At 36.7% G+C, this 72,089-nt stretch overlaps 4 protein-coding genes across 5 annotated transcripts; 2 read left to right on the forward strand and 2 right to left on the reverse strand.

Annotated features, from left to right (window-relative positions):
- The first annotated feature begins 516 nt into the window (after nucleotides 1-516).
- On the forward strand, nucleotides 517-2,040 carry LOC6645432 (translation initiation factor IF-2). The gene is made up of 2 exons (XM_002068345.3): nucleotides 517-594; nucleotides 733-2,040. The coding sequence occupies exons 1-2, from the start codon at nucleotides 583-585 to the stop codon at nucleotides 1,876-1,878; spliced, it is 1,158 nt and encodes a 385-aa protein (XP_002068381.2). The 5' UTR covers nucleotides 517-582; the 3' UTR covers nucleotides 1,879-2,040.
- On the reverse strand, nucleotides 2,017-2,716 carry LOC6645433 (biogenesis of lysosome-related organelles complex 1 subunit 4). Its single transcript, XM_002068346.3, has 2 exons — nucleotides 2,507-2,716; nucleotides 2,017-2,439 (listed from the first exon to the last, which is right to left on the reverse strand). The coding sequence occupies exons 1-2, from the start codon at nucleotides 2,654-2,656 to the stop codon at nucleotides 2,062-2,064; spliced, it is 528 nt and encodes a 175-aa protein (XP_002068382.1). The 5' UTR covers nucleotides 2,657-2,716; the 3' UTR covers nucleotides 2,017-2,061.
- Nucleotides 2,717-2,848: 132 nt separating this feature from the next.
- Nucleotides 2,849-5,665, forward strand: LOC6645434 (ATP-dependent RNA helicase DDX42). Its single transcript, XM_023177282.2, has 2 exons — nucleotides 2,849-3,102; nucleotides 3,167-5,665. The coding sequence occupies exons 1-2, from the start codon at nucleotides 2,970-2,972 to the stop codon at nucleotides 5,551-5,553; spliced, it is 2,520 nt and encodes an 839-aa protein (XP_023033050.1). The 5' UTR covers nucleotides 2,849-2,969; the 3' UTR covers nucleotides 5,554-5,665.
- A 15,331-nt stretch (nucleotides 5,666-20,996) lies between these two features.
- LOC6645435 (zinc finger MIZ domain-containing protein 1) lies at nucleotides 20,997-36,981 on the reverse strand. 2 transcript variants are annotated; one of them, XM_023177560.2, is made up of 10 exons: nucleotides 36,724-36,981; nucleotides 25,573-26,239; nucleotides 25,247-25,459; nucleotides 23,719-24,697; nucleotides 23,517-23,649; nucleotides 23,236-23,449; nucleotides 22,410-23,161; nucleotides 22,158-22,320; nucleotides 21,675-22,091; nucleotides 20,997-21,185 (listed from the first exon to the last, which is right to left on the reverse strand). In XM_023177560.2, the coding sequence occupies exons 1-10, from the start codon at nucleotides 36,786-36,788 to the stop codon at nucleotides 21,051-21,053; spliced, it is 3,738 nt and encodes a 1,245-aa protein (XP_023033328.1). In that variant the 5' UTR covers nucleotides 36,789-36,981; the 3' UTR covers nucleotides 20,997-21,050. The 2 variants fall into 2 exon arrangements, with proteins under 2 accessions (XP_023033328.1, XP_023033329.1); XM_023177561.2 differs by lacking the exon at nucleotides 36,724-36,981 and adding an exon at nucleotides 36,181-36,199.
- Between the last annotated feature and the right edge of the window lie 35,108 nt (nucleotides 36,982-72,089).

The raw sequence follows: 72,089 nt of genomic DNA on the forward strand, positions 1-72,089 counted from the left end.
CTTGGGCCCATTTTGTTGTCTAGGTTGCAAAATTGTTCATCTGAATTCGGAATATATCATACATATAGATATATTGTATGTACATACATATCTATATTGTTTTATTTTTCGTTTTTGTTCAGGGGATTTCTAGCTTATAATTAACTTTGACTTATCAATATCAGTTAAAGATTGAGATGAGAAAATCATATTTACACATAATAAATATATACATATATATATATTTAAAAACGGGTTTTCTCGCGACATGCACTTCCACATCCAAATCCACCTCCACTCTACACTCTAGCACCTGACACACTGCACACCTCGAACCATCAACCACCCCCACGCCCATCTCCACCTCCAAGTCTAGGCCCAGCTATAACGCCATCCCACTTATTTTGAGCCCCATCTCGGTTAGACGAAGCAATTAACACTGAATTACAAACTGGTTAACAATAACAACAAACAAACGGAATCGGGAATCGGAATTGGATAATAAAATGGGCCGACCTGCCGGTATCTAGCTTTAGTTAGACTAAAGTATTCAATCGATCAAGATAGCAACTGCTCCGGAATCGAATCTTATCCTTTTTGAAAATGAAGCTATTCGTAAGTAATTCGAAGGGAATTTCAAAATCAATAAAGACCGAAAGTTCGATCTGTTTTTGTATTGTGTGTTTATATATGTAACTGATAAATTTATAGCTAAAGGATCTATATTCCATACACTCCATCTTTCCTCTGTAGATTCTATTCGTGGCTTTGTTTGCCCTGAGCCAAGCTGCTCCAGCCCCTGAAGCCTTCACCCATTTAAGTAGACAGAAACGTGACGAACAAGCTCCAGTCAAATCCTCTAGTGAGATTGGTAATGCCTCAGAGGCCCCTCTCCCTGTTGACGCAGACAAGCATCAACAGGAGGAGATAAAGAAACCATCTGAATCCCGTCACAGGCGGGAAGCCCACCATGAGGAAGGACACGATGATGCCACGTTGGTGTCCAAGACACTTGAAGGACGCGACGAGGAGCCAAAGACACAAGATTCCCAAGTGAAAACTACCGGACCCACTAGTGCTCCAAAGCCCAAGCGCGAAACCCATCATGAGGAAGGACATGAAGTCAAGCAGGAACCAAAGACACCCGAGGAGATTCCCGTACTAGCTGCTGTTCCTGCCGTTGCTTCCTCTGTTGCTCCCAGTAAGCAGCAACACAAACGTGCAGCCCATGATGACGAAGGACATGAAGTCAAGCAGGAGCCAAAGACACCCGAGGAGACCCCCGTACTAGCTGCTGTTCCAGCCGTTGCTCCCTCTGTTGCTCCCAGTAAGCAGCAACACAAACGTGCAGCCCATGATGACGAAGGACATGAAGTCAAGCAGGAGCCAAAGACACCCGAGGCGACCCCCGTACTAGCTGCTGTTCCAGCCGTTGCTCCCTCTGTTGCTCCCGTTACCAAACCCAAACGCGAAGCTACCGACCCACCTCCAGTTAAGCCCGCCAGTGTGGTAGCAACCGAACTACTGAGGCATAATCCACATCGTCAATTAGAAACTCCAACTCCCTTGCCTGAATTGAGTGAAACCAGTAAGCAGCAACACAAACGTGCAGCGGATCATGAGGAAGGCCATCATGACGACGAAAAGAAGGCAAAAAAAGGCGAGGATAAGGGGGAGCATGTAGAGCATCGTCATCGGCGGGATATTCCGGTGCCTACTGAGGTCAAGACAACCATTGCGCCGGCAACAACTAAAGCCGCAGACGAGGGTAGCAGTACTTCTACTTTCCCACTTCGTCATCGTCCCAAGCCAGTGGCTGAGCTCTTTCACCAACAGGAAAAGTCCGCAACCACAAAAGCCACACCCGTTCACTCAAGTTCCGAGGAAAGCAGCGAGTAGTTTGCCCCTAGACGAACCAACTTTCGGTAACTTACGCAAGCGCTGCTTCACCCTTACTTATCCTCTAATTAACGTGATCACGCTTTCCAATATGAACAAATCCGTTAAGCAACATCAATTAATGAAATAAATATTATGTAAATATATAAACCAGAAAAGAAACTGAACAAAATTTATTACTATTTAATTGTTTAAACTATCAGCCATCTCAGAGCCCTTCTGTTGACAAAAGTAGTCATCGGAATTGAAAATTGGGACCGCTTGGAACTCCCCATCTAGTAAATTGCTCTTGGCCAGTTGACTCGATTGAGCGCCATCCGCAGTGCCTGCCAATTTGGCTTTAAGCGGTTTTAAAAACAATCCCTTTAAACTATAGTCGGTTACATTCAACTCCTGCTCCGCAACATCAACAGAATGTTCCACCAAATTGAGATTTGCTTGTACTTGTCCGACCATAAGCTCCAAATTATCTATGCTGGTTTGAAGTTGTTGGAAATTTTCGCCAAAGTTTAATATGCTGCAAACATGATTAGCCATAATGCCATTGGACTCGGCACGAACCTGATTGGTGGTGGAAGAGCAGCAACAAGTAAAGTGGAGTAAATACAATAAATTTCATATGACTTACAGAAGCCAATAGGGATTCAAATTCGTCCAGACGAGCTAACATATCCTCTATATTGGTGCACAGTGGGTTAATCTCCCTTTCCAAATCGGCACTACGTATTATTTTGGCATAGTCCTGTCCCAACGCCTCAATACTTGAAGGCGACGGCATAATTATTGTTTACTAATTGTTTACCTTTTCGACATTCCAAAAGCTGTAAACATTTAATACAGCTGCAAAAAATTTAACAGCATCATTTGGGAGTCTGTTAAAATTTTACAGTATCAATTGCGAGTCTCGTTATTGCATGTTGGCAATGCTTTAGCAAAATAGGGGCAAACAATGGTAATCCCACTATTCACCCTATATATCATCCCGGTGTTTTATTTTGAAGGGCCTGCATTTTTTTATTATTGATTTTGAGAATTCCCTAATTTACTTATATTTTTGCAAAATTTTAAATTGTTTTGTGCTGCTTACCAAGATGAGCAACTACCGTGGCATGGGAGGTGGAGGATACCCGTATCGTAAGCCAAAGACATCTAGCCCAGGCAACAATATGAATGCAGTCCCGCCGCCACCGATGTTAAGCGGTGGCTACCGTGGGGGTGGAGGAGGTTTGTTGTTGTTGTAGAAATCATGCCCATGGCTGTTAAAATTTGAATTAAACCCCCATTAAAGGAGCAGGAGGAAGGTCTGCAGCAGGCAGAGGAGGTAGCGGCCCTACTGCCGGCACATCCAAGTATGGCTATTCCACACTGGACTCCATTAGCCAATACACAAATTCAACGAATTTTGTGGGAAAACGCAAGCAGCATACGGATGATGACTATTTCGATGATGACGATGAGCCAGTACAGCAACATCCAAGCAGGCAGCCTCAGCATGAGGAGCTGGCCTATATACCAGCGCCTGGATCACCAGGATCACCACCATCTCGGCTAAACCACAAAGACGATGATGATGATGATGATGATGATAATAATAGGAATAGGCATAATAATGATGATGACGACGATGACGAGGATCCGCTAGAACAATTCATGGCGGGAATTCAACAGCAAGTGGAAAAGGAGAAGAAGCAACAGGAGCAACCACAGCAGCTCCAAAAGCAATCGACCACAAAGCGCACCGACATTGACGATGAGGATGATGAGGAGAGCTATTATCGCTACATGGAGGCGAATCCCCTTAAATCGGCAGCAAACGATGATGGCTCCGATCAGGAATTGGAATACGATGAGGATGGAAATCCTATAGCGCCACCCAAAAAAAAGGATATCGATCCATTGCCCATGATATATCACTCGGAAATCGAATATGAACCATTTGAGAAAAACTTCTATGTGGAGCATGAAGAGATCTCTGCTCTTAGCGACGAGCAGGTGAGGGATTTAAGGAACACGCTGGGAGTCAAAGTATCCGGACCGTCGCCCCCCAAACCGGTGACCTCGTTTGGCCATTTCGGTTTCGATGATCAGCTGATCAAGGCGGTGCGCAAAGCAGAATACACTCAACCCACCTCCATTCAAGCGCAGGCCGTGCCCTGCGCTTTGGCCGGCAGAGATATCATTGGAATAGCCAAGACGGGATCAGGCAAAACGGCAGCCTTTATCTGGCCACTGTTAATGCATCTGATGGATCAGCGAGAGCTGAAAGCAGGCGAAGGACCTATCGGCCTGATCCTAGCACCCACGCGCGAGCTTTCCCTACAAATCTACAACGAGGCGAAACGTTTTGGAAAGGTCTATAATCTTCGGGTGGTTTGCTGTTACGGCGGCGGATCCAAATGGGAGCAGAGCAAGGCTCTGGAGCAGGGCGCTGAGATCATAGTGGCCACACCGGGTCGGATGATCGATATGGTCAAGATGAAGGCTACAAATTTGAGACGAGTTACTTTCCTAGTCCTGGACGAGGCGGATCGAATGTTTCACATGGGTTTCGAGCCCCAAGTGCGTTCCATTTGCCAGCATGTTCGGCCGGATCGTCAAACGCTGCTTTTTTCGGCCACCTTTAAGCGGCGCATTGAACGCCTGGCTCGTGACGTACTAACCGATCCCATACGAATCGTTCAGGGTGAACTCAACGAGGCCAATCAAGATGTTACTCAAGCGGTTTATGTTCTTCCCAATCCCCAGCAGAAATGGAACTGGCTACTCTGTCATTTGGTTAAATTCCTCGCGGAGGGCAGTTGCCTCATTTTTGTGACCAAGAAAGCCGATGCCGAAACAGTGGCCCATCAGCTGTTGGTTAAGGAATTCAATTGCCTCCTGCTGCACGGTGACATGGATCAGGCGGATAGGAATAAGGTGATTATGCAATTCAAACGAAAAGAATGCGACATTTTAATAGCCACCGATGTGGCTGCCAGAGGATTGGATATACCACATATACGAAACGTGGTCAATTATGATATAGCCCGAGACATTGATACCCACACTCATCGCATTGGACGCACGGGTCGTGCTGGTGAGAAGGGCAATGCTCATACATTGGTAACTGAGAAGGATAAGGAATTCGCCGGTCACTTGGTACGCAATCTCGAGGGAGCGGATCAGCCAGTGCCCAGCGATTTACTCGAATTGGCAATGAAATCCTCATGGTTTAGGAGTTCACGCTTTAAACAGGGTAAGGGCAAAAAAGTAACGCCAACTCACGTGGGCTTGGGTTATCGGGAGCGTGGTGGAGGCAATCCTTCCAATCCATTCGCCTCTGCCCCCCCATCATCGTCGTCATCATCATCATTATCAGCATCGTCATCATCATTGGGCACGACCTCACCTTCCTCTTCGGGTGCTATCAGCAAATCAGGTGGACCAGCTACAGATCGATATTCCGCAATGCGGGAAGCCTTCCGTTCCCAATATACCAACCAGTTTCGTGCCTCCAGCGATCGGACTTGGGAGCAAACTTTGCCAGAAACGGGGGCCTTTGTTGCTCCTCTGCCCCCACCGCCGCCACCATCATCGTTATCATCATCGTCACCTCCGTCGGCTGGAAATCAGTGCTCATCGTCATCAACATCTTCGCAGGATTCAAAGCGTGCCAAGAAAAGTCGTTGGAATTAAATTTCATTAAACTAACTCCGAACTAAACATTTTTCAATTTATTTTTTCCACTCTGTATTCAATTTTAAAATCAATTTTAAGTCTACAAGAAATACCTATACTTTCGCAATAATTGAAATTGTTTTCTTTTTTTTTTAAAGTTCAATGAAGTTTCTATTAATTATTAATTTAACGTCCATAACGAAGTGAAAATTTGTTTTTGTTTTTTACCATTTGATCTCCATTTGGAGAATCTTACTCTTAGCCTAATATAACCAAGGATTCTTGTTAACTTTCCTTCGTACACCTTACAGTGCACACATGGGTCTGGCCAGACCCAGAAATGCTCCATACGTTTGTGTGGCCAGATATATGGCAAATGCGGATTCATTTTTAAGGATTGTAGGTTTATATTTGTAATATTTTTCTTTCCTCATTAGTTTGGAAATGCATTAAACTAACTACAAAAGTAAAGCAAAATGCAAGTGGGTTGCATGGATTGTTTAATTTTGAGGTAAGGAAGTTGTAGAAATAAGAAATGAGAAAAGCAGGTAAAATAGTCCAAATGGGGACCCAGGTGTGCAAAGTAAATTTAAATCCTGATATTCATCCATTTCCAGGACCATTTTTAAATGTCTATATTTAAGATTCGATAGAATAAATTAAATTTTATGAAGCTAGTTAAAAGTCGCTAGCTTGCGAGTCGCTAGCTTTAGTAAAAGAATGTTCAAATCGCGTCCAAAGTCGAAAAAGTCTGGTTAGATCCATTTTTGCATCAGAGGGTTAAGGTTTCCCTCCTCTAGATCAGTATGTATATATGAATTTTGGAATCCGGTGAAATGATCAACTTCCATTCTATTCCTGCTCTGGAAGCACTCTTGTCCCGTTTATAAGATGGCTAAAGATTGATTTACTATGGAAAAATCCCATCCAAGGGTACTATTTAAGGATCACATAAAGTTTGAATTTTTTAAAGACTTAATTAAGAAGGGCATCTGTCAGTCAAACTTATGGCTTCGTTTTGGAACGAATACGATCCCAGATCCCGGTTTCATTCCGTTTCAGGAATAAGTGAGCCAATCATCGAAATCTGATGCCCATGCAGAGGCTATTATAAAACTTGTCAGATCTATAAAGTAATGTTCTTGTAAGTCCCCATATAATGTCGATTCGACGGCTCCACTCCGAAAGCTACTGGGGTAAAACTTGGAATTTTTAATAACTAAGTAAGTTAAACTACGAAAATCGAATCACAACAACAATGGTCAGTAGAAAGCAATGTTTAACAAACAAAACTTCTTCAAGGAAATAAAGGAACTGTGACACAGGACACATTACTTCAATTTTACTAGATAACATTTAATTTATAGCGAATAAAACAAAACTAATTCTGTTTTCAAGCTCAACGACTAATTGAACAGAGAAAAACATGTATGAGAAGATTATAAAAACTGTGCCAACTCGTTGTCGGATTCAAGATCTTTATTTTGACGATCGATTGTGTTTGATAAGAAACTTTCTCATCATTGGAGACGAAAATTGCTTTACCATTACATTAGTGGTCGATTCTTGACTCCTCCAACTCTGAATCGAAGTCTTCAATGGACTCCCCATCAGTCATCTAAGCTTCTTTGGGGAAGATTCTGTTAATGACCGTGCCGAATTTGATAAAGATCGGGTAACTATATCATATAGCTCCCATAGGAACGATCGGTGGAAAACAGTGACTTTGATCAATATCTTCGTTATTTCCTATGCTAAGATTGTAGGCCGTTCTTTCGGACACATCCCTTTTAGCTTAAACGTTTTTCCACTTTGATGGCTATAGGTAAGGAAAAAGTTACCAAAAAAGTTGCAAGGGTATACAAACTTTGACGCGGTCGAAGTTAGCCCCGGCCCTCTGGTTTTATACAAATTTTACAACAATCTGTCTTGTTGTCTTGTCTGGTCTAATGATAACCATTAGAAGTGTTTCTGTGCAACAAATCAAGTATGAGCTGGTCACACTGCCCTGACTTACAGAAAACTTAAGGAATTCGTTGCCGCTTTGAAGGTAGAATTTGGGAATTTGCTAATGTTTACGGCAGTATAATGGCTTATGGCTACATGGCTACAAACAATTAGAAAGAATATGGAACTTAAATTTATAGAAGTCCTGAATATTTACTGGACTTAGCTTTCGCTATGATAACACAAAAACGAGCAATGTTCTTAAAAGGGCATTAGAGGAGAAAAATCAAGACATACTTTAATGATTCACAGCTATAAACAATTAAAAGAAAACTTTTCGTATTAGCAATAGAATAATTGATTTGTCGTTTAGCAAAGAATTCGTGTCATTGTGCCATTTGTCACCAAACTGTGCTTCAGTGGAGACTTAAAGAAATCTTGGCCTAGACTACTTACTGATAGAGGTGCTAGACAAAGTCAAAAGCAACAGCAAACTAAGGAAGCAAGCCTTTTGGTTAGTGGACTGGACGCCGAGTCTTTAACCTTTTAGCCCTATCCGATAGGAATGTTGCGGGAGCGTTAAATTTTGAATTGTCAACGCAAATTAACGTGAAGAGCCTCTCCTCCAGAGACTCTGGGGGAAACTTTATACGTGGAGAGCATCATACTTCATCCAAAACTCAAGGGAAGGGTTTTGAAATCCGTGGAGGTTAGAATAAATCTGGATTTAAGTATGCAAGACAAAAGAGTATTATGGACTGACCAACAACACGGAAGCTGCACTAGTTAGACGGACTAATGTTTAACCGAGGAGTAGAAGCACCAACAAATATTTTTGTGCAGCGTGCAACTTGAGCAAATACCTTCTATTTTGTGCAATAAAAGTGCCAATAAAGAGATGATAGTTACAGCGAAAGCATTCCCACTAAGTACATTTTTTTATGATTTTGTTTTTTTGAAAATTTATTAAGACTGAAATGTGAGAACTTTACTACAGCAGGTGTCGATCCTTTTATCTATTCATGTAAATGTACCAATTTACAAATTTAAAACATAAAATTTTAACATTTGTTAAGATGCACTTATCAAAATAAAATTAAGAGTGCCAATGCTGAGCAATTTTCATGAAAAATTAAACAAGTAAGCACTTCGAGTGAAATATTCACAATTTAAAATATCAATTTCTTGGTGAATTGATTACTCGTATGTGATGTAACGAATCATCCATACATTTTTTAAAGTGTCGTTTCAAAAAAGAATATAAAGAAATTGTCGGGATGTAGGACTTGCTTGGTTCGCGTCGTCCAAAAAATGTCGTCCGCAAAAGTTGTAAAGAATTATCGGAACAATGCTGACGTAGAAAGGGAGAACGGTTTTAAAAAATTTGCATCTTTCTTAGGATATATCGTTCCCCATATGTGATGGTGTGGGGATGCATTTCCATTGTTGCATCAATTTTGATGCTGGCGGGACATAATTTTAAAAGGCGTTGCACCTATTTTGGAATGTATAACAGAGCAAGAAGAAAACCCGAGTTTTCAAGATGATTCTGATCCTATAAATTGTCCCCATCCAAAATTGTTGGACCACGTGGCAGCCAAAAATTAAAAAAAAAAAAAGAAGTATTAAACATGGTATGAAACATCTTAAGAAATCCATCGAAAAAGTGTGGCACAAGGAAATTTCTTCGGAATTTCTGGTTGCATTATTCGCATCCATGTCCAATTGAGTCCAAGGTAAGATTAAGGCTAATGGCTGAACGGGAACGAAATAATTGTGCCAACGCCTAGTTAATGTAAACCAAGTAAATGTTTTTAAACTTAATATTAAAGTGTACATATGTACCTATGTACAAATATAAATGAAGTCTGTGACACAATTTTTCGTCTTTTAAAATAAGTTCGGCTGATTTAATGATTAAAGGCTTAAAATGAAAAAAATGGCATCAATTTTGGGCTTCGTTTCGATACCGTCTTATTAAGTATTTTTTACATGAACTAATTTATAGTAAAAATAGGATAGAAAAAAATGCATCTAAGTTTCAAATAAAAACATACTGTTTCAGTTGGGTTTTTTAACCGTCAAACTTTAAAAAGCGTTCACTTACTCGGTGCGGCTCTTTTTCTGCGCTGAGTGTAAAGAACCTCACCCATTAAAAAAAAAAGTACCAATACACCTGCTATTTGTGGCTATAATGTTTTTATATAAATTTGGCAAACCTCTTTTTCTGTGTTTCAGTGCATAGACGTACATAACCTTTAAACTCTCGTTCTGTCCCTTTCTATATCGTTAAAACAGTATTTTTTGCATCTTCGCTCTTTCCCCTTTCCTTTGGCAATCACATTGTATGTGCACATGAACGGCACGCATACGCATACAGTTTATATAGCGTTCCTTCTCTAACTCATTGTTGATAGGCTGCTGGAAGCGCTGTCTGCTGCAGAACCGACCAATAATAATTAGATAATGTGTTTAATTTTTCCGATGTTATTATAAAGTTCTACGCCTTCATTTTTAACGAGCAATTGTCTCTCTCGTTGTTTCTCACCATGCAAACTGTATAACGCATCCTATCTTTTTTCTTCCACGTTAAATCGTTGGAATTTATATGTCTTTCTATTTTTAAGCGAGTGTGAGAGAGATGGCAACACAACTTCACTGGTCCCATGGTGAAAAAAGTACAAGGTGGTCCCGTCGGCAAGTCGTACGGTCCTATGCATGGAAAAAAAGTAAGCCGACAACTGATAACTGACCACGAAGTCGAACGACATTTGAAATAAGACTTCGTCGTGAGCAGCGCTGCTGCCGATGACGTCTTATTTCAGTTGTCGTTCGTACGGGTTAAGCAAAACACACTATTGCCATCTCTCTTACACTCCGTGAGCTACGTTCCTCTCACTCGCACTTATTGTTAACATACATAGGACCGTACGATTTGCCGACGGGCTTTTACAAAGACAAACGACGACTTAAATAAGACATCGTCGTAAGCAGCGCTGCTGCCGACGCTAAGCTTCGGCTTCCGACGAGACCACCTTATGTTATTTCATCATGGGACCACCTTATACCTATTTCATTACGGTCACAACCTTCCTAAAGAAGTTATCACTTCAACAAAAAAATATGTACACACATAAAGTAATTTTTAAAATTAAAGTAATACGATGGCATCTTTACATGTGTACGGAAGCAAGTGAATGCTGATAAAGTTTGCTGATAGATAAATGGCGATCAAGAAAATTCCATATGAGTTTATGTTTGTCCTATTCGCAGCGTTATGGTAGTGTTAAATGTCACTAAACGCGGAGGCTATAAGCAAGTATCCCGAGTTTTTCATTTTAAAGCGGATCAGAAGTAGATGGGCCACAAGGGCGAAGTTGACCGTCGGCTGGTGATGGTGCCAGGAATGCTCATATGGTTGTAAGAGTCAGCGAGATAACACGGGCGTGTTTTTAGAGCCGGTTTTTTTTTTTTTTATTTTCAATCCATCCTTAAAGCTAAACATGACATGGAGGTCAAATCACTAGTCTGACTAGTTACCCCAGAAATTATGTACGTGGTTAAATTGCTGACACTTTTACCATTGGGTACGTCATTGTTTTTCCTTGGCGCCTCGACGGTTGCAATGACATTGCACAGGCGTTTGACATCAAATACCTCCTTGTTACTCATTGCATTTCAAGTCGGCAAGGAATATTGACATCGGAGTTCTATTTACCTGGACATAATTTTTTTTGTCGAATCGAGCGATAAAAAATATATGAATGTTTTTTATCCATAGATTGGAACTTAACACGAGGATACAACTTTTTTTTTTGTATTCAATGCGGTTTGAAAAATAGATTGTCATAACGTTAAAGATGTACCCACCCAGAAATATGAAATATACATATAAATATTTATGTTATAATAATAACGTTTCGAATTACTTGGTTAGGCAAAAGAAAAAATATGTTTAGATATTTTCCTAATAAAATAAAATCGTCAAGCTAAACAAAAATATAAATAAACATTTAGTGATATCAAGCAACAATTTCGAATCAAATAAATGATTCGAAAAAGTGACGGTAACACCGTTATCGATTATTATACGCAATAATAATCGATAGTTTCTAAAATGTGAAAACCATCGATTAAATCGTTAGACCCATCGATGGTTTTCCATCTCTACATAACGCCTGTTATGGAACTATATAACTGTGTCATACCGTAGAGCATATTCAGTCTTTCTCGGGGCTTCAACGAATAAAGAAATATAAAAATTCAACTGCTCCCAAATACATTGACTTTAAAGCAACTATTAAGGACAATTACAATCATAAAATACAATCATAATAGCCAAGCCTTTGCCTTAGCCTTTTAAGCAATTACAATTGCATGGGAAATAAGTTTTTTACCATTAAAGCGCGATATAATCGGAATGATGTTGTTGTTCAGATCATTGTTACCTAGCCCTGCGAACAATTACAATAATAAAATAAAATCATAATAGCCAAAAATTTCCTTTTAAGCAATTACAATTGCATGGGAAATACGTTTTTTACCATTAAAGCGCGATATAATCGGAATGATGTTGTTGTTCAGATCATTGTTACCTAGCCCTGCGGACAATTACAATAATAAAAAAAAATCATAATAGCCAAAAATTTCCTTTTAAGCAATTACAATTGCATGGGAAATAAGTTTTTTACCATTAAAGCGCGATATAATCGGAATGATGTTGTTGTTCAGATCATTGTTACCTAGCCCTGCCGTTTTTATTTCCATATTACCATCCTCTAATGGCATTTGAGGAGAATATATCAAAAATTTTAGTTTTTTTTTTGGCTTGTTTGATTGTAGAAGAATGAATAATGAAATTTTGGGACAATAAATCCCAAAGACATATGGGTACTCAAAAATGAAAAAACACGTTTGATGCTCACTACAATAAAAAATAGTCCGTCTTCGGGTAATATTCTTATGAAAGGAGCTTTTCTATGAGTGTTTTTATACCCTTCCAAAAAGGGTATAAAAATAATAATATTAATAATTTTGGTCAGAAGTGTGCAACGCATACGAGCCCCGACCACTAATAATTCGTACGGAAAGCGGCTCATTTTTTAGGTTTCTTTTCATTATTTCCCATCTATTTTCGATTGGGCTTAGGTCCGGACTATTTCATGGCCAATCTAAGACCCCAATTTTCTTATTCTGCAACCATGCTTTAGTTCTTTTGACAGTATGAGATGATGCTCCATCTTGTTAAAAGGTGTATTCACCACAGTTACACAGTTTTGGTATTGATGGCAGCAGACTTTCTTCTAATATGGTGATGTATTTTTTGCGTTGACCATAAAATGTATTTGATCTACCTTTGGCAGACATACAATTCCAGACCATTACGCTCGCTGGGAGCATAACTGTCCCTTTAAGGCAGTCTTTATGGTATGCTTCCCTTGTGTTCCGGATGACTCTTCTTCGCGCATCACCGCCACTCACATCAAATTCAGCTTCATCGCTAAATATGACGGAGTTCCATTGCCTTTGAATCTAAGCCATCCGTTCCCGACACAATTGTAAACGCTTCTTCCTTTGGCCCAATTTTGGTTATGATGACAGCAGACTTTCTTCTAATATGGTGATGTATTTTTTGCGTTGACCATAAAATGTATTTGATCTACCTTTGGCAGACATACAATTCCAGACCACTTCGCTCGCTGGGAACATAACTGTCCTTTTAAGGCAGTCGTTATGGTATGCTTCCCTTGTGTTCCGGATGACTCTCCTTCACGCATCACCGCCACTCACATCAAATTCAGCTTCATCGCTAAATATGATGGAGGTCCATTGCCATTGAGTCTAAGCCATCCGTTTCCGACACTATTGTAAACGCTTCTTCCTTTGGCGAAGCAGAGGCAATGGTTTTTGCTTGGCCTAAGATTAATTTAAGATACTAAGTTTGTAGCATAGATAATCCCTATACATACGCAATTGCAGGCGCGTCCACTTACGCTTAACGCTTTTCCCGATTTTCGTAGACGATTCCGATGCCAAATTTCTTAAATTTTGGCGACGATCAGCTTTTACAATTGTGGACAGGGCTCTTTTATCACGATCTAATATTGGCGTCTGACATCAAATACCTTTCTGTTACTCATTGCATTCCAAGTCGGCAAGGAATATTGGATATAATTTTTTTCGAATCGAGCGATAATAAATATACGTATCTTTTTCACACATAAATTAGAATTTAATACAAGCATACAATTTTTTTTTTGTATTCAATGCGGTTTGAAAAATAGATTGTCATAACGTTAAAGATGCAAATATGATTTTCGGCCTCTATTATTATTGTCAATATTGCCATTTTTCTTAAAATTTTGTATTCTTCCTTGAAAGGACGAAGGATATGTTACACTGTTTGTTTTTATTTTGATCTTCTTTTAATTCTAAACTGACCGAATGCACCGTACGAATTAATACTGGTCAAATTTTTTTTTTATCAGTTCAGCAGAGCATTTAAAGCAGGGGTAGGCACGCATACAATCAAAAATGAGACTTTGCACTTGTGTGTGTGACAACAAACACGAACTACGAAACGTTTTCATGCTTTACACTAAAAAAAACTGTTTAGCTAAAATAATTAGAATAAAATGTTTGGGAAAAATGTTAAATGCATTATAATTAAGCCATAAAGCTAATGTAAAATTTTTATTAAATGCATTATAACCAGCTTTAAAGAATTTGTTAGCAAACAACGCATTGGACATCAAAGCCAAATTTTCAATAAAGAAAAAATTAATTTTTTTAGTTGTCAACAAAAAATTTTTGAAGTAAACATTTGACATCTGAACTAATTTTTTTTTTTTATAATCATTTTTTTCTGACAAGCACGAGTCGAATTGTTTCCGAAGTGTCGTTGCCGAACCTACACGAGCATTTACAGTATATGTGAGACGGCAGCGCTGCGGCAGAGCTAGGCCCTAGTCCGGGGCATGGTGAAAAAAGTACAAGGTGATCTCGTCCGCAGCAGCGCTGCTCACGACGAGGTTTTATTTCAGTTGTCGTTCGCCTTCGTGGTCAGTTATCAGTTGTCGGTTTACTTTTTTTTCATGCATAGGACCGTACGATTTGCCGACGGGACCACCTTGTACTTATTTCACCATGGTCCGGGGAATGGGCCGTGCCGACCACTGATTTAAAGGTATACAAAACTAATTAAAAATTTGATGTCAATGGTTTAGGAAACAACAAAGTTATTGAGAAAAGTCACTGTTCGTGACTTTGCCATTTGTATGAGAGCTATATAATATAGTGATCGGATCCGGCTGAATTCAAAATATACAACAATTGCAGTATATACACGCCTACATCCAAAATTTCAAGTACTGTTTATACTTTATATTGTCGGAGATGATTCTAGACCGAATTTAATATACCCTTTTTGCAAGGGTATAAAAAACGATAAGAAAATTAAAGCGTTATGTTCAATTGAAAATAAGAGTAGGCCTTGTGTTTCTTCTGTCTTTTTCATTTTCAATACCCCAGATCCGATTCGGATTCATTTTAGTAGCAAAGCACAGCAGAAAGCGAAAACATCAAATACTTTCGGTTGAGTAAAAAAAAACAAAATTTAAATAAAATGTAAAAAAACCACAAAATCCAAAATACAAATGATGAGTGAGAACAATAGTTGGAGAGAATAGAAAGGATTTGACTTAGTAAACATAAGACATAAACATAATTCCCAGTTTTTTCTTCTAGCACAACGCTCAAACTTAATTTTTTTTTTCAAAAAGCTTAAAAATGCGCTGCAAACTAGACTCCATCTTTGGCTCAACTCAACTCTGGCTGAAGTTAGGTGGAGAAATCTGATCAGACCGATGGCCTCATATATAAATTTTCGATTTAACTGCTACATCTATGAACATAATTCGAATTTTATCATCCAGAAATGATAGTGCAGTTGATAACACTTGCTCCTTATAAGTTTGACACTTACAGGATCTATCCAAAGTACAACTTCATCATTTGGACAAAAGTTTTTTTATGTTGTCTTCCGAACAGAGATCCAATTTTTCTTTACTTACGACGGCCCATTTATCAGTATTGAGACCTTTGTTCTGCTTTTCAAGCAGCTCTAACATATCAGCCAAACAAGACTGGACATTTGGCCACCCAACTTTCGTGATGGGCGCAAATATGTTAAAAGATCAACTGCCTGGTAACCTTTGATTGAGCAAAGAGTTTCCGATACCCATTCCATGGTGTTTTCATCGGCTGCTGCAATATAGAGCCTACCACCGAGTTCCAGGACTGGAGTTTCATCTTCATCTGTCGTTGATTCTTCAAAGGAAAATCATTATCCATATTCCTCTTCCGAGCTCGGGTTATCAAAGATCTGTCCATGAATTTGTTGCTCGAATCTGAATTATGTCCAAATCCTGAAGAGCCGCTGCTGACCGGCGATGCAATCTCTTTGCCCTTTTCGAGTACAACAAGTCGACCCTAATAGTTATTACCATGGAATATCGGTATGACCGGTCGACCGTTGTTCGGATCATTGTCGTTAATACCCGCCATTTCCACCAAGAGGTCGGCGTCTGTGACATTGCCGTCTGTTGTCAGCATGTCACATTGTCCAATAGAAATATTTGGTCTCCATAGTGGCACCAAAGAACAAATGTTTCGGGCCACCCAATCGATGGTGTCGAAGTTCCCAAGGAAATCTTCCAGCAGAGTGCGAAAGTCCTTGGCAAATTCCACGGCAGAAACGACAAAAACAAGGCCTATTTTCGGGCAGAATGTCAGTATGGAGGCCCCTGTCCATTTTCCTCATTCGGTTCTATTTCGTATTCCTATTTCACGGGGCGCGGTCTGGATTAAATGTTGCAGCCTCCATACCACATGCTTCCACCGTACCTCCTCCAGACGGGGCTTTGCAAGCTCTTTTTACTGGATTCGAGGACCTGTCTGAACCTTAAAAAAAAAAAAAACGGCTTGATCCAGAGAAGAGCACACTGCCAGAACACTGGCTACCGTCGGACGACTGTAATTCAATGTTCGAGCAGAGTTGAGCACCTTCAACAACTGAGAAAGGACTTTTGACCCCACAACTTGGAATGGAACGGACGTTACTTCAATTCTTTTCGGAACTGCCTGCCCCAACACGATGTCGCAACCCAAAGAGATCCTGTTTGAATCTTAATTTTACTGCAGTTGTAAAAAAATAATTAAAGTGAAAGATAGCAAAGTATAAAATTAAAAATTATAGAGCTTTGAGATGGGCGATTTTTTTTACCATCGTATTGCATTTCGATATGACCCAGCTGTTGATTATGGCTCCAGCCGCTATGTCGTCATTGGTCAGAAGAGTCATGTCTGCACTTACTGTCAGGATCTGAAGCTCAATAATGAAGCGAAAGGATTGTGTTGTGCTGGCGACAAAATCAAATTACTTGAAGCACCACCAGAGCCACTGTGAACTCTACTTTCCGGATCCACTACTGAATCGAATCATTCCCTATCAAACATTAGGAAATATAGTTCCTGCTTCCAAATGACGTCATTTGGTGCGGAAATTGTGGCTGCCCAATTCATGCCAACTTTCAAATCTATCACAAAGCTGGCACCCTGCTCCCCTTCCCAGATAGTGAACATAAATTTCTTCAAATGTACTTCATCGGTGATGATAGAGACAATGCACGTAAGCCGGTCCATCAGGCGTGGCCACAGTGAAGCGGGGCATGGTTTCTAGTATTATATACAAATGAATATTGCAAACGTAGACAAGTACCTTTTGAAAAGTTACACGACATTTTTTCTTTTGAAAATCTGACGCAATGGCTATAAACTAAGTACAGGATCCTATTCGGATCCTGAGCGGCCTTCAATTACCTTGAAAAATTGTCGGCCAACTACTTAATAAATAGTTAATAAGAACAGAAAATATCAAAGAAGCTAACTTCGGCTATGCCGAAATTTATATATATGCAAAATATATATATATATTTTGCAGTCCTCGGCAATATTTTTACTTTTTGAAATTTCTTTCCCTGCAACTCAATTCATCAGTACACAAACAAAACATTTTAATTATTTCTCTTTTCTCTACAATTTTTCTTCTTCTTCCATCATTCCCAAAGCAAAGCACGGCACGCATACACATACAGTTCATGTAGCGTTGTGTCTGTTCATTTCGACCGATAACGTAGCTTACTACCAGGCAGCAAGCAGCGCTTTTGCAGAGCCGATTTAGATTAAATGTAACTTGTGTTCTATTTATTCGATCAGATTAAATTTTGGGATGGGATCTGATGTTTTATATCCAATACTATCACATTAGTCAATTTTATAGTGATACTCCAACTGCTTCACCTACTTTTCATATATAACTATATGATATAGTGGTCGGATCCATGAGAAAAAAATTGCAGCCCGATAGCTTTTAAGATAGCTGAGTAAAACGCATTTGCACCGACGGACGGACGGACATGGCTATATCGACTCAGCTTCTCATGCTGATCAAGAATATATATACTTTATTGGGTCCGACGCGTTTCCTTCTATGCGTTACAAACATCTGACCAATTTTATAATACCCTCTGCAAGGATATAAACAAAAACTGCAACTGATTTAGGTTTTATTTCTGTGTTTTTATTTTCATGTTTTTTGTTTTTTTGTATTTGTTTTTTCTTTCTGTTTTTGCGATTTTCTCTTCATTTAAAATTACACAACTTATGCCACTAAGAATTTCAATATATATTCATATATTTATATATATATATATCAATGCATACATTTGTATATATATATATATATATATATATATATATTTGTGTGTGTGTGTGTTCATTATTTATATTAGTTTTAAATACTTGCGTATGTACAGTTTTTGTTTTTTCTTTCTTTCTTTATCTCTTATTTTCATTTTGTTTTTTGTTAATTTGTAATTTTATTTTAAATAAAATCACATTTTGCGCCATTTTTTTCGTTTTTGGTTGTTAAGTGTTTTTGAGAAGCGAGAAAAAAAAATGAGGAAATTTGTTTTTAAGTGTGTGTGTATGGGTGTGGGTGTGTATGGGTGTGGGTGTGTATGCATGAAATTTATTTTTGATACCCTGGAAATTCTTATACATTTTGTTTTTGGTTTTTTTTTTCCTTTTGGGTTTCAATCAAACACACAAAAAGCAATTGCAGGCACACTCCTAGATATATTTACTTTGTTGTTGTTGTTGTTCTTGTCAAAGAGACAATGAAACCACTACGCGTTTTATTCTTTCTTAATTTTGTATTGTTTTTTTTTTTGGTTTTTTCTTTTTTTTTTAATTTCTGTTATTTAGGGATAGTCGTTGAAGTGATTTGGGTTTGCCCAAATTTATGCCCAATTAACACTAATTTTGAAATTGAATTGAAAATTCGAACCAAGCTTTGTTGTTGTTGTTTCTAATTTTAAATGGGTCTTAGTTGGATTAATTTACTTGAGTGGCAATCCATTTCTATCCATTGATATTTTATCTATATGACACTAGGAAATCAAATCAAATCAAAAATTCATCACTTCTCTTACTGACCCCTACAATTTTTTTTGTTTTTTACTTGTTTTTTGTTTTTAATTTTAAGCAATAGGGTTGGTTTTTATATATATATCTATATATATATATATATTGTTTATGTCGATAACATTGAGAAAAAAATGCTTTGTTTTTTTTTTTTGAAGATTCATTTAACTACCACATTGATTTTTTGTTTTTGTTTTGTTTTTAGCATAAGTTGAAGCTTGATTTTCTTTTTCTTTTTTTTTTTTTTTTGTTGTCGGCAAAAAGCAAATTTTCATCAATATTCGGTGTATTCATTGTTAAATTTTGCTATATTTGATTAACATATTTTGTATTTGTTTATATATATATATATAATGAAATTTGTTCGGTGTTTTTTCTTTTTCGTGTTTCTCTTCTAATTTTTTTTTTGTTTTTTTTTTGTTGTTTGTTTGTGGGGGTATCAAAAATTGGTCCATGTTAACCACCAAAAAACTGAAAGAAAAAAAATCTAAATAAAACAAATAAAAATGTATGAAATAATTGTGTGAAAAAAAAACAAAAAACTTTCTGATTTTTTTTAAATACTTTTTGTTGTTTTTTTTTTGTTTTTATTTATGCCATAATTAATTAATTAGGTTTTTTCTTGTTGTTGTTGTTGTTGGTTTTGTGTTGCGTGTGTATAACATACAATAATTCCATATATACAATATATTTTTTGTTGTTGTTTTTTGTTTTTTATATCTATCATTAAATTTGATTTACATTTTTAATAGTTTTTTCCTCCGTTGCTGTTTTTTTTTTTTTAATTTTATTTATTTTTATTTTTTTTTTAATTTATCTTAGTTTATGTTAATATTTCTTAATAATTTTGTTTTATGTATTTTTTGTTGTTTATACCAAGCTAAATTGTAATTTTTTTCATTAAGTGTAGATAGGCTGTGGTTTTTGTTTTTTTTTTTTTTGTTTAAAAATTAAATTAAAATTATGCAACAATTAAAATTTAAATGTTTTTTTTTTTCATCGTTTTTCATTTTATAAATGTAATAAAATTGTGTGGGTATTCTCTCTTTTTTTTATTTTTCTCAACGTTTATTTTTTCTGTTTTCCGTTTTTTTTTCTGTTTCTTTTTTTATATTTTCCGATGATGATTTTTAATACCAAGGATTTATATAGAAGCAAGAGTTTGCTCTTAAAGTTCCAAAACGAAAAAAAAAAAAAAAATTGTTAAAAAATTTAATAAAAATAAGTATTGTTTTTTTTTAATTATTTCATTTAGGCGGACGCTTGCAAACTCCAATTCCAAAATGAAAGTTCTTTAGCCGTTTGCAAACTCGAGCTATCCAATTTCCTTATTTGTTTTAATACTTTGTACAATAACAGAAAAATTAAGGCAAAATTAAGTTACAAGTTTAAATTTAATTGAAAAAAAAATCATAATAATAATAATAATAGTGAAACATATTACAAGTATATATATTTTTGTTTTTCCTGGGAGGGGGCGGGGTAGCCTGAACGAAAATTACACATTTAAATTCGTAAATTTCATTTTAAAGGAATTTTGTATTTTAAACTGAAGTTATATTTAAAAATTGTTTTCTTTTCTTTTTGTTTTTGTTGTTGTTGTGTTTTTAGTTGGTATAATGACTGTTTTGTTGTTATCCATTTGATTTTTTTTTTGTTTTCTTTTTTTTTTTTGTTTGTTTTTAAATTAAATGCCAATTATTTTAATTAATTAATTTTTAAATCACATTTCAAGGTTTTTCAACATCGGCAAAAATTGAAAAATTCAAATTTTTTTCTTCTTCGAGTTGTTGTTGTTGCTGTGTGAGGAAACGAAAATGTATGTTTTGTTGTTGCTGTTTTTTTTTTCTTCTCTTTTTTCTCTCTTTTTTTTGTAATTTGTTGTGGATTTGTTTTAAAATTAATAATACTATATACACCATAAATTGTTTGTTTGTTTTTTTTTTTTTTTTTTTTCTTTTGTTTTGCCTTTCTTTTTGCATGTTTCTTGTTTTGTTTTTGCTTTTCTTTCTTTCTGTTGTTGCTTAATCAAACAACGTGGCCAACAGATCGTCGCTGGCATTGTTGTTGCTGCTGCTGCCGCTGGAGGGTGGCGTATTTAGATCCGGCTGTGGCTCCAAATACGATAAAATTTCCATGGGATCCACATCATTTAGCAACTGAATTAGATAATGAAAAAAGAAAACAGAAAAATTAAGATTAGTCATGATATTTCTATTGAGGTTAACAATAAATATTTGCGTCTTGTTCCGATTAAAAATATTTAACTAATTGTTACTTGATTTTGATGAATAATATCTCATTCGACGGGGAATTTAATTCACTTATTTTCATAGTTTAAGAAAATTAAGACCTTTAAATCAATTCGTAAAGTAAAACTTCGCCAAGTTGAACCACCCAAAAAAGGCAAACAAAACAAAAATTTTTAAAAGGATTCCAAAACGAGAATCCAGGAGAAATTGCTAGTTGATGACCCCTTAAAACAGTAATCAACAAATAATTAAACAAATTTCTTCACTGAGAAAAAACGAGAATCAATTCTAATATCTAATTTCAAAGTTTCTGTCTTCTAATCCAAGTCCTTGCAATGACTAAAGATTCTAGCGTTTCTATCAAGGGTCAAAAAGATATAAATTAATGAAACTTACATTCAAATCATGTGTCGTATCATTGACAGCCGATTCGAAACTCTGCAATTCGGCACTGAGATCACTTTCGGTGAATTTCAGTTGCGTCTGATTGCTGCCAGTGCCGCTCATCAGAGAGTTGAGCAATTGCTCCTGTTGCTGTTGCTGCTGGTTGTCGGCCGTGGAGAGGCTGTTGCTGCTGCTGTTGCCCAGACGATTGGGTGTGCCAGGCGTTTGGGGGGAACTGTGGCCCGTGTTGTTGCCATTATTGTTGTTGTTGTTGTTTGGAGTGCCACTGCCGTTGTTGTTGTTGTTGCCTCCTCCATTACCGGCGCTGTTGCTGCTACCAATGGGCTCATTGTGTGCCGAACTGACACTAGGTGGTCCGCCTGGAGTCATAGGATGGCTGGCACCAGGTGTATGGGGTGTATGTGGCATCTGTTCGAAAAAGGATTTAAAGAATGAATATTTTGCATGTTTTTATTTTTTGGGTTTTCTTCTTACCTGATCACTAAGTGATTTCTCCATGGCATTTAGTTGATCCAGAGAGTTGACAACACCACTGCTGGCATCGCCACCAGTGACATCGTTATGATTGCCACCGGCACCACCTGCTCCTCCACCACCGCCAGCGCCGCTGAAGTTATCAAAGCTGCTGCGATTGCTCCTAAAAGATAAAAACAAATTACAAAGTAATTTAATAAATTTTCTCTCTCTCTCTCTCTCTCTTCATCTCTCTCTTTCTCTTTCACTTACATTTGTTGTCCATTGGCCATCATATTGCCATTGGCTATGGAGTTCATATCATGCATATTATAAGGACTCATCGCCTGCGAGTTGTCCCAAGTGGGCAATTGGGTGGATCCCGGTGACATGACCTTGGCAATATCATCGCATAATTCTTGTTTGATGGCTGGCAAACTAGTAGGACCGCCGCCGCCGCCGCCGCCTCCAACGGTATTATTGGTGACAGATGTCGCTTGGGCAGGAGCATTTGGAGCATTGGGCATGCCACCATTGTGCTGCAAGGCACGCCAATTGGCCGATGAATCAATGATCACCTCATCCACATCCGAATTGCTAAGGGTATTTAAAATGGCCCAGATATATTGATCGATCTCCAAGGTATCTGTAATGGCCGATTTGCTGCATTCGGGACAACGCCATGAGCCCCGTTCGCTATTGATCATCAGATAGGCCTCCAGATCAAAGCATTGGACATGCTTGCATTCGTGTCCACGTGCAGGAAGCCTTATTCGAGATTTCGTTATCGGACACTTCAATGAGATCTTTGCGCACTGTTGTTGTTGCTGCTGCTGCTGCTGTTGTGTGCTCTCTGTTCCATTGCCCGATGTTGCCGCCGTTGTGGTCGCCTCAGTGGGCATGCTAAGATTACGCTTAATCTTCTGCACACTGTGCTCCAGGGGTAATAGATTCCTCTTATGCAGCGTCTGCAGTACCTGACGCACCGATGGCCGATGGACTAGTTGCAGCACAAACAGATGGGACTGCAAGAAATAGATTAGAAGATCACAATGAATTGCTTGATCGATTAAGCAGAGATTTGTTTTTAGTTACTTACACAACAACAGGAACTGGCGGTCAGTTGAAGGGTATTACGTCCGGGCTGGCAAACAGCCTTCAAATACAATGGACGCAATGCAGTGCTATTCTTCTCGGATCGCTCAATGTTGAGCGGTGTGGCATTGGCGGAGACAGTAACTGTGTGCGGCCAATTTGTATTCATTTGGCGATCATCCTGATGGAAGCATTTCAATTGCAGCTCCAGATCGGTTCTAAAAGAGATTGAAGATTCAGTATTGCGGGTCAAGGGAGTTCGAGGAGGTTGTGTGTCTGTCTTACCGGCACATTAACGTGTTGTAGACATTTTGCTTCAAATGGAACACATGATTGCTCACTGAGAGATTGTGAAGCAGACGGAAGGGTGCCAATATGATGCCATCCCTCACTGGGAATGTCAGTCTCATTTCTTCGCCTGAAAATGCAAAGATGGATACATTTAATTCCAACCCCTTTGAATGCATCTGTATATGTGTCTACTCACTGTTATCCATTGGCGGCTTAATGTCCGGATTGGGGCTAACATAGGGCACACTGCAGGCTGGTGTTAGCGGCGGCGTTGGATTACCAGGAACTGGACTGTGCTGATAGTTTTGTTGGAAACCTTGATTCTGATACGGATGATTGCCACCGCTGGCTCCAGTGGCTGTGGATACAATGCCACCAATACCACCAGGACCGCCAGGGCCGCCGCCACCACCACCTACACCCGGTCCAGCCGGGCACATGCCACCGACGCCGCCGACACCGCCAACGCCACCAACACCACCCTGTGGCGGCATACCAAGGCCGCCGGGATAGAATTGTCCGCCATTGCCACCAACGCCAGCGTATCCCATGCCGGGACCACCGACACCGCCGCCTCCACCCTGAGGCATGAAGCGTTGCTGTTGGCTCATGCAGCCTGGTCCGGCATTCGGATTTGGACCCATTGGTCCCATAATTGGCCCACCGTTCGGGCCCATTCCTGTACGTCCATAGCCTCCGGCGCCGTTGCCCGCATTGGGACCCATGGGACCGCCGGCACGGCCATAGCCACCATTACTGCCGGCCTGCATGGGCAAGGGGACACCACCGGCTCCTACTCCACCCATGCCAGCGCCAGCACCGGGATGCATTTGCTGTCCGCCGCCATACATTTGCGGCGCTTGCTGTTGTTGCTGCTGCATTTGCTGCTGCTGCACAGGATTCGGATACATGCCGCCGGCTCCGCCAGCTCCAGCCCTCTTCTGGGCCATATGCATTTGCGGATGCGGATACGGGGCCATGCGTCGCTGCTGCTGCTGATGTTGAGGTGGCATTTGCTGTTGCTGTGGATGATAACCTCCATTGGCCATGCCCTGCATTTTGGCCATCGGATTCATGCTGCCAGGCATCCCGCCGCCAACGCCGACGCCGACGCCGACGCCACCAACACCGCCAGGACCCATTGACATGTTTTGCATTTGATTCATTGGCGTCATCTGGAAGTACAACAACAAGAAGAGACCATTTATATACCAACACTCATATTTCTCGCAGTGTAGATTAATTTTGTTTAAGTTTGAATTTTTTGTGTTTTTGTCGTTTGGAAGTCACTAATTGGCCAACACTTTGTTATTTCCATGTCACCAGCTGCTTCGCTTGCAATTAGCCATGCTGATCGTCGCAATCCTCTCCCCTAACCACACTACCCCCCCTCTTTTCCATACAGTGCACACTCTCCTGCCGCCTCTTGACTGCACTTTGTGCCCACATGCAAACAATTAAATTTGTTATTGAAAGCTCATTGGAAAATAAAAATAAAAAACAAAAAAAAACAGCTGAAGCTTCGCTTCAAACTACGCAGCAGACGACAAATCGAGGGATAAGAATGATGGAAGTAGATAGAGGGGATAAACAAACTAATTGGTATAAAAGATAACTGGGTCCCACGTTGGGCGCCATTTTATACAAGTTTTGATTCAAAACTACTTTAATGCCATCATAACTCAAACGAAATAATAAATATATATGAGGCTACTACTACTCACTTGATGATGCCTTTGTGGTCCACCGCCTATGCCGCCGCCACCATAACCCATGCCCATGCCCATGCCGGTCATGCCCATGCCGTTGCCGACACCGCCTTGACCTGGATTATAGACGCCGCCGCCTGTTTGACTGCCACCACCATTCATATATTGGGCATTGCCATTGCCCATCATGCCACCATTGGCTCCAGGATGCATGCCACCGCCGCTCATCTAAAAAGAGAGACAGAAAGAGAGAGATGGAATCGAATGTTATTATACTTTTATCAAATTTGAGATTAACATTGATTTTGAGATAATTTCAAATATCGTATTGCATCTCTTACCTGACTATAACCACCCATTGCATCCATATTGGACATGTGCTGTTGCTGTTGCTGCTGTTGATGATGGAGTTGATGATGTTGTTGCTGTGAATGTTGCTGTTGTTGTTGTTGTTGTTGCTGTTGCTGCTGCTGTTGATTGGCTGTCACCATATTAGGATAAACACCAATACTCTGAGCACTTTGACTGCTCGATGAGCTACTTAGACCGCCCAATGAACTCGATGAGCTATTGCCACTGAGCGATGTAAATTCCGAATTGGGACCAAAGGTATTATTTAGGCTGCGTAGGCTATCGCCGCCGATGACACCAGAGAGCTCATTGCCTAGCATAAAATTGCCACCACCGCCGCCGCCTCCGCCACCAACAACAGATCGCTGTTGCTGATGTTGCTGTTGTTGCTGATGTTGCTGCTGTTGCTGATAGGCCAAAAAACTTTCGCGTTGTTGTTGCTGTTGGTATTGTTGTTGCTGCTGTTGATTGTAAAACTGTTGCTGCTGTTGCAGATCCAAATTGTTGGTGTTGTTGTTAATGATGTTGCTGCTGGCGTTGCTGTTGTTATTGTTGTTGTTACTGTTACTTGTACTACTGCCACCTGGCGGTGAGATTTGGCCCCCTGTGGCTGGCGCCCTTGAGGAGCCCGCCTGCTGGTTCATTTCATCATTTTTCCTATAATAATCATAATAGAGACAAAAATAATACAGATTAGTTGGAATCATTGCAATTGTAGCCATAGCCTGTCCATAAGTGGGCGTGACAGCAATGGGAGTGCGAACAACTCCTGGCAACATTCTGCCAAGCATTTAAGCCAAAAAAAAAAAAAAAAACAAAAGAAACAGAAGATAAAATAACAACGCGAAAGTTTTTCTCCGCCTATAACTTTTATTTTATGTTTTTTTTTTTCTTTTTTAGTTTTGGTTGATTTTGTTTTTTGAAATTTTGACAAGTTAGAAATTTAAAAAAATATATATTATATAAGACAAGTTAAGTAAAGTTTAGTATAAACATCATGTATTTGAAAGATATTCGGTTGCCACGTTTAGCGACCAAGTGAAGAAGTAAAACTTAGTCGTCACGTTGGGCGCCACATTTCAAATTCAATTGGCATAAACTAAGGATATGCCTTTGCCTAATGCAGTAAGTTGCCACGTTGGGCGCCTAGTTATTTATAGAGATCAACTAGAGGATGGTCAGGAGGTTGGGGGATTGTGTTATATTGATATTGGATATACATCGAGGCTAGTCTCATACAATTTTCCATAAAAACTGAATATTGTTGATGATGTCATCATTATACATATTGTATCCATATTGGGGCCTAGATTTCATCAACTCAACGTTGTCGTTGTCGGCATCGTCATCATTGTCAACGTCATGCATTGCTTTTGCTATTGTTGTTGCTGCATATTTATTGGCATTGCAATTGCAATTGCCGACCTCCTCTCTATCATGAACCAACACCACCGCCCACCCCCTCATCATCTGACTTGTATGTGACTCTCTTTTAAGCTGGCGGTTTTGCTGACATTTAAGCGCCTAAAATGTCAAATGGGCTCAGGGCTTAGGTTTTCGTTTGCTGTTTGTTGTTGGTGTTGCTGCTGCTGTTACTGCTGTTGTTGTTGTTATTTTCGCATTCGTTTTGATGGCGCGACTTTTAAGGTAAAAATAATTAAGCATATTTGCCAGCCCCACACCAGACACAAACAGCATACGAAGCGGCAAGAGAATATATATGTATATATGTATCTATATACAACACACAAAACGCAATGCGAATTGGAAAAATGGAAATAAAAAACACAAAAAAAAAAACAACAAAAAATCATATAAAGTAACACGCTCACAATAATTGCGCATCTACAAAAAGCAGCTCAACACAGAACAAAAATAAAAATGAAAAGCAAATACAGAGAATAATAACAACAAAATGGTAAAATGCAAATAAATAGCACACACTAAGCGATTGGCTGATAATCGCATGACGAAAACCATGAGGAGAGAGAGACATAGAGAGAAAGAGAGACAGCCAGCCAGCCAACTAGACGTATGAACGTATCAAGTACAGTATACTACTAGGCAAGCAAGAGAGAACAGGAGAGGCCAGGAGGGGGGCCATAAGAAGTGTAGGAGAGGAAAATTCTGAACCTGTGATTGCTGCTGCTGCTGCTGTTTGCGTCGCAATGCGAGAGTCTGTGACGATAAATTAGCATTGGAGCATTGGAGCAGGAGGCACAGTGGCGCAGAGGGCAGTGTGGGGGAGTAGGGGAGAAGTAAAGCGAAACGATGGAGAGACATTAACCACAATATATACACACACATACATATAGACATGCACATGCACGTACGTATGTATGTATAGGAAATGCGGGTCAGCAGGTCAGTTTCTGTTTTGCTAATCTATTGCATACTTCAAGGCTGAAGTAAATAAAAAATGACCTGTGGATTACATATTCATTTAGCATGTATGTAACACGGCAACACACCGACTACCAACACACATTTAAGCCAAGTTACAAGAGAGATTTTGTTGTAATATTTTTCAACACTGTTTTGAGAAAAACAAACACTGACTGAGGCAAATGTTTGCTTTCTTTCAAATGCTGGTAAATCATTGTTATCAATGTTTGGACACCAGAAATGGCCAAGCCATTGCCTACTTCAAGGCTGTTCAACATGTGTCATCTTTATAACGACGATGACGAAGATATCTACATATCTGTTTTTTTTTATTTACGTGTAAGTATATAATGAAACCGATGCGTGCACACGCAAATCAGTTCTAATTTGGCCTCAAGTTTGTTCTAAATACATGGTTATCTAACAGAACAACTTCCTGTCAACCTTCACCAGACTTACGATAAAAAAAAAAAAAATACGCCAACAACAACATCATCTATATAACGAGACAAAAAAACGTGATCTTCGCATTGATAACACACTACATACAGATAGAGCGAGAGCGAGAGAGAGAGTCTAGACTATAGAGACTATGACTATGTGTGATAAAAAATAAAAAACAACAACAACACCTAAAACTATTCTCTGTCTGTGTGCGTGTGTGTGTGTTTGTGTTTATTGAAAAACTTTCAACTCGTCATATAATCATCAAGTTTTCTAGGTTGAGATGGAAATATTTATTCACTCAACAATTCGGTGACTTTTGTTTTTTTTTTTTTTTTGTTGTCGTTTAGTGATTAGATATAAATTTCTTCATTGATTAGATAAAATAAAAAACACTGTATGTGTATCTGGAAACAATGAAGAGAAAAAAGTCATTTTGACTTCTCTCTCTATCTCTCCCTTTCTCTCTTTTAGTTATTCTACCTGTATCTCTCGAGTTCTGTCTCAGTTTAGTGAATAGTGAAGTCAATAGTGAATATTATGCGCACTTTGATTTGCTTTAGTTATAAAAAAAAAACAGAAAAATGGGTTTCGTTTTTGTTTTTGTTTTTTTCTCTCATTTGGCAGTTAAAATTGTATTTCCGTATGTCACAGCAGCAGCAGCCGGCAGAGGCTTCGTTTTGAAAGGGGGTCGTCGGTCGGGTTAGTTAGTTTAAATAGTTTTGCGTGTTGCAAAATCTAAATAGAATAATTGCTATAATTTCCTATTAATGTCATGTGGATTCATTAGGTTCACAAAAGGAAAAGAAGACCCATAAAAGAACATATGCGTTTTTTTTTTATCATATTTTGTTTTCTATGTTTAGTTTTGTTTTCTTCTCTCTTCTGTTTTTTTTATTATTCTTTGCGTGTTGTGTGCTTTTTATAAACGACATTTTGCGCTATGTAAAATACAAAAATACGAAAACCAACCCAAACGATATTGTATAAAAATACATGGGAAGGCCGTGAAAAAAAAAACAAAAATTGTCAGACACGTGCGTGGAAACGTTACAAGTTTTGTAATCAATCAGAGTTTTAGGAATTTTTTGTGTGTGTGTCATATTTGTTTAAAAAAAAGGCAGCTTGCCCATTTGCTAATTGCGAATTTTCTTATTTGTTCAATTAGAACTCTAAGCCATCAAAAATGAAAAGAACTTAAATTGACTTTCCATGGTGGCGCCCTTAGGTAGGCAACACTATTTGTCATATTTTTGCCCCGCTGAGATTTTCGTTTGATTTTCTTGATTCCACTTCATAAATTGCTCTGAAAATCCAAATAAATCAGCATAATAAACTCTTTAGCCCACAAAAAAAAAAACAAGTCTACAAATGGCAGCAGCAGCAACTACCCTTCAAACATTGAACCAAGGGGTCGATTTCGAAATCGAACAGCAAGACAATCAAACCAAAATAAAAAAAAAAAACATGAAAGCACAAAAAAGTACAAAACAAAATATGAAAACAGAGGCAAATAAGGGAAAACCAGAAAGAGAGAGAGAAAGAGAGAGTGAGTGAGAGAGGGAGAGAAATGAAAAAAACAGCACAGAATTTTTGATTAAAAAAATCCCTGGCAAAAAAATACAAAACGTTTTGAATTGAGGAGGAAAGAGAAAATGTATGTGAAATATGGAGAGTGAGATATCCATATCGTCGCTGTACATATGGAGAGAAACATATTTAAAGGTTGGCAGAAAATGTTATGTGCCTTTTCTTTTTGTTTAAAACATCTGCTTGTTTCATTTTGACCATCATATTCCCATAAATTGTGACCATAGACGAGATAAAGTATCGTAATAAAGTATCTTTTGGTATTTTTGTTCAAGTGTTGATTAATTTTCGAATAGCTATGTCAAATTCTTTGACTTTAAAGGCGTTTTACAACACTATTTACTGTACTTCCCCCCATCGAATAGAATTCAAACTTGTGTGAGAAATTTGAAATTATAATCATGTGATTAAGAGATTTATGTATGTGTATGATGTAATTGTTAACTGTTTTCCAATCATTTGTAATGATAATGATGTTGTTCATGATGATGATGATGATGATGATGATGGTCCCGTTTGCTCGTGTTGGCGATAAAAAACAATAACTAAATATCAAAATGTTGACTTTGTTGTAACACACGCGCTAATCAGAGGCGACAAAGTGCCAGGTCCAACCCCCAACACCTCCTACTTCTCCTCCTCCTCCGCCTTCTCCTCCACCCCTTTTTCGTGTCTATCTCTTCTTTCAACTAACTATCAATCAGCGCTAGTTTTGCGCACCTTGCGGCCAGGCCAGGCCAGGCCAAAGCCAACAGTCGTTTTGTCGATCTGGTGTTATCTTATCTTTCTGTCACCATTTTGCCGAGTGGAAACAAATTTATGCCACTCAACCAAAAAGAGAAAACCAACTCTGCCAGCAGCTAGCTAGTTAGTAAACTCGCAAACCCTGCCAAAAAAAAAAAGAAAGACCAATTCATTAAGACCTGCATGATACCCTATATTAGAGTAAGATCCCTTGATATTTGTACACATTCTGAAATTTATGGTAAAATATCGATTATTCTAGAAGAATTTGAGTTGTAAAATATGTTCGAAATATGGTAATACTCTTTCACATATACCCTAACAAAAAGATGCAGGGTATCAAACTCTATTAGATAATTCGTCATTTGCTTTTATCTAATCGCCAATTAAAAACAATCAGCCAAAAAAAAAAAAAAAATCATAAACAATTAGACAGACATAAACATTAAAAATAAATCGAAGGCTGACACTGTCCAAAAAATAAAAAAAAAAACAAAAAAAAAGAAATTAAAAACCAAAAAAAAAACCGTATATATGTACTTATATTTAGAAAACAAAAAGAAAAAAAAAGAAGCTGCAATAATTTTTGCTCAAGTGTCTCTACATACAAACACAACAAATACATAAATCACATTTAAAATAAAACAACACAAAAATTGCAACAACAACAACAACAACAAAACGCATAAATCGTCAAGCCAGCCAATGGCAGCGAAGTCGACGTCAACGTCAACGTCAGCTTCGTACTTGAAAACCAGTTTGAAGCAACAACAACAACAACAAAAAGTCTACCAAAGTACAGCTAAGCAACATATAACCTGACTGCTGCAACAATCGCCCCCTCCACGAAAAGAAACAATTTTGTTTCATATATATTAAAAATTTGGCAAGACAGTACGAAATGATCAACCTCAGCTCAAGCTTTGGGTATGGCAATATATCGATTAATATCGATATCGATAGCTGCAATTATTAATGCATGGAAACTATTTCTAATTTGAATAATTCTAATATTAATTACAATTAATCCCTTTGATCTTTAAACATTTGAACTTGGATTACATAACTTTTTACAAAAATGATGTACATTCCATTTTTGATCTAGCAGAAATCAATTAAAGATCAAGTTCTGAATGAATTCGTATTAAATTGTATGCATTTAAAAATAAAAGTACCGACAAACTGGTAATAATTAACACCCTATTTATGTGTATAAGCCCAATGAGCATAGAAAAATCACCCTTCTAGGTAAATCACACCCCCTTACCCACCACCACCACCACACCTCCTTCCACAATTGAGATTTCGCCCTAACTGTGTTTAGATGCAAAACTACACAACTACAAACAAAATGCACACGAGACATCAATCAAATCAACCACCGCAAAGGCAACGAAGAGACGAAAAAAAATCAAAACCCATCAAAAACCAACAACAGAAGCAGCAGCAGCAGCAACAACAACCACCGCAACAACAGATGTCTAGCAGGCAGAGCACTCTGTGGAGAGTACAAGAAAGTGAGGAGTGTGTGTGTGTGTGAGGCTCTTTTGCCACTGCCTGCATATACTTCCTGTTCTTTTTTGTTCACACGGGAAATAAAAATGTGATACAAAAGAGTAAAATGACAGAAAAACAAAACCTAAACGCGGAAAACCATTTGCAAATCGCCAAAAACAACAACATCAACCCTCTTGGGAGAATCAAAGAGCGTTAAAAGAGAGAGAGAGAGTGAGCATGAGAGAGAACAAATAAATATAGGTAGTGTGTTTATTGCTTTATCGAAGGTCCTCGAGACTGAGAGCGAAACCTCCCGATGATATTAATAAACCCATCAGGGCAGGCAAAAGCAGGCATCGTCGCTTCGCTTACAACCCCCGTAATCATCGTCACCGTTACATATGTACATATGTATGTAAAACGGGCAACCCCTAAATCATTAATTTTTCACCCCATCACAATTGAAGGTCACACAACAACAACCGACCGACCGAACGAAACCCAAAACCAAAAGCAAGCCGACACGATGATCACCACACCAATCCAATCCAATCCAATCCACACATCTTGCATATCTAATCATGAAAATTTGAATTTGATTAGACCATTAATGGGTTAAGAGTTTTGACTTTTTGATTGCTGTCCTCAAAACACCTTGAGGAGAAGAAGAAGTTGAGAGTTTTTCGTCGTCGTTGTCGTCGTCACATGATAAATACGTAAAAATACCCAAAAAAAAAAAAAAAGAACAACAATTTTAACGACCCAATTAAAAAGCCCCTGAAAAAAGCAAACTGATATGAAGAACTTAGCTAGGTCTAGATATAGAATAGTAAAATATATGCTTAAAAGAAACCCATACCGTACCGAGATAGATAGTCGTTGATAGGAAACTAAAAATGGTACCAAAAATCAAAGGTAAGCAACTCTTATCAGTACTGAGGACAGAGTTTTCGGTTAACAACAACAACAATAAAAAAAAGAAAAACAAAACGACAAACACAAAACCAAACTTATTATAGCAAAAAAAAAAAGAGATCGAGCCTCGACTATCGCCAGTGGTACGTCCGTAGGTACTCCTACGACCGGAGAAGTAATGTATGTATACAAAACAATGGAAATTTGTTCATTCAGCGAACGGTATCATTGTGTATTTTGCGTTTAGGTATGCAGAAAGAACATTCTTTTTCTGTCAGTTATCGCTGAAAATTGCTTATCAGTCAGAAACAGGTAGAGTAAAGTAGAGTACCCCCCACCACTGCCGTCACCGGCCCATCATTCCAAGAAATCGACAAAATGGTTGATTGCCATTTTTTGTGAATGGAAATCGACGATACGAGTGCAAAAAGCAACAAAAATTATGAGGGAGGGGGAAGGGAAAATGGTATTGTATATCAATTAAATCAATGGAAAAGCAAACGAATCGAATAAAGCTTCGGGATCGCAAATCGAGAAAGGCAAAGGGATATAAACCCGAGTATCGTTGGGACCGCAAATTTAGTGGGAGATTTTTCTGGTGGTTTCCACAAAAATCTTTACTTCCTTTGGACAAGGCAGAGAACATAATCGGCAACTTTTATCGATACAATTTCGACGAACTATTGTCAAAGTCGATCCATTGAGAGGCTAAATATCAAATTCTGTTGGCATTTGCCATCATTCACCTGCGATGGTCTTTGATAGTTATTCGCGCAGTGTGCGGAAACACCGATTGTGTTTCTCTGGCTCTAGGGAAATGTTTTATGAACGGAATTGAATGGGATTTTCTTAAAATTTTGCATAGATTTTTCGGGAAATTCTTGAGAAACTTAAGGTACAAAAATTTTACCTGTCTTTGGTACGTACATAGATACAAATGGGTTAAAATTTTGTACCTGTGTGCGAGACTCGGCATTTGTCTTAAACGTCTGTTAACTGTAAAAGATTTGAAACCTTTTTTTCTTTCTTTTCTTATTTTTGGGTTTCCTTCTTCTTCTTCTTCTGCTTCAACTTCTTCTCATGATGATGAATTACAAGCCAACCGAAAAAATGTAAGAGGAAGATGAGAAGCAGGGGGGGAAATATGCGTGGCATGTGAGAAAAAATACAAAAAACGGCAAACCAAATACATGCATGGGAAAGCCGAAGAAGGAGAGGGGAAAAGAGTACATACCTACATACATACATACTTATATGTATATGTGTATGTATGTATGTAGGTAGATCAAGTCGAGATGAAGTCTGTTGTAAGTGACCTTTTTCTTTTTCTTCTTCCTCCCTTCTCCCCAATTTTTGTTTTCTTGTGTGAGAAAAATTGGGCGAAAAAAAAAAGATGAGAACGGTATGTAGAGGGAGCGAGTAGGGGTGGGGGAGACGACTAAAACATGGACTAACGAAATGCCGAAACGAAGCGGATCGCATTGTCTCTGGAAAAATTTCTTTCTTGCTATCGATATGTGTGTGTTTGTGTTTGTTTGTGTGTGTCTGTGTTTGTTGCCTTCGTTCTACGAAAATAGTTCAATGGAAAACTCCACAAACAACAACAACAATAACAAAGCAACAGTAGTAGGTCGAAATACTGAAGACAAAAGTCGACAAAAACGAACGAACCAAATTTTCTTTTTTTTTTCTCTCATCTCTTCACTCCCCCCTCCCCCTCCCACCCCACTCTCATCTTTTTGTTCTTTCTATGGGTGACTGACTTGATACTCTGCTGGTCTACGTGCCATAGTCTTAGGAGAGTCGTGTTTGTGTGCATGTGTGTGTGTGTGTGTGTAAGTGTGTTTGAATCAATTATGGGTCAGCTGTGCGTGAGCGAGAGCTACTTGAATGGTTGAGAGAGCGAGCAAACAGAGTGGGAGAGCGAGAGAGAAATGAAATTTGTGGCTGGTTGTAGTCACAGCTGATGTGCGTGTATTTTGGGCCGTCATTGAGAAGTGGGCTGGGGGGGGATGGTTTTCCCTCTTTTCTTTCTTTTTTTTTTTGTGACATTTTTGTGGGTGACATCTGTTTGACTTTTATTTCGATTATGATTTCGTTAAAGTTTGAAATGTTTTTTTGTTGAATCGATTTAAAAGTGTATTTTTTTTGGATTTCATTAAACTTTGTAAAGAACTTTTCGAGTTTAGGTCAAAAATAGGAATAGATATTCTATTCTAACTGTTGTTTTCAGCTATATACATATATGAGAATTTTCAAACTTGGCTTAATTTTTGCACTCTACATACAAAAATTTAAATTAGAATTTGTAAAAAAAAGTTCTAATTTTAATTGTTTTGAAAGTAATTTTGTATTCAACAAATTTCATTAAGACTTAGAAAAAAAAAAACAATTTTTTTGATAACGCTTTTGCAATTTTGATTTCATTTTCAACTAAAAAAAATTTAAATAGGAAACAATTTGTTAGATTTTCTTCAAATTTCTTTCACGTTTTTTTTTTCATTATGAACTTTAAAAAAATTACATGAAAAAAAGTATAATTTCCGTATAACATAAATTTGCACATGAAATTTCTAAACAATTTCTAATTGGCTAAATTTTTTGCATAAAACAAGACAACAAAACAAACAATTGTTTATTTATAGATTTGTGTGTTTGTTTCTAATTTTGTTTTTCAATTATTATCATTAATTATTTAATACTCAATCAACACTTAAGCACTACAAACAACAAACAAATCAGCAAAACATAAAAAGAATTTAACTCAAAAATATCTAAAACTCAACCGCAGCAACAAAAAGTGTCTAAACAAAAACAAAAAACAAAAAAAAAAAAAAGAATTAACTAGCAGTAGTAAAACACAAAAACCACAACAACAAAACTTGATGGCCATTCAGAAATTGTTTTTGGCACTTTTCTTTCTTTTTTTTTTTTGGGGTAAATTTTATTTTGTTTTGATTTTTAGACACTGAAAAAAATGCTGTTTTTTTTTTGTTTTTTTTTTTGTTTTTAAGATATTTTACCTAAGTATTTCTTTAGCTTTTTATGATTTTTGAGTTGTTGTTGTTGTTGCTGTTGGTTGTTGGTGTTGCTTTGATTGATTGATTGATTGATTGATTGTTGTTGTTGTTGCTGCTGTTGTTGTTGCTGCTGTTGTTGTTGTTATTATTTTTGTTGTTGTTGTTGCTTGGGACAGGTGCAGCAGCTCACCACCGCCCGCCACACGCGCCTCACACACCGAAGAAGAAGAAGAAGCAGCAGCAACAGAAGATTTGCTCTTTCTCTTTCTTTCTTTTACTCTCTCCTTCTCCTCTTTCTCTCTCTCTATCTCTCTCTCTCTCTATCTGCGGCACAAACACGGGCACGCACTCACACACAGAAAACTGTTTGTCGCAATTTTTTGTTTTTGGTTTGTTTGTTTGTTTGTTGTTGATCTTGGTTTTCTGTATATATTTAAGGTCTTCTTTTTGTTTTTTTTGTATCTGTATCTTTGGGATGCACTTTCTTCACTTGATTTGAAATTGAGTTTTTGTTTTTGTTTTTTGGTTTGTGGGGGGAAAACTTACTTTTTGGAATTGCGCTTCGTTGTTTGTTTGGAATACATGGGAATTTTGTCAACAATCAATTGCATGGCATCAACAAATTAAACATGTGGGAGAGAGACAACAACACTTGTCTAACGTCGATTTGATGTTTTTGTTAATTGTTGTTGTTATTATTAAGTTCTACTTGTTTGTTTGCTTGTTTGTTTATTTTATTCTGCAGTTCACTAAAACATTGTTTACGATCTTTGTTTTTGTTTCTTGTTTTTTGTTTCTTTTCTTTTTTTTTTTTGGTTGCCTAGCAAATTTTTGTCTTCTTTTATTTATGTTTATTTAATTTCTTTCACTTCTTCAACATTTAAACTCAAAAAAAAAAAAAGTATTTTGATTTGTTTTCCTTCTTGTCCGGCTGGCTGTTGTTTTTTAATTTTTGTATTTATTGTATAATTTTAATTTTTTTAAATTTATTTTTGTTTTTTTTTTTTGTTTCTTTTGTTTTTAATACTGTTGCTCGTAGTAGTGTAATCCAAGTTGTCTGTTGTTGCTGCTGATGTTTGTTTGCTTTAGCTGGAGGAACTTTTTGAGAAGCACTTTTAATCAATCCAGAGATGATGATCACTTAAATAATGCTTTCTTTTTCTTTCTTTGTGTGTGTGTGTGTATATGTTTTGCATATATATATTTTGTCAAAACTTTTTCTTGTTCAAAAACTTAAAAAAAAATGTACGTGAATTTCAGAGATGTTGTGGTGTTGTTATTAGCCGCATTATTATAGGCAACACTCTTGCTTTTGTGCTTTGGATATTGGTCGCTTGCTCGCCTCGCGTGTTTTGTTCAACCGACGACAACATTCGACGACGGCAGCCAGAAAGGAACTGAAGCTGACACGGCGACACGGCGACTCGAAACTACTGACTGACAACCAAAAACCGCTGCTGCTGCTGCTGCTGCTTTTGCTGCTTTTGCTGCTGTTGTTGACGACGCCGCTTGCTACCTTTTTATACCATGCACACATAGGGTGAAATGGTATATTAAATTCGCACAAAAATGTATGTAACAAACAGAAGGAATCGACCCCATAAAGTATATATATTCTTGATCAGGATTATGAGCCGAGTCGATCTAGCCATGTCCGTTAAATCATTTATCACGCCCACTCCGCCTCCATAATTTAGAAAAAAAAAAAAATTGCCTCTTGCAATTTTTTAACTATCGTAATCAAATTCGGCCCACAAGTTAGTCTTATTAATTTCTACCAACCTACGAAATTTAATTAAAATCGGACTAAAAACACGCAAAATATTTGAAATTTTTGTATATACTTGGTGCATGGTATACCGACGTCGGCGATAGGACTTACATACTACATTTTTTTTGTTTCTGTTTTGTGAGCGATGCACCCACACAGATACAGTGTCAGAAGACAGAACGAGAGAGAGATAGAGCGGGAGAGAAATAGAGTGAGAGAGGGAGACGAAGAATGTACGAGTGATGGGTACAGTTGCTCGGCTCCGGCTCCGGCTCTCTCTCGTCTCGCTCTCTCGCTTGATTTATTTCAGGTCGCCCATTTGGGTTTGCGCTGTTTTAAGGGGCGACGACGCGCGAGCACTTAAGTAAAATAATAATTATGTATACGTATGTCAATTTGTTTGACTTCTTCTTTTTCGTTTTGGTTTGTGATGTTGTTGTTGTTGTTGCTGCTGTTGCTGTTGCTGCTGTTACTCCGTTTTCTGCTACGCTTATGAATTTGGTAGTATGTAGTAGGTAGTAGAAAGCGTAGTACATTTTCTACTACTATTTTGTGTGTGTGTGCAGCCTTTGCCACATGCTGACATTTATTGGGTTTGTTTTGAAAGCGCGTTTAATAGGCTTGTATGAGTGTTTTTGTATATATGAATGTGAATGCGCGCGTGTTTGTGTGTGTGTGTGTGTGTTTGTGAGTGGCGAAGAGAGGCAGCGCTAAGTAGATTTTTCAGCACATTTGTCTTAATTGTTGTGATTTGTGGTTGATATATTTTTTGTTTGAATGATTTATGATCTAGATTTTGAAGCGTGGAATATGTAAATTAGATGACATATCGAGAATTTGATAGTTATGCATCAAAATTGATTGTTTATATTGTGTTATTGTTAATTATGCTTTCACACACATTTGATATTATTTATAAACAAAAATATTGCTAACATTTACATTCAAATACATGTTTATTTATTTTCATAATCTTAATTTGCTTACATCTTCTTCTCTTCAATGAGCGCAAAAAAAAAAAATTACTAAAAGAATTTTTTTTTGTTATTTTTGTGATACTTTAATTACCCAAATCAAAAAACCAAATAAAAAACATTTAACAATTTAATCTGACTATATCAATTGCCTCACACACGAACACACACATACAAACACACATGCACTCACTGGCTGCTTACATTTTTCACGCTCTCACGCTCTCTGCGGCATACGAAATCCACTCCCAATTTATCACTCAATTAGCACAGAAAAATGTAGTAGTGTATTTACTACTACTCGCTCGCTCGCTCTCTATCTCTCTTTCTCAATTGCCCTGTCTTTGTCTATCTTACTCTTCTCACTCTCTCACTTAACGCCAAGCTTTGGCTCACTCACTCTCTCTCTTTCTCTCTCTTTCGGTCGGTGGCGTTCAGCTGCGTGAGAAAACCCCTTGGTATCGGGTGTTCATCTCAATGAAATTGTAGCATATTTGTTGCCATATCGAGATTAAATTTTCAAAACACAAACGAGACAAAGAGCAAGTGAGGGAGACAGAGACAGAGAAAGAGAGAAACAGAGAGTGAGAGAGAGATATAGTGCGAGAAAGAGAGCGAGAGCGAGAACGAGAGAGTCAGGCAACGAGTTGCTGTTGTTGTTGTTGTTACTGCAGTGGGTGGGCGACTGGGTGGTTGCTTGATTGGGTGGGTGACGGTGGCTGGGAGGTTTTTGGCTTCGGGTTTGGGGTCGCGATTTATTGATGACGTCGTCGCTGACGTCGGCGTTGGCTTCGCTGCCGGCTGTGTTAATGTGTTTGTTGCTTTTGGCATAAAATTATGTTTTATTTTATTTAACATGCATTTCGTTTCGTTGTGTTTGGTTTCTTTTTGCTTTCGTCTTTCTTTCTCTTTTTTTTTCGGCAGCCCAACACTTTGTCCTGGGCCAGAAAGAAAAAAAGAAAGGGAAGGAGGAAATTTTTCTTTTTATTATGTATTTTCTGTTTTTTTTTCTTGCTTTGCTTTTCTTTTTTCCTTTATTTTTTTTCGTGCAATCCTCGATGATGATGAGGCCAGGCATTGGGTTTGGGTTTGGGTTTGGGTTTTTGGGCTGTGCGCCTATGCTAGCCTGTGTGTGCGTGTGTGTGTGTGTGTGCTTTGTGTATGTAAAAGGAAGTGTAGTCGTCATCGGCATCGGTTTTATGCACGTGTGATGGTGAGGGAGGGTCGGTCCGTCGGCTGCTTGTCGTTGTCGTTGTCGAGCCATGGCACATAGCCTGTATCTGTATCCGTATCTGTATCTGTGTAAATGCGTTGGTTGTTTGGCTTGTTCCCTGCTCCTTCTTCTTGTTTCTCCTGCCTTCTGCCTGCTGCCTATTCTGGCATTTTGTGTATGTGTCATGACTGCTTATGTGCGTGTTGGTTCCTGTGCCTGTTCCTGTTAGCTGGGAGCCAGTCACAAGATACAGGGTGTTGTATCATTTTACACACTCATGTCTTTATGAGTTTGCTTATTGAGATAACTCTTGTTGTTACATAATATCGTTAAATGAATACAAATTTCAAAAGTTTTGGCGGATTCCTTTAGAATGTGAATATAGATGCAAGACTTTCAGATAACTTTATTTTGCGGTTTTGTTTCAAGATATCTGATAATTGTTTTTACTCGAGATCTTGAAATGAAGTGTAGGTTTGGGCACCGATTTTGATATGCCTCCGAGATCTAGACTTATCTATGTAGATCGATTCGGCTGTTGATGCTGATCAAGAATATATATGTATGTATATTTTATGGGGTGACAAAAGCTTCCTCCTGCTTGTTACATACAAATGTATGACTTTAATAGACCATTTCACCCTATTAGTGCATTAGTAAAAAATACAGGGTGTCCACTAATGATGTTTATCCTGTTTAATTTATTCTATTTGTACAATAAAGTTACAACGGTCTAAAAATCTATCAACTTAAACCGAGTTTTCAAATTTAAGCAAAGTAAAAGCAAAATTCGATATCAATTTCAACAAATTAATTCGAATTCGAATTCGTTTTTTAAATTGGTCTTGTTTGAAATTAATATTTGTAAGTAAATAAATTTACATATACAGGGTGCCTTAACAACTTGAACAGTTTATAATTGCTTTTCCTAGTCCCAATAATATATGTGTACATACATATGTATATTGAATCAATTGTCTAATTATACAGGGTGTCCAAAAAACTGTTAATATTCTTATTTCAATTTTAAATCAGTGTAGGTTGGCAAAGAAACGTGTATGAATGTATGTGTGTCTATGGTCCTTTTGATTTATCGTGGAATTTAAATTTTTGTGTGTGAATACACCCTGTATAGTGTATATCGAAACAAACAAACCTAAAAAAGACGGCTGTAAAAACAATTTAATGCATAAAACGACAAAAATCTGGTTTTTTGCACAAAACCCAAAACCCAGAGCCACCAAACCAACAAGCGACGAAAGCGCTTCCCGGTGGTATCGTATGGTGTGGGAGGGTGAAAGGGGGGTGTGGGGGAGACGCGGTTGGGGTGAGCCAGTAGGAAGTTGCTGGTGCTGCTGCCTGCTGTTGCTGGAAGAACACTCAACACACAGCACACAACACATAGCCAATGTTGAGATTACACTAAAAGTAACTGCGAGGCTAAAGCAACAGCAGCAATAACAACATCGAACGGAGTGCAGCAATGAGAGAGCGCAGCACTAAAATCAATTATGTAGCCAGAGCAGCAAACAGCACTAGCAGCAGCAGCAGCAGCAACAACAACTGCAGTTTGGCAGCAGCAGCAGCAGCAGCGTGAAAATAGTAGTGGAAAAAAGGCATCAACGGACACAGGGTGATGGAGAATGATGTGAGGGAGTGTAGTATGGAAGAAAAGGGTGGTGGTGGTGGGGGTGGCAAGAGCTGAGTTTACGTTCGTCGCTCGTTTACGTTTCGGCGTTCGGTCAGCCGTAGACGTCGTCGACTGTTGTTGTTGGCATTGTAGTAGTCGTCGGCAAATATGTTGCGCATTTGTGAGCGAAAAAGAGAGCGTCAGTCAGTCGGTCGGTTGTAATTGTTGTTGTTGTTGCTGCTGCTATTTCTGCTGGATGGGGTGGTTTGGGACGGCTAGTAAAATGCGTGAGAAGCCTCGGCGAGAGAGTAAGAGAGAGAGAAGCAAAAGTAAACGATGAACTTTGCTTTAGCTTGTGTTTGGTTGTTGCTGCTGTTAGTTGGTCTGCTGGTTTGAGGCAGACACCTTTCCACGTGCAGGTAAAAAACAAACCTTCTACTACTACTAATACTACTACTACTACTGCCACTACCACCGCCCACCCTCTTTGCCACCTTGTTTGGCAAAATAATCAGCGAAAAACGTAGGAGAAAAAGAGCGTGCAAAATTATGCTGAGTGCTTGGCTTGCTGCCACCACACAAAGTGAAAGAAAGAAGCAAAAGGCACTGACGACGACGACGACGACGACAGCAACGACAGCAGCGACAGCATATAACGACAACAGAGTCTTCAACCTGCCCGGCTCTCTGGGCAAAAAGGAGGAAAATCAACGGCGTTTTGAGATTTTATTCCGCCTCATCTTCATCTTTCATTTCATCTTCGCCATCCTTCCCTCCGCCTTGTCCTCCTCCTGCCGCCGCGCCCTACTACCAATGGCATCAACCTCGCCATCATCCTCATCCCACTCGCCCCTTTTGCATTTTATCAGTCTTTTTGTTTTTATTTGGGTTTTGGTTCGACGTTTCGACTGTTTCGGTTTCTGTTGTATCTGTATCTCACACAGTGTATGTATCATTTTATTTATTTTTTTTTTTTTTGTATCTTTTAGCGCTGTTTTGAGTTAAGCAATTGATGGATATGGTTTATTTATAACGCTTGGCGACCGAATATCGGAATGTGCCGACCAAACCAAACGTATTATATACAGACACACACACACATAGAGAGAGATACACCGATATATATGGGTGTATGGGTATGAGCACGAACCAGCGACAACGCACATCGAGTACACTTAAAAAATAATTGATCTAATTATGATCGGAACTTCATATTCTAAAGAGTTTTCAAGAATGTAAATGAACCAGAATTTCAGTTAATGTAGTTTTTCAGTTAATAGTATGAGAATAGGAACATTTGAGTTGGATTACAGTTTTGATCTAATTGATTATATGTGTGAGTAATCCAATTCTCTTCTTTTTTAAGCCTTACATATGTATGTACATATATGTATGTATGTATGTCTGTAAATTGTTTTTGGTTTTTTGTCTTCTTCTTTTGGACGATGTACTTACAATAATTATAAATTCCATTCGTTTTTAATTTTTTTTCAAGTGCACGTCTACGTCTACGTATCTGAGTATCTGTAAGATATACATATGTATGTATGTATGTACATTCGTTCGCTCTCTCCTCCATATACGTATGTATATATGTATGTATGTATGAACGTTCGATAAACGTAAGCGTAATAATATTTTATTGAAATTTGTTTTCTTTTTTTTTTTGTGTTCGTTCGTTTGTCGACATGCTCAAGTATGATTTTTTTTTTGTGTTTTAGACAGAGAGAAAGATAGAAGGAGATAGCGACAGATGGAGAGGGCCTTCATTTCTTTCAGTTGCTTTTCTTTATATCTGTTGTTGTTGTCGTTGTCGACTTCTTCGTCGTTGGTTTTTTTTTTTTTCGTTTTTCGTTTTTTTTTTTTGCGCTATAAGTATCTGTTGGATAAATATGAGGTTAAAGCGTTGCCTTCTGTAGTTTTCTTCCACTTTATGTACCTGTGTGTATCTGTTGGTATCTTTTGCATCTGCTAGCGTCTTCGCACGTCTCGTCTCGTCTTGTCTCCCCTCACCATCACTCTCTTCTTCTTCTTTGTGCTTGTGTGTGTGTGTGTGTGTGTGTGTCGAGAGTTTTGATTGTTGGCTTGCCTTTTGATGAAAACATAAATATCAGCAGGCCAGGCCACCAAAAAGAAGCCAAAAACGCAAGCTGGAGATATTCAAGAAGTGGATAGATGGATGGATGGATGGAAGTAGCATTGGAATTTTCTTGCTCTCAACATGACTCCCTCCTCATCTCCCTTACTTACCATCCCTTTCTACTTTTCTCTTTCTCTTTGTGTTAGTTGCTAGAGTGTGTGTGTGTGTGAGTGAGTGTGTTTGGTTTTTTTTTTGTTGCCTTGTGTTTTTCGGAATGAATGAAAATGTTGTTTGCTTTGCTCTGTATGAGTGCGTGCGCTTGTGTGTGTGTGTGTGTGTTTACTTGTGTTTGTTACAACTTCTTTTCGGGCGGTAAATTGATATGGGCGTATGACTTTTATTTAATAATGCTTAATTAATCATATATTTAGCTTAAAGGATATGCCTATTAAGATTTCAGATTGAATTTCATTAAATTCAATTGAGAGAATTACAATTTAAATCAATTTTTAAATGATTTACAAATTAGTTACAATCGAAAGAAATTTTCGAATTGTCACGAAAATTTACTAATTCGACTAATTTATTTATATGTACATATATTATGAATAAATTACTTATCTAATGGTAAGTATGTAATATTAAGTGAAATGTAAATGTGAAATTTTACTCCAAAAAATTTGTATAAAAATAAAATATTACCAATTTCTAAGTTTTCTTTGGTTTTTGGATTCAAATTGTCGCGCCATTCAGATCTCTTCGGTTACAAGTGAAACCGGTTTGATTTCATTCATATCGTTCAATGGGTTTAAGGAAAAAATTCGCAAAAAAATATTTTTGACTCTACAGACCCGACAAGGTGACATCGGTACATACATACAGTGTTGGAAGAAATAATAGAAACGGCATACAATTTCCTTTTTTTTGAGTCTATCTTTGGCAAAACACAACTTTTTTTTAAGCTGAATGTTTTTTTTTAAAGACACTGTTGCAAGCAACAAAAAAAATAATGTTTTATGTTTTTTGAAATAAATTTAATACAAAAACAAAGGCATTTATTTCCCCCCCCTTGGAAGATAAAATAGAAACGATCATTTTATTAATACAAAATATAATGTTGTTGTTCCAGACACATATTTATTTTAGTTTTAAACAAATAGTTAAATTAATATTTAGTCGTACTACCCTTATTTTTCAACACTTCGCGGCTAGGACGTCCCATGGAATCAACTAACTTAGCACAGATTGCTGGGTCTATAGAATACCATTCATCCTGGACCTTTTCCCATAAATCTTGCTTATTTTTTGGCTTATAACCAGCAATCCTCTTCTTTAATATTCCCCAAAGCTGTTCTATTGGGTTTAAGTCCGGAGACTGAGACGGAGGCTCTAAAACATTAACTTTATTTTCCTTGACCGATGTGATTGCCAGCTCGGACGAGTGTTTGGGATCGTTTTCCGGCTGAAATTATCACTTTAAAGGCAATTCTTCTTCGGAACAAGAAAGCATAGTATTGCTAAGGATATTTACTTTGTTGATTTCGCACATTTTATCCTTTATCCATAATTACGGACCGACACTTGAAGAAGAAAAGCATCCCCAAAACATAATGTTTCCACCTTAGTGCCTAACAGTCTTTAAAGTGTGTTTTGGATCATAACCAGTGTGTTTTGGTTCATAACCAGTACTTTTTTGTCGTCTTACAGACTCCTTGCCATCAGATCCAAACAAATTGACCTTTGTTTCATCCGCCCATAGCACATTTTTCCAATTGGCCCAAAGCACATGTTGAGTAGCAAAATCTATTCTCCGTTTTTTATTTTGCTTGCTCAAGCACGGTACTTTTCTAGCACTATATGCCTTAAACCCAAATGATACCAAACTTGTCCGGATAGTTATACTCGTTATTGATGCATCTAGCTTGTTTTTGAGCTTTTCCGATGAAAAGAATGGTTTTTGTTTCGCTTCTCGCAAAATGACCTGGTCAAATTTTGATGTTGTGGCACGTTTTCGACCTCGATTTTCTTGTTTATATTTATAATGAATAGCTGAAAACACTTTTTTTTTGAGCAATTCATTAATTCTGCGATTTCTGCCATTGAACGACCAGAGTTTTTTAGTTTTTTCATGATTTCCCTTTCTTTCTCTGAGGAGTGCGTGCCACGACCCATACTGCATATAATGTTAGTAAATTAAAACAGAAATCACAACCAATTTTAATGGATATTAAATACCTTTATTTAGAATTAAAATAAACCCAAAAATTAACTTTTATGAGATCTAAAATGTTTTTGACGTGAAAAATACTGAGCGTTTCTATTATTTTTTCCAACCGAAACACGTGGTAGTTCTACTTAAAAGCGTATAGAAGAAAAAGTTTCGTGAAAATAGGCGTCGAAATGAATAAAAATAATAGAACTACTATCCCACATTCTTGAACACTGATTTTTAGGTCGGACAATTTGTCCAACGTAAAAAAAAAAGGTTTTAAAATCAAAGTAGGTTGCCGTTTCTATTATTTCTTCCAACACTGTACATACATACATACATACAAATATATTTATCGATGTTTGTCGATCAATTAATCATTGTTAATATTGCACAAAATTGCATTATTTATATTAATATAATAAGCAATATATTTGCTTTGATTTCTTGTCCTTAGGATTAGTTAGTTATCCCAGATAAAATGTTGTTCTACGGCGGTCTATATTCATCAATTACTAGTTAATAAAAGAAATCTTGTTTATTTGATCTAAATTCTATAAATAAATTATAAAAACTGAGAGTAAATACAATTCCGATGCCACAATGGAGCAAAATAAAGAAGATGCTGATGATGATGATGAGAAAACAAGAGAAAGACGAGGGCACCCAAAAGAGGGGATATCACTTCCTCTTTAGGTACCCTCATCACTCTGGGCTGTGCTTGTGATCCTCCTCCACCTACATACATATGTACATCTCCTCTCTGTTTTGCTGCCTCTTGTGTCTCTGTATTATATTTGCCCCTCTTGTATCCCACCACCCCATCACCCCATCATCACAATATACATATACATATGTATGTACATATATACATATATAACTTAATAATTATTCATGCAAGTTGCCTTCAACGCAATTACAACAACAAAGTGGAGGATGATGCCACATGCCCACGCTCCAAAAAGAGCAAAACGAAATCGAAACGAAACGAGACGAGACGAAACGAAACCGAACCGAACAAAACAAAAACAATAACAACAACAGCAACAACAAATCATGAGAACGACAATACTTTATTTAGTTGAATGACTGAACGACGAAACAAACCCGTCAACCGCAGCAAACAGCAGCAGCAGCGACGTCGGCGTCAGTGTCAGCGGCTGCGGCAGGCAGGCACAAAAATTAACACAAAAAATACTTATACGCAATAACACAGCAACAACAAAAATTACCTTAAAAACACCAAACAAGCTGAAAGAGAGAACACAAAAAAAAAAAAAAACAAATCCAACAACAACTCAAAGCTGAAAATAAAAATACATTAAACGAAATAAGATGAATACCAAACAAATAAAAAAATTTATGCGCTACAATGGAGGGACAATCAACGTGTCAGAGCGAGACAGAGACAAAGATAGATAAAGAGAGAGAGGGGGAGTGAAAATGAGTGAAGAGGGAGGCGGATCGAGCAAGGGGATGTTCGGAGAGGGAGGACAAACAGTGGAGTGAGGGGGAGGCCATCTGAGAAATTATGCCACAATCAAGTATAATGCAACAACAGCAACAACAACAACAACATTGAATCCAAATGATAAAGCCACAAGTACGCCGGCTGCCAGATGAAAATGAGTGCGAGATGCGATCGTGATAAGTTGATCAACATTGATCAGCATTGATCAAATTCCATTCATTTTGAAACGAACTTATACTCGAAGGATCGGTAAGGATTACCAGCAAAAAGGCGTATGTTTAAGTAAAAGAGAGAAAGAATGAGAGAGAGAGAAAAAGAGATAGAGAGAAAGATAGAGATAGAGAAAGAGAGAGAGAGAGTGAGAGACAGAGAGAGATAGATGTTATGATCCTGCAAGATCTTTCTTTTGAGATCTACAAACATTTAATTGATTCATATACATATACAGTAGAATCCGGTTATAACGACTCCGCTTATAACGTCCTTTCGGTTATAGCGACTAAAGTTCGATGAGTGTTTGGTTGGTCCCAATACAAACTTATATGAAAGGGCCTCCTACTCATCGTCTTCCAGATATAACGACGAAAATCGTCGGTTTCTTGAGGGTTGTTATAACCAAATTCTACTGTATGTATGAATCTTCTTCTTTTAACTATCGAACTTTAAAACTCAATCAAAAAAAAGAGTTATATCATGCAGGGAGGGATCCAGGGGGTGGTCCAGAGGGTCCGGACCCCCTGAAATTTGAAACTTTGAGCTCTGTGCATGATATGGTCTTTTAAACTTAACCGTTAGACTTGCAAATTTGTACAGTTTTCTATTTTTTAAGGAAAATGTATCACAGAAGCACTATAAATGGTCTATTTTGATTTTGGACCCCCGGAAATTTTTATTTTTGGATCCATTCCTGATATTATGTAATAGTTAGATCCAACAGAAATTGGTCACGCTACAATTTTATTTTTGATGGATCATTCTATAAGATTTTTAAGATATTTTTCTCAAAATTTGTTTCATTTTCTATTGATTGTTTTTTTAAATTTTTCTTTTAATTTTTCCTTTTTGTGGATCTTTCTTAAAGTTATTTTATTATTGAGCTATCTGTCATATGAGTAATATACCTAAGTATATAAAAACATACATTCTTGATACTTAAGTCTTGATAGTTTCAAAAAACCATGTTTCTTCAAATAAATATAAAATTATTTTTAATAATAAAGTGAACTTCAAATTTCCCGATATCCAATTAACCAAATTCCTTAAGTTGAAAAAATTCAATAAAATTTAAATAGATATTTTAATCGATTTTTGAATGGTTGCTTAGAGATGTCAATTGAACCGATAAATAATAGCTCAGAAATCTAATAATTTAAAGCAAGCCAAAGTTTTTTTTAAAACTAGCATATGCGTAATTTTATTAACATTAAGTTAAATTTTAATCAGAATTACATTAACGATCTAATATACAAGCAAATTTCATCAATATTAATATGTAGATTTTTGGGATCTTGAAGGTAAAGAACGATCAAACTGACAGAAAGTTAATGTATTGGTTAACACTTTTAACGCTTTCAGTGGACCCATTTTAATTTGGTCCTGAAAGGGTTAAGAATATTTAAGAATGTCGTGTCACGTGTCGATCACTAGATCATCTGCGCCAGATGCCAGATGATGGGGACGATGATCACGATGATGACAGCCTCTGATATTAATAATGATATTCGGTTTGGAGAAAATAATAAATATTATTGTGATCATCGGTCAATGGATAAAGTTTGCATATTGAATTGTCGAATCTAAGTATCTGACAATTGTGTTTGCTATGTTTTCTGTTTGTATCTGTGTAAATGTAAATGTATCTACATACATATGTACATACATCTTTCTATCTGCATCTGCATCTGTTTGCTAGAGAAGATGCTCGAAGAAGATGCATTCCACAAAATACACAAAAATAAAAATGCGGCTATAATAAATAATAATATCCAAACACAAAAAAACTCAAACTGAACCAGAAACAGACACAGACGATGGGAAAGCAAACAAAAAAGAGAGAAAGAGAGAGAGAGAGAGAGAGAGAGAGAGAGAGGGAAAAAGAGAGACAACGAAAGATCATCTCCAAAATGCATACCCAAAATAGGACAATAGACATTGCATCTCACCAGAAAAGCAAAGAATATTGGAAAATATTCTAGAAGGGCAGCAAAAACAAAAAACAAAAAAGTAATGCTTCCTCTTGTGGTTGTTGTTGTTGTTGGAGTGGAATATTTTAATGCTCTGACTTTTAATTAACCATTTAACTTATCTGAATCAAAGAGGAAGATGGCCACACTTCGCTCCTCCTCAGTATGCATGGTATGTATGTATGTTTCGTTCTGGTTTTTCTTCTGCCCATTTTAGCTCGCCTAATTGAACAACAAAAAGCTTCAATTAAACACTTCAAAGAGCTTATTACAAACCAATAAACCGCTAAACCGCAATGAAGCGAAAGCCCTAAAGACGCAAAAAGGGAGTGTGCGAAGGGCACCTCCTTGTTAACGGTATGTATGTACAAGCATGTCAAGGATATACACTAAATGAAACAAGAAAAAAACACTACCGTTTGCCACACAGAAGAACAAAAAGACGAAGACGAAACGCATATCTACAATAGATGGAAACAACAAGAAGACGACACGCTTCCACTTCGTCACCGCTATCGCTTTACACATGATAAGTAGTACACACTGAGGAGCACTATGATAGGAGGAGGAAAGGCCCTCCGATAATTGTCTGTTGATAATAATGATGTACACACACACACAGTTCTCTCCCTCCCTCTCTCTCTCTCAGTAGGAACAAACATGCTTTTGCCACGGTGGTGATGATGTTGATGGTGGTGACTCTCCAGGAGCTACCTACTACTTTGTGAGTTTCGTTTTTGCAACCACTTTGGTGGTTGATCTCGTTGGAAACGAAACATTTATTGGACTTTTAGTGGTTCTAATGTGCATCCTGTTGCGTTTTTGCAGCAGCAGCAGCAGCAGCCGTTCATACAGGGTGTCAGTGCTCGAATGGTCGCTGGTCGCTTAAACAGACACACACATACGTAAATATGTATGTATGTAGACATTTTAGCAGCTACCTGAGCAACTTCCGGCTTTGTCTTTAGGTAGGAACGCCCTGACATTATCTTTAGCTCATTTGCATTGGTCTTTTTAGGCTAGGTACAGGCATAAGGCATAAGGCATAAGAAGCGGCATCCTTTTTGCCATCATAATCAGTCTCAGGAGTGACTCACAATCTCAATGCAACAAACAGATATAAATGGTCATGTAAAGGGGTTAAATGCCCCGGTCTGCTGTGTGCGAATGTGTAGGTGGGTAGCCCTCCAACCATATCCATCCATCGGCTAGGACTTGGGTTGGTTATACATACATACACACACACACACACACACACACACACATACATGTACATACATAATTCCTACCTTCTTCGGTTTTTGTGTTATGTTCTGCGTCATCGTTTGTGATTAAATATAGCCAAAAAGAAAACCATACGGATATATCCTGCATATGTATGTGAATATACAAATTTATGTATTTTCATTCGAGCTTTTACTTTTCATCAGCTTTGTTTGTTGTTGGTTTCTCTCTGTGTGTGTGTGTGTGTGTGTGTGTGGGTCTTTTTTTAATTCGTGCTTTGTTCAAGAAACCCTTTTTGGGGCGGTTTGTACTCCGAGTGCGTACACAGAATGTGAAACTTTTTTTTCTTCGGCCTTTTTTCCTTTTTTTTTTTTTTTTTTTTTTGCCAAATGTAACCTCAAAGGGTTAAACACGCAAAACGCAAAAGCCGAACAAACTGAGCATAAAAAAAATAATAACAATAATACGAAAAAAGCAAGGACGAGAAAAAAAAGGAAAAAAATATTTTATATAGCAATAACAACCCGGGAGGCAAAAAGAAAGCAACAAAAAAAAAAAGAAGCAACCCAGGACGAAAAGACCGCAGGGACATTAGAGAATGGAGAGACAGAACATAAGAACATATGTATTAAGAGTACATAGAATGGGCATGTCAGGGGTATGATGACTAATCGAAGTACCGTTTCATTTCATCACAGATAAAACGACTTTAAAGCCAAGCTCACAATGATGACAACCTACAAACAACCTACATATTGAGTTGACATTGATTAAGATGTACTTAGTTACTTATTCACAAGTATTCAAATATTAAAAACCATTTAAGTAAGTCCGACATGAATTGTTAAAGTCGCCAAAATTTATGTAACAGGCAGAAGAAAGCTTTTCCAAACACTTGAAATTAGACACTCTAATTAGTGTTATGGATTTCTATCCACATACCAATTTTTAATAAAATCGGAGTTAAAATAGCCAAGTTATGCATATAAACGTTTTTGGTATGCCATAATGGCGAAGTTCGCCGTTGGCAGGTGGCGGCTCTAGAGTGCTCCTTTGATTGTAATTTTGGTCAGAAGAAGGTAACTGCACGACGAGACGAGTTCATATATATGACTATCCATCGGTCCGTCTGTCCATCCGTCAGGATCAATACAAACATCTCCTTGACCGTTTACAAACAGTGACTTTTCTAAGCTATTGGCTTAATAATTTGTCAGTTTAATATAGCTGTTAATGACTATACCAAATTTCATCAAGATCGGGCGACTATATCGAATAGCTGCCATAGAAACGATCGATCTAGAAATGAATTTGGTCATACTAATACTAGTAAAAAAAACTTACTATACAAACTTCGTTTCGGTCCTCAGGTTTTTTTTTTTCTATTGTTTTTTGAAGAATTAGATAAATAATGAGACATATTTATAACAAGCGAAGATCAATTATATAGTTTTGGATATCTTAAGGCGAATGTACATATGTACAGTGGTGGTCACGAATATATGACGATTTCAATTTTCGGACTTTAGCTCCTGAATTTATCGGCTCCTAAGTAAGCTAATGAAATATGTAATTTGTTCAGTGATTTGTTGGTTGTTGAATTCAAATGGCGAATTTTTTGCCTTTTTCTCTACTGATGCGATTACAAAAACCGGAATTTTCGGCCCCACCCACATTATTTAAGACGTTTTGCTAAAGTGTTTAATATTACAGATACAAGCATGAACCCTTTGAAGAAGTTGTAGATCTGGCAAAATTAAGATAAACAGCATTCTACATATTTTTCATTTAGCCCCAACATTCGATTTGTGGTCAATAGCAATTGATCTAGACCATTTTACGACATTAATTTAAACTAAAGTACTTTTTTCCTTCAACAACGGAAGAAAGTGAATTCAATTTTCTGTTCAATGGTACATTTCTGATTAAGATCAGATAGAATTTAGATAGTTTTTTAATTGTTATATAGTAATAATATAATTCAATAAGTATTATTATTAAAATACAGTGGAACCTACTTAACGAATGACCCGAAAAAGCTTGATGTGCATGTAAAACTTTTGTCCGTGTTTAGCCACGAAAGAGGAGAAACTCCAAACACACATTAAAGTGGTATCCAGTGTGACCGTTTTAGCCGAAACATAGTGAAGTGGTTTCGCTTAATAAAGATGCTGAAACCCATTGTGTTTGTTAACCGAGGGTCCACTGTATAAGCAGTTTCGGAGTTCTTCTTTTTATTTTAATCTGGATCATCTTATCTTTTGATCTTGATCTGGATCATCCTTATTGTCTTTAGCCTTATTGTGTCACTGCAAATATTCAAATTTTCATACATCATTTTGTCACATTGTCAGTTATGCTTATTGTATTTCATTTTAGGTATCAAGTGTTGTTTAAATCGGTTGTTTTACAACACTGTTTTACATTTTACCGACTGCACATTGTCACAATGATCGCACATATTGTGTAGGGTATTTATCATTCAATTATGTGAACAATACAGCTCAATTTATCTAAACGTAAATATCATTATTCAGTGTTTTTTTCTATGGACATGTCATCCAACTTCCACCGCTAACCTTAACCATGACAAAAAGAAACAAAAAAGAAGAAGGCACCGCACCCCAAACGAAAACCCTTTAAGGAAATTTGTTCGCCAATAGAATTTGAAAAGAACATTTTCTATGCTTTATTTATTTATTTATCAACTTTTTTGCCCCTCTCTCTCTCTATCTCTCTACTTCTGTTTCTCTCTAGCCCATATAATAAGTATGTATATGTAGAGTCGCCGTGGGCTTTTGTTGTTTGGGTGAAGGGTGAAGGGGGGTGGGGAGTGGGATTTCAGTGCTGTGACAACTTGCTCGCAAAGATTATCGCACGCTGCTTGGGGTTAAAAACCAACCTACCAATTTAAATTCAATTTCCGTGCAAAATGGTCAAAAGTCTCGGCGACAAATACAAAGCCGAAAGAAACGAAACGAAACGAACAAAATGTATGAAACTATGGGTATGGGTATGGGTATATAATATGTATAAAAAAGAAGGAAAAAAAAAAAAAAAACAGAGAAACCCACCACTTAAGGGTTACAAAAAGGAGGAATTTCAACCGGATATCAAGCACACACACTCACACAGAGAGAGAAGCTTGTATCCTCTACCCTCTCACTTATAGTGACAGGATGCATGTCCAGGACCGTTGAGGCAAAGTCACTTCATTATCGAGATTATCGGCGCAAGTTCAACCCTCAGCAAAAGGATAACACAACAAGAACAACAATCAAGCAAGGCATCATTCCACATCTACATCCTTCCACCATTCTTCAACATCCTTGTGGTGCATACGTTCGCGCGTCAGCACAAATGTCAAACCACTCAGTTTTAGCTCAGCTCAGCTCAACTCAACTCGACTCGACTCGACTCGACTCCATTCAGTGCCTTTCCATGGGGTTGCAGCCTCCGCTGCTGTGCGCCTGTCTGCCTGTATCCTTGAGCTTCTCACTTGGCTTCTCTCGTCTCTCTGGCTCTGGTATCTGGACCCTGGCATCCTGTGTTACCGTGTATATGTATGTGTACTGTTTGCCCCGAGGACAAGCTAATAAAATTTGCCAAAACACACAAAATCCTTAGAGCTACAACAAAAAAAAAAAAAAACAAAAAATAAAAAACGTGTTGACGAATGTTTCAGCCTGCGGCAATTGGCATGCGATTTTACCGTCTCACTTTTCCTTTTTTTTTCTCTCTCTCTCTCTCTCTCTTTGTTGAAAGCGATTTGTGACTGCAAAACAAATTAAGAATGTGTTGAAAGTCAGTTCAAATTCTAAACTCCTGATAGTTGATTACCAACTGAGAAGGGCATAAGGGCGAATCTGTCTGTTGGGTAATTTGAGATTAAATGATGTCATTTAACCGAAATCAAAGTGGGAATCTATCGAATTCACACTTGGTATGCCACAAAGCGATATCTTAAAATTGAAATCCGATATAAATCAAAAAATCAACAGTTGGAATTTTTTTTTTTTTGTGAGCATTTGTTAAATAATTTATTCTAGTGAACTATTAAGTCAAATAAACTCATTTATCAATTTAGGTTTTGAAGTTAATTAAATTTCAAATGTTCTTTTTGCCTTGCTACATAATATTATATAATTTAGATGTCATTATTTTCTGAATTGTTCGCACCTCGAATTCGGGTTAATTTCAGATTCATTGATTTAGGAATTAAAAATTTAAGTGATAATAAATTTAGACTTCTTTAATTCGGAGTCGGCTTTGCACTTAATTAGATTTTAAATTCAATATAGTCGTTTAATTGAAAATACTTTCCAAGGTACATAGATATATCGAACATATTGTTGGATGTTTGGAAAATAAAAAAGATAGTCAATTTTATTTTAGTTTGGGTTGTAGCAATACAAGTATGTACATTAATTTTTTAAGAAAGATCGACCAAAAACAAGAGAATTTTATAAATATGGAAAGTATATATATGTATTTTTTTTTTTACCACGATTTATGTTTTTTTTTACCCTTGCAAAAAGTATATAGTGTTTCAAAGTTACTATCCTACTCCGGTAGAATTTTTCGATTGTGTATCTCGGACATATCCAAATCGGAAGACAATATCCTTAAACCATCTGTCGAAAATTGAGTTTGAAATCAATATCTCTATTATGTATGAATGAATTGTCATCTGTTAGTTTAAAAACTGTTTATTGACTGTCGTAAATTTCATAAAGATCGAACGATTATACCATATAGATCTTGTAGAAACGACCGGAACAATAATTTCGGTCAATAAAAATGTATTAATTTCTTTAAAACTTTTTACTACTTTTTACGTATTGGTGATTAGAACTTGTTCTTATTATATGTATACAGATACATATAGTACATATCGTGAATTTAAAAAAAGGAAATGTACGAGTACTTTCTGGTTTTTCTTTGGCTATTGTTGGTACACTGATGGCCAAATTAATAGGTGTTTTATATGGACAGTTCTCAAATCCTCAGGCTCATGAGTGTATATATTTATATTGTAAGTCTTTGAGGGTTAGTCGATTGTTTAAATTGAACTTTTGCTAGCATATCATCTGAAGGTGAGGGTCTTTCTACTTATTTCATCGTGTCTTGAAACGATCAAGTATACTATAGCCATATATCTAAATAAATAAGAAGGACTTTTAAATTGTAAGTAATTATCATTCGCTCTTCTCTCGAATGACAAATTTGGTTTCAGACGAGATAATTGTTCTATCCAACCAAGAAAAACATAATTAAAATAGGATCAAGAATCTTAAAATATGGCCAAGTATGTATATAATCGTTTTTCCTTAAAGGTTAACAAAAAATCGATTGATAAAGTGCGAGGGTTGGTTTCTCTAGGAGATAAGTATGTGTACATGTACCTACATATGTATCTCATCAGGATTACCACAAATTAAGATACCATTTTGGCAGAGAAGTTGAACTCTAGCTTATTGATAAAGTTAATTAAGTAGGTTAGATATCTCTATTATGGCATTGTTATGAACTAATCAAATTATAATAATCGTTTACAAGATCAAATCAAACGGTAATTGAAAAAACGAAGGAATGAGATGTCATTTGCTCTTGCCAAATAGAATCTGAGAGAGTTCATAGAATAAATATTAACCATAAATAATAATGACAGACGATACGCGGAACAGAGTCATATGCGTAACCTCCGAAACGAACCACATAAATGGCAATAAATGTGCACTTAAGGGTTAGAGAATGAACGAACGAGCTAGTCAACGAACCACTGAACGTAGATCCAGAGTCGTCGACGGAGTTCAAGTTGCCAGAGCCCAGCGGGTGACCAAAAAAAAAAAATATATATTCATATACATATACACTACATACTGAAAACATAGTGAAAAAAATCCATTCAAAATACATAAATCCGAAATGGCTGCCCCCTGTTTTTCTCTTTTTTTTTTTGTTTTTTTGTGTGTTTGAATTGTTGTTATTGTTATTGTAGTTTGTAGCTGTTTATGTAAAACATGCAATTTCGATTTGGCATATAATTTTTTAATATTGCAAGACGTGAAGATTGAGCAGAGAGTCGCCAGTGGTGGTGATGGTGGTGATGGTGGTGATATGGTGGTGGTGGTGGAGGTCTGCCAAAGACTACCCGCTGATATTTTGGGTGACAAAAATGTCAAATGCGTAGAATGTTAAGCGTCAGCGGGTGGCACCAGCCCAAGGATGGAGAGGTACAGAGAGTCGAGAATAGGGCAGTAGGAGGCGGCTAATGCTGACGCAAGCCTCCATCGGAGACTCTACATACATATATATGTATATATATCTCCCGGTGTCTCTCAACAACATCCGTCTCCCAGTCATAGGACTGTGCTCAAGTTAACTGAAGGTGAGGGTCTTTCTACTTATTTCATCGTGTCTTGAAACGATTTTCATATTCATGAGGCAGCTTCTTTGCTTGATTTCTCGAAACATATTTGGTTGTGAGACCGAGTGACGGGGTAGTTCGAGGTAAAAACATACATCCCCCCGTTGCACGTGTCAATTGAAATGAATGTCGAGGCAGCCAGACAGTCATGGCATCCCGCAGTCGTCACCCCCAACTAGTTACTTTGTATGACTAATCTTTGGCGTCACCGTTGTCATTGTCATTGTCGTATGCCTTCAACACAAAGGAAAATTACTTTAAGAATCACTGAGAAGCGGATCTAGCAATGAGTAACTTTTCAGTTTAGTCTCTATGGGCAATTTGCCTTACATACAAGAAAGTCAAACAATATGCTAAAAAAAAAAAGAACTAATAACCTTTAAAGGATAATTTTGAGTAGAAAATGCGTCGATTTAATTTTCACTTAAAGGCATTACAAATTGGAAAAATCTGTTAGTCTGAGATTATTAAATGACTGACAATGTTTTACCAATACGAATAATAAGTGATAAGGGCCGTTTACATTTAGGCTAAGTACTTAACTAAGAAGAAAGATTTCAAACTTGTTGCTTGGCTTTAAATTAGAAGAAGATTATATAAAATGTTTTTTCAAAATTTGTAATCTAAAACCAGTTGGGAATTAAAAATGGTTTATGAGCAATGTGATTGAACAATGTGATTTTTCAGGATTTGTTTTCTTTTACTAAGATTTTGAGTAGAATTAGTCGAAATTCATAAAGATTGCTTGATTTTGGTCTTAGTTTTTTTTTTTTATTCCTAATTTATTTCGGGGCAAAGCTTCACTCATTATTAGGACTACTTCGAAATGTCCTTAACAACATAACAGCTTAACTATTAAAGCTTCTAGCAAAGCAAAGTAGTATATTACAATTTTCAGCATTTATATATATTCGATCGAGAGCAATCGAAAATTAATTAATCGCTTTTGTCCCATTGAAGATCTTATGTAAGTGGGATTTCCTATCAATTTTAGTTTGCTAAATGATCATTTAGATGATACCGACGTAACTAGAATACTCAAAAATATCCTATATTCTTTTAGTTCAAAGCTAAGTCAAAAATTAATCAGAAATTCATAACTTTTTCAAAACTCTTGCATAGGATCAGAATCAATCTTTAATATTTAATCTATTGCATTTCTGAAATTCCTTGCACTGTTTTCGAGTATTCTGTCTGATGACGAATTGATATTAAAAACACTTAAAAATAGAAATCGAGAGCTATGCAATGCATTAAATATTCAATGAAGTTCTCCATTGATAAGGTCAATTGATTATAAAAATAAAATTGATCGGTTTAAGTAAAGTTTTCAGCTTCATCAACAGCCTCGTAATAAAATTGCATGGTAACTTCCTTTCTTATTGTTATCATAGGTATATTAGCAATCAATAGGAGGCCATTAGGAACATTTTAAATCTTTAACTGCATTCTGGGGTCTGAAAATCAGTCCCAATCCTCACCCCCAACCATCGGCACGGCACTGGCTGGACAGACGCGGCTTTTGGAGTGATACTTCTTCGGATCGTACCACTATAACATATAGTTGTCCTAGAAGCATCGATCGAAAAGCCTACTTTACTGAGAAATATTTTAGTAGAAATATAAGTAGTAAAGTCGTATTAAAGTATTTTGAGTGAGTTAAAATATTTAAAACACGAAACTTATAGAAAATTTATTCAAGGAATTAAGGATGCTAAAAAGGTACGCACCACAAGGGTATATAAACTTTGGAGCGGAAAAGTTAGTTAATTTTCGTTATATAGTCAATTTCGATCATGAACAGATCTAGAATCTAGATCTATGTGGTATCCGATCAAAAATTTTGTAATATTCGAGGGGAACATTTTGTCAGTTTGATGATTTGTTAAAATTGCCTGACCAAAGTAAAGATTCGAAATATCGATATTTCGGGGAGTGTACAGACCCCCCAGTCTCCCTCCCTACATACGGATCGATTTGTTTTAATTAATTGAATTTTCACTATGCTTAATAATTAGATATCATTTTTCTTTTCTTGGCAATTATATGGAAAATCGGTGAAATTGATGAGGAATATAGATACATATACAAACGACCATGAAAAGTAAATGAACTTTATTTTTATAAGGGTAATCGAAGGAAAATCACATAAACCACACAAACACTCACACACACACACAAAGATGAAAAGGGATAAAGAGAGAGTGAGAAAGAGATACATTCGCAGAGACTTTTGGCATATGCAATTGCCCATTTGAAGGGGCAGAAACAGCGATTGATTCCACCTTCTGAACATTTGTATTTTATACATACACACAAACATGCATATATCCATATATATGTATATATATATATATATTTTAACCACCAAAAGTAGCATAAAAATTGCGTCGCAGTCCGTCAGTTGAGCTCGTCAGTTGTCGATTTACGAATATATGTATGTATGTATGTCCTATACATATGCACGTTTGTATATTAAACTCCCTAAAGACACCCTTAAGCGCCCTCAAGTATTTACATTTGAATTTCACACAAATAAACTCCGTTGCTGGTCGCTGTTTGCGCCGTTTGTTGAGTCAGTTTGTCGGTCGGTCGGTAGGTCGGTCGCATCCCTTTTTGCTGGCATCCAAAAATTAATAATAACAATAAATTGAAAATGGCTGCACCCAGCAAAAGCAGCAGAAGCAGCTAGAAGGCATTTTAGCATTTTGCCCATTACACAATTGTCTGTGCCCTCGGCCTCACTGTGCATTTCGTCTCTGTCGTCTGCTACCGCTCTACCCACTAGTCTGTCTGTCTGTTTTTATGTCTGTCTGTCATTCAGTCTCTTTGTCCGACTGTGTGTCAACAATTTTTAGTGACTGTGTGGTGGCTGGTGGTTGACGGCTTTTGGCTTCCATATTGCAATTGCATTTTCAGTTCACAAAAGGCAGGATGAGTCTGAGGATGAGAGGAGAAATGACGATGCAGGGTGGGTGCAGTGGTAGCAGGGGGGGGGGGGGGGGGGGGGGGGGCTGCAGGGGCAAATAAAGAAGGTTCGAGTTGGCTCGTTCCTCTATTTGACACTTTGCCTCTGTGTATTTCAGTTATGCTTTTCATATTGATTTTCGTATGTGCCTCTGCCTCTCTCTTTCTGGGTGTGTGTTTGTCTGTGTGTGTGTGTGTGTGTGTCAGTATGGTGGATTCTCCTCCACCTCCACCCTCCATCTCAGCCCTCATACCATCACACCTCCTCTGCATTCTCCTTCAGCTCTGGCTCGTGTTTGTGTATTGAATTTCAAATGAATCGATTAGCTTGGTTGCCTTCACTTCACCCAGTCAGCCAGCAGTCAGTTGCTGTTGTTGTTGTTGCTGTTGCTTTTGTTGCTGCTGTTTTGTTATTCTCTTTTTCCGTTTCCATTGCTCCTCTGTTAAGTACAGTGAAACCTCGATATAACGAATCTGAGGGGGATCGCAAAATTATTCGTTATATCTATTGATTCGCTATAGGTACTGAAATGTAAAACCTTAGTCCTTTCAAGGGACTTAACAAAAAATTCGTTATATTGGGTTTTTCGTTATAACGAAGTTCGTTATATCGAGGTTTCACTGTATTTTTATATTTTTCTTGTTTTTTTTTTTTGCGCGCCCGCTCAGTCTTTTTGTTTGTTTTGCACTGCATTTAATTAACTTTTAAGCGATTTTTGTTGTTATTCGAAAATTCAATTAAGGGTACTCGATGATGATTATTGAAGCTTCTTACATGCTCATACATTCTACAACAACATATGTATCTATGTATGTATTTATGTGGGCAATTCCCCAGAAAAGTCAACCAGGGGAAAAAGTTAAGAGGTTTTCATAAATAGTCCATCAACTTTAACTAATATAAATAAATTTCATCTTTATCCATAATCCATTTTTCAATGGGACTCCCCAATTTTCTTTTGCCAGGGACACCCTAATATAGTGTACTTACATACATATGTATATGTTTCTAAATTATATGGTCGGAGATTCTTCCTTTCATGCATTTTTCTTGTCAAAATTAAATTACCCCTTTTTGCAAGGGTATAGAAATGAACTGCATTTGAGTCGTTTCATATCTTATAATAGAAATACCAGCAATTTTCCAGGACACTATCAAAATATTCTTTTCTAGTATAGTGTTGGGTAAACATTGCTCAATTTCAAACATGTTCACTTGTTGTTTCTTCGAAGTCAAGTCACTTATTTTATTCACTGCTTAGCTGTTCAGTTGCTCATTCAGCATCAGCATTCACAGTTTCATTGTGATAATTGTTGATCGATTTGTTTCTTAATATTATAAAAAGCAAGTGAACAAAAACGAACAAGTGAACAAATAAGAATAACTGAATAACAAAAGAACAACAAAAACAAGCAAAAAAGAATAGTTGGAGAGAAAATATTAAGTTGCTCAGTTTAGTGAACAACTCTTTTTTTGTTTACGCAACCCAACACTATTTTTTCTACTCTTTTGACCACTTTTTAAAAGATAATTGTGTGATTACTTAGTCTTTACTAAAAAAAATAATATATTTAATATATATCCAAATTCATTTCGCTTTCTGAAACTTCCAGTAGAAATTTGTAAATTTTTTGTAAAGCCGTTTTACAATACTAATTTATGCTAGTGTTGGGTTGCGTGGTGAGTGAATAAAATTAAACGACTCCCTTTAGTGAGGTGGTGAACATGTTCACTAAAATTGTTCCTTTTTGACTCATTCCTTTGTTTACTGACTCAGAAACTCAGTGGCTTACTAATTAACTTAACTCAGTTGTTCAATTTCCTGACACTTAATCTAGGTAAATACAAAAACTGGCTACTTCAAACAATGATTCATTTATGTTCCTTTTTCATTTTTCAAATTGATTTTTATTTTTAAAATAATTAAATTGATAATATTAATTCGTTAGCATTATCTATGGATAAAGATATTTTAATCGTTGTAAACTTTCGAATACTGCTAATGCATCCTTTTTGGAAGAGTATAGAACTAATCAGGGAACTGAGAAACTAGAACTAAATTAAAGTCAGTGCAGACTGAACAAAAGAGTCAGTGAGCAAACTGAACAATGACTTGTGAGTGAGTGAGTAAATTAACTTCTTCACTTATCAAATAGTTAGTCAGAAATAGAAATAATAACAAAATGAGTTTAGAACATAAAAAAGTAACGTTTTTTTTAAGGATATTTTTGTATATTTTGGTGAATGTTTTTACTTATCTTGCAATCTTTTTTTTTTAATGACAGGACTCTTTAAACCCAAGGATCGTTGGTAATAATTTTGGCCCTCACATAGACTTTGGGTCAAGAGGGCTTTGATTACTTTATTAAATGATATTTATAGATTGTTGAACATGGTATTACTTGAATGAAATGATCAAGTTGTAATCATATAATTCTATATATGGTATAAATGGGGTTACTTGAATTTGTGGTGTTGTTGAACAACGTTAGCAGCAATTAACTTAAGATTAACTTATTTGTAATTTATAATTTTGTTGTGGTGCTTATTGTTCTTGCCATCGCATATTTGTACTTAAGAATTTTCGAATTTCTAATATATATTTTTGTTGTTTTTGTGTTCTTTTGTATATTTTCTAAGGCCACACAGAAAAAATAAAACAATTTGTTTATGAAAATTTACTCGGATGGTTTTTTTTTCTTTTCCTATTGCTTTGATATGGGAAAAATATTTTTACAAATAAATTAAAGCCATCTGGCACTAACAAATCGTTTCGAGTTTGGTCTTCTTCTTTTCAACGAATATATACCAATGAAACATACATACATTTATGTGTGTGTGTGTATTCTTTGTACATATATGCCTATACATAGACGATTTGAATGCCAATGAGTTGCGGGGCCATGACAGGATATTGTCAAGTCGTGATTTCAAGTAACAACTGAAAAACTGACCTCAAGAGCTTCCGCCTTTGGCTGGGTTACAACAATATTTATTTTATTTTCTTCGACTTCGACCAACCAATGGCCAACCGACCGAACGAACTACATCAACTTGGTTTTTTTTTTTATCATACTCAGCACCCATTGGAAGAATAAAAGGTATATTAAGGTCATCGAAGCAAAATGCGACCAGAAACTAAGTGAATTCTAGAATTTGATGAATTCTTTGTTATCTGAGCAGATTTTTCGAAAAGTGAAAAACACAAAAAGGTGAACACAAAGTTCTATCATTAACTGACTTTGCTAAAGAACTGCAGAACCATATCTTTAATGCTAAAACTAGTTGAGAATTACAACTAAAAGAAGCAAAAAAAGATTAGCAGCGCTTACAACAATTTACCTTTTACCTTTTTTTTCTGCATATCTTCATAAAATACGTTTTAGAAATGCAAAAGTTATTTTTTCATAAGTTCCTGAGCCTGTTTATTTACTTAAACAGAGCAACATTATAGTAGTTAATTAAATTTATACATATAAATTTAAGTAAATGAAATTGTAATGGAAAACCAAATGCAATTGCTGTTGCTGATTTTGTTTGTGAATAAATTTCCTTTTTATGTAGCGTGCTTGCAACAGGTGAATTGATTTACTGGAGCAGGTGAGGAGATGTAATAAGACACTCCTGAGGGTTGAAGGTTTGATGGATAAAAGGTATTTCATTGTCGGACCCCCTCCCTGTCCTAGCTAACTAATCTACGGAATATTTTTCAATTAAATTCCAGGCGCGTAATTTAGTTAATTAAGTCATTTCAATCAGAGACAGAGTCTCTGGACTGCTGTCGCCCGACTGAGCTAGTGAGTGAGTGAGTGACAGACAACAAGCAAGCAAGCAAGCAAGAAGAAGAAAGAAATACAAAATGCTTGCATACCATAAATTATAGAACAAATTATGCAAATCACAAGGCAAAAGTAAACAAAACCAACCCATAAGACGAAAAGTCACTCGCCGCTGCCAACGTCTCAGCCACTGTCTCTGTCTCTGCCAATGCACTTTGAAATTACTGCACTTGGCATTTGATATACACATACAGACATAGGTACATATATATATATGTATACATGGATAGCATGGTGGAGGGGGAGAGAGTGTGGAAGTGATAGCAGGCGGAACAATATCATAAACTGAAAATGCAGAAAAAACATACACACAAGGGACAGAATGAGATACAAATGCAAAGTGAAAGGGAAAAATGGAAAACGTATATGTATGTATGTGTGTGTGTGAGGGCGGCTACAATCCGACAGTCAGTCGGTCAGCCAGTCAGTCAATTGATTCCTCTTCCAAGGCGTTCATTATATGATTACGATAATTAATTGCTTCAATTATACACTGGTTCAGTAATACATTCGATCATGTTGTTGATTGGAGCGAAATTGACATCAAGAATGCCAACTTGACAGTAGTCAAAGGTAAAAGTCCAGCTTCAAGTGGCATAGACATGCAGAAACATCGATGATGATGAACAAAAAAGTTCAACAAAGATTTATGTATGTACAGTGGCTCACAGCTTATTCGACCCACCTCATATTTCAAACTTTAAAGCAACATAACTTTTTTTTCCAGTGGTGATATTAACAAAAATTAAATGCAGTTATGATTGTTAATGTTTAAACTTAAGAAAACAATCTTCATTTATTATATATTATTTCAATTTTACGATAGGGTTAACAAAAACTAAAAAAAAGAACAATTCTATGCCACAGTATGTATGTTCAAATTATGCCTGTTTAAAAGCTGTTAACTACACGTTTGTGGCTTATGATTAGATCTCAAACATATCGATTTAAGACAAACAGACACATGGCACATTATCTTCACCGACTACATATGTACATACATGTTGAATAAACCAGAGATTTGAATAATATCCAATCTTGCAGAACAAATTGTTGTAAGATTTTTATCTTACCCAGACACTACTCAAAAATGGGCTTATGTATGTACATACATAGTCAAGCTAATGCCAAAATAATCCAAACTCGAAAAAAAAATATATTGGAACACAAAGAAAATTACTAAAGGTTTCTCAGTTTCTCAAATAACTTCAAAACAGTTTTTACTTTTGAAATGTTATTTTTTTGGTAGTGGCCTTTAGCTATTACAGTTTAGCATTTTGGGTAATTTTCTCCACTTAATTTCTATTAAGAGCTATACGTGAGATAACTTAGCATTTAGACAGTATGCTAGTTCATTCCGATAAAGAACCAGATCAATTTAGCTGATTACTATCGTTATCGATTTCTTTTTATGTTATCGAGATGGCGGATCATCACTAGCGACATAGGACACTCTATGCATCTCCATTTAGTGTACCAGGAATCAGAATAAACATTAATTCTTTCAAGAAAATTATACTGCCAAGACTATGTTAACAAAGGTGCAAACAGCAGAAGCCTTGAAAAAAGTGATTAATGCAGAAATAAAATGTGTATTAAATTTTTTTTTTCATAGTTTATATATTCTTCTGTTGGGATTGTTTCGAATTTTTTTAGTGCTGGCTAATGGTGTTGGCTTAAAGTATCGATAAGTCGATACTATTTTTCGATAAGCCTTAATCAACTTTGTATGAAATCGATAAACTGACAGCTGTCGACCGCTTTAAAACAAAGCCCTCTTTCGCCAGGTATTCAGTTGCTGTTCGGCTCTTGCCGGATAAGTAACTCTTTTAATCTTTTATGCGACTAAATGATGAAAATCCCTTTTAAACTTAAAACGACCACTTCCAAATTTAAATAAAAATTTTAAATTTGGAATCAAGGTTCAGACAGGTCCTCGAATCCAGTGAGGAAAGTTTCCAAAGCACCTCGTCTGAAGAAGGAATAGTGGAAGCATGTGGTATGGGAGGCTGCGACATTAAGACCACACCGCGCCGCGCGAAATATGTCTTCCTCAAGGCAAGGCAAGGACTTATGTACTCTGCTGGAAGATTTCTTACGGAACTTCAACGAATTCAGAAAGGTTGCATGGCCTAAAACATTTCTTCTGGTCGACTGGTTATACCAATATTCAATGGTAATAACCATATGGGTCGGCTTGTCATACTCGGAAAGGGCAAAGAGATTGCATCGGCAGTCAGCAGCGGCTCATCATGATCGATGCGCAAATCTCTATCCCTATCTCTATCTCTTTCTATATCTCTTTCTCTATCTCTTTCTATATCTCTATCTATTTATCTCTATCTCTATCTTAATTTCTATCTCTATCTCTATCTCTATCTCTTTCTATATCTCTATCTCTATCTCTTTCTATATCTCTTTCTCTATATCGTTCTATATCTCTATCTATTTATCTCTATCTTAATTTCTATCTCTATCTCTATCTCTGTTTATCGAAAAAACGGTCGACTGGTTATACCAATATTCAATGGTAATAACCATATGGGTTGCCTTGTTATACTCTGAAAGGGCATCGAAATCGGCAGTCAGCAGCGGCTCATCAACATCGATGGGCAAATCTCTATCCCTATCCCTATCTCTATCTTTTTCTATATCTCTTTCTATATCTCTTTCTCTATCTCTTTCTCTATCTCTTTCTCTATCTCTTTCTATATCTCTATCTATTTATCTCTATCTCTATCTCAATTTCTATCTCTATCTCTATCTCAATTTCTATCTCTATCTCTATCTCTGTTTATCGAAAAATCGGTCGACTGGTTATACCAATATTCAATGGTAATAACCATATGGGTTGCCTTGTTATACTCTGAAAGGGCATCGAAATCGGCAGTCAGCAGCGGCTCATCAACATCGATGGACAAATCTCTAGCTCAGAAGAGGAAGATGAATAATGATTTTCCTTTAGACAGCAAATGAGGTCATCGGTCTGATCAACTTACTTTCATCTATCTCAATTTCTATCTCTATCTCAATTTCTATCTCTATCTCAATTTCTATCTCTATCGCAATTTCAATCTCTATCTCAATTTCTATCTCTATCTCAATTTCTATCTTTATCTCTATCTCTGTTTATCGAAAAAACGGTCGACTGGTTATACCAATATTCAATGGTAATAACCATATGGGTCGCCTTGTTATACTCGGCAAGGGCAAAGAGATTGCATCGGCAGTCAGCAGCGGCTCACCCTCTATCTCTATCTCTCTATCTCTGTATCTCTCTATCTCTCTATATCTCTAAAACTCTATATCTCTATATCTCTCGCTCTATCTCTCGCTCTATCTCTATCTCTCGCTCTATCTCTATCTCTCGCTCTATCTCTCGCTCTATCTCTATCTCTATCTCTATTTTTTCTCCCACTCTCGATTTCTGTTCTTTGAGCTCCATAGAATGATGAGACTCCAGTCCTGGAACTCGGTGGTAGGCTCTATATTGCAGCAGCCGATGATGTTTGGCTGATATGTTAGAGCTGCTTAAAAAGCAGAACAAAGGCCTTAATACTGATAAATGGGCCGTCGTAAGTAAAGAAAAATTGGATCTCTGTTCGGAAGACAACATAAAAAAACTTTTGTCCAAATGATGAAGTTGTACTTTGGATAGATCCTGTAAGTGTCAAACTTATAAGGAGCAAGTGTTATCAACTGCACTATCATTTCTGGATGATAAAATTCGAATTATGTTCATAGATGTCGCAATTGAATAGAAAATTTATATATATGAGGCCATCGGTCTGATCAGATTTCTCCACCTAACTTCAGCCAGCGTTGAGTTGAGCCAAAGATGGAGTCTAGTTTGCAGCGCATTTTTAAGCTTTTTGAAAAAAAAAATTAAGTTTGAGCGTTGTGCTAGAAAAGAAAACTGGGAATTATGTTTATGTTTTATGTTTACTAAGTCAAATCCTTTCTATTCTCTCCAACTATTGTTCTCACTTACCATTTGTATTTTTGTTTTTGTGGTTTTTTTACATTTTATTTAAATTTTGTATTTTATTACTCAAATTTACCGAAAGTATTTGGTGTGTTCGCTTTCTGCTGTGCCTTGCTACCGAAATTAATCCGAATCGCATTTGGGGTATTGAAAATGAAAATGACAGAAGAAACACAAGGCCTACTTTGATTTTCAATTGAACATAACAGTTTTTTGTACACGTTCAAAAAGGGTATATTAATTTTGATCAGAAGTGTGCAACGCATAGAAGGAAGCATCTCCGACCATGGAAAGTATATATTCTTGATCAGGACGAAGAGACGAGTTTATATACTCATGTCTGAATGAATGAATGCATTTTCACTACCAAACTATTATATTTGTATGTAGTTACTAGCTAGAATATTTGAATGAAGACATCATTAGATGGAAAGGATAAAAGAGCAACAACCATGAATATAACTTTGTCTTGCATTTGAATCAAAATCGTAATATTTGAACATACGTTTAATGTTGTATAAATTTGTAAACCAAATTCATGTTATACATTTATAATAATATATAAGCTAATGATATCTTTAATCGGTTAAAATGCGTTCTAATAAATATAATTCCGATCTTTTGTGTGAATTTTTTAAAGAATGTTAGGAAACAAATTGTTTGCTTCTATATTTTTATTGAAAAGAAATACCATCTGCGGTTGCACAACAAATTATGTATGTATGTACATATGTATGTATATGTACAAATATGAGAGAAATGTATGTAGATGTATTATAATTTGTATGAAATATTCATGGGCGAGCTGTGAATTGTGACAATTCAATCATAAATTGAGATACATACATACATATGTGTAGGTTTGTGTGTATTTAAATGCAACCTTTTATTATTTAATTTGTCGTTTTTCTGTTTCACAATTTCAGTTTGTTTTTACTTTTTTTGTTCATTTTTGTTGTGTATGGAAATGGGTTCCCACGCGAAAAAGTAAGTAAGTGATGGTTGGGGGTGGGTGGGTTGTTGTTAAAATTTATGCAAATACGATTAAAATGTTGCTATTTGTATTTGAGTTCTTCTATTTCGAATTGTCCGGAATTTCCCTCTGCTTAATGTCACAAATTTTAACATTTTTTTGTTGTATTTTAAATTTATTTGTAGAATTTCCATGTGTAACTCATTTTAAGTAACTCCTGGGAATAGAATATTTCGGGATTTTTGTGTTGAAATCATTTTTAATACCGAATTCACGAGGATTTCGTTTTGTATCTCCTCCAGCTTATTTAAATATAAATGTATATTAATCGTTAAATCTATTGTTATACTTAAGCTATAAAACTTATGCAAAAGAAAGGGATAGAAATAAGCCAGACTCATGTAAAAAACATTATCTAACATTCATAATCTCATTTTGAAGATATCTGGAGGGTATTATCTCTTGACTAGGGTTACTATATGACATATAGCCAAAAACAAATCAAGAATTCTCGTTCTAAAATGGTTTTTTCTTGCTTTATGCAAAAAATTATTCGTTATCCACAATCATTTACATTATCCACGACGGAACTACCGTTTAGTATTGCTTCATCAGGGGGAAACTCCACCTACGTCGGGGTCCGAACTCAAGAAAAACAGAATTGTAGATTTATTAGGCCTGCACTGAGCCACCGACTTGGTCTTGCTTTATGCAGACTAAAGTTAAATGTTCAATTAAACTAATATGTAATAAGTAGTTGATCTTTCTTTTATATAAAATGGTTAAATACTGGATGCCAATTCTTTGTACTATATAGGCAATAATTAAATTTTTATATAGTTTAAATTATACAGTTCAATGGCTGGGAAAAGGAGCCCAAGTCTCATTTTCTTATGCCGATAAGAAACCTCTATTACCACCAATGCCTTACAATTTTCACGATAAAGCAGCTATATTATTATCAATGCCTTACAAATGTGAGAGAGATTATATCATCATTTTGAAGCCTTTCGTGAATTGCCTTAGAAAATTGCCTGACAGTGGTGAACAGTTGGACAATTTTTCAATTAGGACCCGGCTCGGTAGTGATGGCACGATTAATGACATGGTTTCCAATACTCGGTTATTTTGCTCAAGCTTACACTTTAATTGTATCGATAAATGTCTTTCGATTAAATCAATCATTCAACATATTATCCATAATATTTGATCCATGCATTTTAATGACACATGTATCATTTGATAAGAAATTCACTTCCATTTATTTTTATTTCTAGAAGAAAAGTACTTTAGTATTAATTAGTGTTGTAAAACGGCGTCAGCCCAAAAGACCCAAAAGTCAGATTTTCAATTGATCACAAAACGAATGCTGGGACTAAATTTTAATTTAAAATGTGTGGTATTCTATCTTATATCTTACAATTAGAGGTTTTGCAGATCTAGAACTTTTCAAAGAATACATAAGTGTAAGTATAATTCACGTTTGTCGAGTCAAAAATTGGGCCAATTTTAATACAATAAGATGACGACATTAACCAACAAATTACTGGACAAATTTTTACATTAATACATTACACATTTTACATTACACAAAACGTTATAACTATCCAGCATTGGGCGAGTATGAGCTTATATAGCGCTGTCCGTCCGTCTTGATGTTTGTCTGTCGATCTGTCTGGACCAATGCAAGTTCCTCCTAGACTGTTAAAGATATTTTTTATGTGGTCTTTTATATACTGTAGGCGTATCTTGGATCGGAACACAATATCATTGAGTTTTAGATCACTAGTTCGGCTGTTTTTACAAAATCATAATTTTTTATTAAATATTTAAAAATTTCCTACTTATTCAAATGATTGTGCCAATTTTCATCAAGATACTACCATATCATCCCATGCGTCTATGGTACGGAAATACAAATATCTTTTTAGTTTAAATAATCGTGAGTTAATTGCCATGATATAGATTTTGGCATGTTTTAGATTAGAAATTATTTCTTTCGATTGAAGCAAAGGAAATGTTTAATCATAAATTATTATAACAAAATATATAAATAAATATAAAGTAAATTGTGTTTGGTCATTATTTTGAATACGAAATATTTATTGAATGCTTCAGGATTTCCTCAGATAAAAATATATTTTTGATTTTCTAACATAAATTTTCAAAACAAAATCTTTGCAAATTTCCGGCTCCTCATCCCATCTCAAAAAAAATTAAATAAATGGTTCATCCAGCAAAAAAGAAAAGAAAACAAAATGAGAATAAACTAAACTATCCACAAAAAAAAAAAAAATATATTTCCATTGCGCGTAAAATTAATTTACTAATTGATGAGGCCCTGATCTCAATACGCAAAATACCCGACGACGAATTATCATCGACAATGCAAACAAGTTGAAATTCAATTACGACGACGACGACGATGAAGATGATGATGAAAAAGATGATGATGATGATGATGATGACGATGATGAGTGAGCACAAGGAGGCGGCAAAATGTTGAGAAAAACAAAGCAAAACCCCAATGCTTGGAGGAATATAAGATGAGGTGGAGAAGTGGATCGGAGTGGAGAAGCTAGAGCAAATATAAGTAAATAAATAAAACCGAATAAACTGAAATTTATTGAAGAAGCGAATACAAAAGGCGACATGGCAGATAAGCAGGGGTATTGGGATGGGGTGGTGGGTTAAGAAGAGGTGTGGTGTGGTGTGGTGTGGGGGGTACCTAACCAAAATCGGTGGCGTTTGTCGATAAAATGTGACTTAAATCTCACACCCGCTATGGCCGACGACGACGACGATGATGATGATGATGATGATGATGCTGATGATGACGCCAATGACAACGACAGCAATTAGAATAGAGTCGATTCGAGTAGAGTTGACTTAAGTTGAATTGAGCGGCAACTGTACGCCCACCCCGACCTCTACCTCGCTCTACAGTGTACACTGTACACAC

This window comes from Drosophila willistoni, assembly GCF_018902025.1.
Source record: "Drosophila willistoni isolate 14030-0811.24 chromosome XR unlocalized genomic scaffold, UCI_dwil_1.1 Seg143, whole genome shotgun sequence".
In the NCBI taxonomy this organism is placed as follows: Eukaryota; Metazoa; Arthropoda; class Insecta; order Diptera; family Drosophilidae; genus Drosophila; species Drosophila willistoni.

Coding starts and splice junctions, on each gene's coding strand:
- LOC6645433 (XM_002068346.3), bottom strand. CDS start 2,656: ATGCCGTCGCCTTCAAGTATTGAGGCGTTGGGACAGGACTATGCCAAA. Junction 2,440..2,506: donor TTGAATCCCTATTGGCTTCT/GTAAGTCATATG, acceptor ACCACCAATCAG/GTTCGTGCCGAGTCCAATGG.
- LOC6645434 (XM_023177282.2), top strand. CDS start 2,970: ATGAGCAACTACCGTGGCATGGGAGGTGGAGGATACCCGTATCGTAAG. Junction 3,103..3,166: donor CTACCGTGGGGGTGGAGGAG/GTTTGTTGTTGT, acceptor CCCCCATTAAAG/GAGCAGGAGGAAGGTCTGCA.
- LOC6645435 (XM_023177560.2), bottom strand. CDS start 36,788: ATGCAATTGATTGTTGACAAAATTCCCATGTATTCCAAACAAACAACG. Junction 24,698..25,246: donor GACCACAAAGGCATCATCAA/GTGAGTAGTAGT, acceptor TTGTACTTCCAG/ATGACGCCAATGAATCAAAT. Junction 23,450..23,516: donor TACAACACGTTAATGTGCCG/GTAAGACAGACA, acceptor AATCTCTTTTAG/AACCGATCTGGAGCTGCAAT.